Consider the following 65,999-nt stretch of genomic DNA (forward strand, 5'->3'; position numbering starts at 1 on the left):
CTGGGACTACAGGCGCCCGCCACCACGCCTGGCTAATTTTTTTTTATTTTTGTATTTTTAGTAGAGACGGGGTTTCACCGTGTTAGCCATGATGGTCTCAATCTCCTGACCTCGTGATCCACCCACCTGGGCCTTCCAGAGTGCTGGGATTACAAGCGTGAGCCGCAGTGCCTGGCCAGTATTTCTTTACAGCAACACAAGAATGGCCTAATACAAGGCCAAAAAGGTCACATTTTCAGCAGGCTTGCCCTGTTCACCAGAGCCAATGCTTCCTAAATCTGTACAGTAGGAGCCTAAAAAAGCAGAGGCCCAATGCCAAGGATTACATTTTCTATTTTAATTAAAAGATGACTTCCCTATAGTTTAATTTCTTTCTTTCTTTTTTTTTTTTTTTTTTTTTTTTGAGACAGTCTCACTCTGTCGCCCAGGCTGGAGTGCAGTGGTGCCATCTCGGCTCACTGCAACCTCCGCTTACTGAGTTGAAGCAATTCTCCTGTCTCAGCCTCCTGAATAGCTGAGATTACAGATGCACACCACCACACCCGGCTAATTTTTGTATTTATTTATTTTTTTTTTTTGAGACGGGGTCTCGCTCTGTCCCCCAGGATGGAGTGCAGTGGCGTGATCTTGGCTCACTGCAAGCTCCGCCACCTGGGTTCACGCCATTCTCCTGCCTCAGCCTCCCGAGTAGCTGGGACTACAGGCGCCCACCACCACGCCCGGCTAATTTTTTGTATTTTTAGTAGAGAGGGGGTTTCACCGTGTTAGCCAGGATGGTCTCGATCTCCTGACCTCGTGATCCGCCCATCTCGGCCTCCCAAAGAGCTAGGATTACAGGCGTGAGCCACCGTGCCCGGCCTAATTTTTGTTTTAGTAGAGACGGGGCTTCACCATGTTGATCAGGCTGGTCTTGAACTCCTGAGCTCAAACAAAATATTTTCTATAATATAATATATGATGTAATTAGAATTGACTATATTCTAATATATATTTTATTGTAATAAGAAGCAAGATGTAATTACTTTAATTAATCATATAAATAGGCCCACCTTAGTGCTACAAGGAGAGAGTGATCATTTACTTCAAGAGTACATTGTGCATATTCCTGTCCAATAGGAGGAAATCAATAATTACAGCGTGAAGCTAATCTTTCTATGAGTTCACTTTAAAAATTCAAATGTTGTAATTAGAACATTGCCCAGGGATCCAATTTAAACTTAATGATACTTGCCAGCAGGCTCTGATGTTTTAACTGAGATGATAATTATGCTATAGATGGATTGATGTGGTGATTAACTGCTACATGTGTCACTGCTGATAGCATTACAATTAAAACAACTCCCTTTGCAGCTCACAGCCTCATCACCTGAGGTCACGGGAACTGTCTCCCATGCTCCAGCAACACCCACTTGCCAAGTTCTTGCTTCGTATGGATATTTATTCACCATCTAATGCAGACCAACTGGCAAGACTCAAGAGAAAACTGTAGACAAGGAAAGGAAAAGAAGACGATAGAGGAAAATAAGATAATAAAGGAAAGAAGTATTTGTGGCGGCAAACGTAGGATGTGGGTGTATTCACAGATGTGAGTGTTGTTGTGACAAAGGAAAAGTCAGGCCCGTGGAAGATAAATACCATTGAAAAACTGTCCTGGTCAAACTTCCACCAAAAAGTACAGTATGGGGAGACAGAGTAAGTAAAAAAGAGCCACTTTACAGCAGAGAAAGCTGACAAACACACCTCAGTCAGGGGAACAAGGTTTACATTACCAGGGATAAGTCATGTTGGTAATATATAACCAGATTCTCTCTGTGCCGCCCAGGCTGGAGTGCAGTCGCACGATCTCGACTCACTGCAACCTCCCCCTCCCGGGTTCAAGCAGTTCTCCTGCCTCAGCCTCCCTAGTAGCTGGGATTACATGCGCACCACCATGCCCGGTTATTTTTTTTGTATTTTTATTTTTTATTTTTTCAAGACTGAATCTCTCTCTGTGGCCCAGGCTGGAGTGCAGTGTGGTGCGATCTCTGCTGTCTACAACCTCCGCCTCCCAGTTTCAAGCGATTCTCCTGCCTCAGCTTCCTGAGTAGCTGGGACTACAGGCACGCGCCACCACACCTGGCTAATTTTTGTATTTTTAGTAGAGATGGGGTTTCACCATGTTGGCCAGGCTGGTCTCCAACTCCTGTAACCCATGTGATCCTCCAGCCTTGGCCTCCGAAAGTGCTAGGATTACAGGCGTGAGCCACAGTGTTTTTTTGTTTTGTTTTGTTTTGAGACAGTGTCTTGCTCCCAGGCTGGAGGTGCAGTGGAGTGGTGTGATCATGGCTCACTGCAGCCTCGACCTCCTGGGCTCAAACAATTCTCCCACCTCAGCTTCCCAAACAGCTGGGACAACAAGCGTGTGCCTCCACAACCAGCTAATTTTTTTTTATGTTTTTGTGGAGATAGGTTCTTGCCATGTTGCCTGGGCTGGTCTCAGACTCCTGGGCGCAAGTGATCCTCCTGCCTCAGGCCTCCCAAAGTGCTGGGATTATAGGCGTGAGCCACTGCGCCTGGCCCTCAAGTTTATTTTGATTGCATTCTGTAACTAGGTGGTCCCTGACTCCAGTGGCCCAACACTTAACCCCTCACCTCTTCTATATCAATTTCCCCCACCATCTGAAACCATGCACCCATCTTAACCATCTTGAAAAACGATGATTCCAGCCAGGCACGGTGGCTCACGCCTGTAATCTCAGCACTATGGGAGGCTAAGGTGGGCGGATTGCTTGAGGTCAGGAGTTTGAGACCAGCCTGGCCAACGTAGTGAAACCGCGTCTCTGCTAAAAATACAAAAATTAGCCACTCATAGTGGTGCATGCCTGTAGTCACAGCTACTCGGGAGGCTGAGGCAGGAGAATTGCTTGAACCCGGGAGGTGGAGGCTGCAGTGAGCCGAGATCTCGCCACTGCGCTCCAGCCTGGGCAACAGAGCAAGATTTCGTCTTAAAAAAAGCAAAGAAAAAAAAGAAAAATTGTGATTCCTCCCAACACCGTGGTCCTCTCTTTGCCTTCCACTCACTGCCAGCCTCCTATTCTGTATCCGGGAGGTGGATACAAATGGGTTCCGAATGTCACTGGGCACATCCAGTAGATGTTCCCTTTAAAATGTTTTTCTGAATCCCCCTCCTTTCTCGGGTCACCAGTTCTTTCTGTCTTGACAAACCCAGTGGCTGTTGAGTCCTTCTTCTCCTTAACCCAACTGTAACATGAAGCTCCTCCCTTCTGCCTGACTCTGCTTCCCTTTCTCTGCGTTCTCCAGCCCTTGGCCTACACAAATGTGCCTGTCCTTGACAACATCTCCTACCCCACGGCTTCAGCCAGCTGGTTCCACATGAGGATCTCACTGGAACTTCAAGCAACCTGTTCACTACCAACCTTGTCATCCTTTGCTTCTCTTTTTCAGAACTGCCTCCCTCACCCAACTTCCCTGTTTTGATTCACGGAATGATCATTGCCTCTGCCCCTCGCTGGAAACCTTAAGAGGCTCTCCGAAGTTTCCCATCCACTGTCAATCACTTGCTTTTGTCTGAATTGTTCTTCAAAATGATTCCTCTGTTGTGTTCTTTACTTTCATTTCCATTCTTGTCCAGCTGCTCGTCTCTAAATTACAGCAACATTTAAAAAAAAAAAAGGTGGCCAGACACAGTGGCTCACGCCTGTAATCCTAGCACTTTGGGAGGTCGAGGCAGGCAGATCACCTGAGGTCAGGAGTTCAAGACCAGCCTGGCCAACACTGCGAAACCCTGCCTCTACTAAAAATACAAAAATTAGCTGGGCGTGGTAGCGGGCGCCTGTGATCCCAGCTACTTGGGAGGCTGAGGCAGGAGAATCGCTTGAACCTGGGAGGTGGAGGTTGCAGTGAGCTGAGATCACGCCACTGCACTCCAGCCTGGGAGACAGAGTGAGACTCCGTCTCAAAATAAATAAATAATAATGAAAATAATTTTTAAAAAGGTGTTCCTGGCCAGGCACGGTGGCTCATGCCTGTAATCCCAGCACTTTGAGAGGTTAAGGTGGGCGGATCACTTGAGGTCAGGAGTTCAATACCAGCCTGGCTAAATGGTGAAACCTGTCTCAAAAAAAAAAAAAAAAAAAAAAAAGATATTCCTGCACATGGCGCATGAAAGGGGAAAAAAAAAGAAATCACAGGACAGTTCCTGACTGACCTGGCTGAGCTCCATGAGCTGCGAGTATTAACCCCCGCCCCACCCAAGTCTGCTCTGCCATTTGCCTGCCTTTTCCACACCTCCTTCAATACCATTTTCACCAAACAACGCCTCAATTAGGAATGAAGCAGTCTCCCCTACTGCTGCAGTGCAGATGCCCTGCCAGGGGCAAAGGACCCCAGAATCCGGACCCATTGTACCTTTCCTACTTGTACAGTGAGTTTTACAATAAGTGCTTTATAAAAATCTGATTTTCGTCCCCCTCCACCCCCCTTAAAAGCCCTCACATATCGGTTTTGGGGAATGCTTGGGACCCAAGCAACTCATTATTTGTATAAATGTAAATAAACAAAAGAGTCAAACCTTTCTGCCTTTATTAAACATACTGCATGCACCTCAGTAACTTAATAGTCGCTGAAGGAAAGTTTCTGTTTATAGAGTATGTCACCTATGAAATGAAGAAGAAATAGTAGAATTAAAACATCACCATTTTGCAACCCCGATGAATTAACAAAGTTAGGCAACAATTATCAACAGCTGTTAGTACCACAAAAAGAGGTAATCTGACATTATGTACCTCTTCATCGAAGTTCAAAATACCATTTATAAAGTAATGCCAGAAAAGATACAACTGGAATCTGATCAAGACTCCAGACCCAACCACCCACTTACAGGAGATGCCGAGGAAGGGAGCCCTTTAAACACCACCACTGAGGGCAGTCATGAAGCTGAACCTGTGAAAATGCCACAGGTTTCCTCCACAAGCAAATTGCAAGAAAGAGGGAGAAACCTGTAGGTTAAAAGAGAATTAAGAGTCAGAAAGTAGATTAGTGGTTGCTAGGGGCTGGGGGGCAGGAGAGGGAAATGGGAGTGACTGCTAATGAATACAGAGATTTCATTCTGGGGTGATGAAAATGTTCTGGAATTAGATAATGGGTGATGGTTGCAGAATCTTCTGAATATGCTAAACATAAGTGCAGTGGCATGATCTCATTGTAGCCTCCGCCACCTGGGTTCAAGTGATTCTCCTGCCTCAGCCTCCCGAGTAGCTGAGATTACAGGCATAAGCCACCATGCCCAGATAATTTTTGTATTTTCAGTAGAGATGGGGTTTCACCATGTTGGCCAGGCTGGTCTCAAACTCCTAACCTCAGCTGATGTACCCGCCTTGGCCTCCCAAAGTGCTGGGATTACAGGCATGAGCCACTGCGCCTGGCTGAATTGTATACTTTTAAGGGTGACTTTTATATGTGAGTTATATCTTAACTAAAAAAAGGTTTTAAGAAATACATTAACTGGGCCGGGTGCGGTGGTTCACGCCTGTAATCCCAAACTTTGGGAGGCCAAGGTGGTTGGATCGCTTGAGCCCAGGAGTTCAAGAGCAGCCTGGGCAACACGGTGAAACTCTGCCTCCACTAAAAACACAAAAATTACACCCAGGTGTGGTGGCATGCACCTGTAGTCCCAGCTATTAGGGAGGCTGAGGCACAAGAATCACTTGAACCCAGGAGGCAGAGGTTACAGTGAGCTAAGATCGTACCACTGCACTCCAGCCTGGGTGACAGAGTGAGTCTACGTCTCAAACGAACAAAAAAAAGGAAACACATTAACCAATTACAGTGGATGGGTCTTATTTTGGATTCAAATTCAAAATACAAGCTGGAAAAAAACTTTTTTTTTTTTTTTTAGACAGAGTCTCACTCTACATACATATTCTTTATACTTAGTTAAAATGCATTCTTGTTTGTTTAAGGACAACTTGGGTGGCAATTTCTGTGCCTAGAGAAGATGCTGGCAGAAGCTATGAGCGCTCCCTCTGGTCTTTGCTGGCCAGCTACTGCTCGAATAATGGATTTGTAGCAAGCTAGAGAGTTTATTTCATGCCAAAGCGGGGATGGCAGGGCATGGCTGATTTGAGGGGTCAGGATGAAGTGGAGAAGGTATTTTGGGCACATTCTCTGCAGCACACAAGGAAGCTCTAGTGGGCTTAGCACAGGCCTTTTGGAATTGGACAGACCTGGGTTTGATCCTAGCTCAGCCACGGAATCCTTCACACCACATCCCAGATTTGCAGGATCATTGAATGGAGGTATCAGTGAAACAATCACTGTAAAAGTCAGTAATGTAGCAGCTCTACCATTAGAAAGGGATTGCAACAGATATCAGGGAACAGTGGGGTTTTATTATTTTTATTTTTTATTTTTTGAGACAGAGTCTTACTCCAGACTGGAGTACAGTGGCGCAGTCTCAGCTCACTGCAACCTCCGCCTCCCGGGTTCAAGCGATTCTCCTGCCTCAGCCTCCCAAGTAGCTGGAATTACAGGCATGAGCCATCAAGCCCGGAAAATTTTTGTATTTTTAGTAGATATGGGATTTCCCCATGTTGGTCAGGCTGGTCTTGAACTCCTGACCTCAGGTGATCTGCCTGCCTTGGCCTCCCAAAGTGTTGGGATTACAGGCGTGAGCCATGGTGCCTGACTGGGGTTAATTTTTAAGTGGTGTAAAATTGTGACTGACAGCAGGTGACAGATGCCATGGTTATGCTTTTCAGCATCCAGCTTTCTTTTCAGTACCAAGGAGGTGGACAAAGCTAAAAACCACATTTCCTAGAAGTCCCTGCATCTGGGTCTGGAGGTGATGTAGGTTCAGCCTCTTAGATGCACTAACTCACTGCAAGACTTGAATTTCTAATCAGATGGGGTGGGGGCAGGCAGGATGAGGCTTACATTTTGTTGGGACAGACTGGAGCAGAGAGCAGGGATTCATGGCCATAACTGCCTCCTGGCAGCTGAGGATCTCCTGAAGCTGGGCAGGGGCATGAGCTCTGAGCTCTCTCAAAGGCCCAGACCTTCGCCAGGCTTTGGGCAGTGTTGATCCCTTCTGCTTATATTAGCTAGAGTGAAGTTCATGACCAACTCAGAGGCTCCTTTGGGAATCTGATGACAGCTGTGGATCTTTCCAGGAAAACACATGCACGTGAGGAGGAGACAAAAGATTTTTTATAAAATACAAGGAGTGCCAGGATCTTCTAAGCCCCTCCAAGGACCAGGTCTAGAGGCTGGGAGGTCGTGCCTCTCATCTCTAACTAGAGCGCATTGTCCTGGAGAAGCATGGGCCTCGCCATGGGACGGGTTCAGCCTCTGGTACTTGAGCAGAGGGACTGCCTCCCTGCCTTTGTCATGGCCCTGCAGTGTGGAGAGGCTCCAGGAGGAGTGTCTGCAGTGCGGAGGGCCAAGCATTGAGATGCAGAAAAAGGGAAGTTGCATTTATGCAGGTGAAAAACGAAACCCCTGCTGGCTCAGGCCTGTAATCCCAGCACTTTGCGGGCAGATCACGAGGTCAAGAGATCGAAACCATCCTGGCCAACATGGTAAAACCCTGTCTCTACTAAAAATACAAAAATTAGCTTGGTGTGGCGATGCGTGCCTGTAGTCCCAGCTACTTGGGAGGCTGAAGCAGGAGAATCACTTGAACCCAGGAGGCAGAGCTTGCAGTGAGCTGAGATCGTGCCATTGCACTCCAGCTTGGGTAACAGAGGGAGACTGTGTCTCAAAAAAAAAAAAAAAAAAAAAAAAAAACAAAACCCAAGAAGCTCAGTAGTTATACAGTAAATTATCTAAAGCCTCCGAGACTCTGCAAACAAAGCAGTTAGTTACAACATGGACCTCCTCAGGCTCTGCCAAAGTTGTTCTTGGGTTGTCTGGACATCTGTCTATTTCAAACTGAAGGGCTGTGTGTATTGGAGCAGAGGTGGTGGAGGACTTATTTTCAAAATGTAAGCCTTCACTCAGACTACCCTGTTTGTGGAAGGGGCCATTCAGACTAGAGAACCTGGCTGGGTATGGTGGCTCACGACTGTAATCCCAACACTTTGGGAGGCCAAGACAGGTGGATCACCTGAGGTTAGGATTTCTAGACCAGCCAGGCCAACATGGTGAAACCCCATCCCTACTAAAAATACAAAAATCAGCTGGGTGTGGTGGCACATGCCTGTAATCCCAGCTACTCAGAAAGCTGAGGCAGGAAAATCGCTTGAACCCAGGAGGTGGATGTTGCAGTGAGCCGAGATCATGCCACTGCACTCCAGCCTGGGCGACAGAGCGAGACTGAGTCTCAATAAATTAAAAAAAAAAAAAAAAAAAAAAAAATTGGCCAGGCACGGTGGCTCACGCCTGTAATCCCAGCACTTTGGGAGGCCAAGGTGGGTGGATGACGAAGTCAGGAGTTCGAGACCAGCTTGACCAACATAGTGAAACCCCGTCTCTACTAAAAATACAAAAATTAGCCCAGCGTGGTGGCATACGCCTGTAGTCCCAGCTACTTGGGAGGCTGAGGCAGGAAAATCGCTTGAACTCGGGAGGCAGAGGTTGCAGTGAGCCGAGATCATGCCACTGCATTCCAGCCTGGGCGACAGAGCAAGACTCCATCTCAAAAAAAAAAAAAAAATTAAGTGCTATAATGTAATGCAAATAAGCATTGTAATGCCATTTCCTTTCTTTGAATGCAAGACTATTTTATAGAAAATTATTGTGTCTTAGGCTGGGTGCAGTGGCTCATGCCTGTAATCCCAGCACCTTGGGAGGCTGAGGTGGGTGGATCATCTGAGGTCAGGAGTTCAAGACTGGCCTGGCCAACATGGTGAAACCCCATCTCTACTAAAAATACAAAAAAAATTAGCCAGGCATGGCGGCGCATGCCTGTAGTCCCAGCTACTTGGGGGGGCTGAGGCACGAGACTCTCTTGAACTTGGGCAGCAGAGGTAGCAGTGAGCCGAGATAGCACCACTGCACTCCAGCCTGGGTGACAGAGTGAGACTCCGTCTCAATAAAATAAAAAAATAAATAATACAAATAAAAATTATCGTGTTTTGGTGATTTTGAGTTTTTAATTTATAGTGATTTCAAACTCATATTTCTATCATTTTATGTTCAATAATTTTATATTTATATAGAATGATTTTATACCTGTTGCTATTATTATTATTACACATAATATGTTAACTAAAAATTTTTTTTCTTCAGAAAGGAGATCCTTTTACCAGTATCGCTAAGACCCTCAGTAGCTCATGGCAAACCCATCATCATTATTTGGGGGGTGGGTACAAAAACATATGAGTTGTTGATGATGAGTATGGGAAGAAATACCCAACATTCCTCCCCAAATTCTGGGCCAATTCAGGAGCCTACTCCATACAGGCAGGACAGAAGAATGAAATATGTCCTCCAATGGAGTTACAGGAGGTGGGTACAGCACAGCTGAGGAATGAGGACGTGCGCTTCTGCCGGAGGGGAACTTCAGGGATTTGCAGGAAAATCGGAGATTAGAGGGTGTGGAGAGGCAGGGAAGGGCAGCCTTGCAGCTGCTTGGGATCTACTGGGATCGGACAGCAGAAAGGGGATAAGATAAAGTGTCCCATTAACAGCCACCTGAGGAAGGGAGAGGGACTTGTCCCCACATCAGGGCCCAGGCGGCTGTGAGCAGCATCATTCAGACCCCAGGCTCAGACTGAAAAACAACAGAACAAACGGCTCTCCCTGGGGCCTGGGAATCCCAGGAGAAAGTAATAATAATCATGCCAGGAGGGAACTTGCTGGGGTGTCGGGCTTATCACCCTGCGTGCAGGGGAGGGAGCTGTCAGAGAAGACCTAAAACAATCAGAAACCAACTAGAAGGTGGCTGGCTTTTCATGATTTTCATGGCGATGCCCTGACAATTTTAAACAATGCCAACAAGAAAAGGCTCCTCCCCCAAAGCCTCTATTGGTCTAAATTCTAAAATGTTGCTGCAGTTGCCCCTGGATTTCAGTCATATACATGTAGGATTGGAATGAGCACATTTTAAGTCTTCCCTTTACTACGCATCATATGACTACATGAGAGTTAATTTGGAGAACTCTCAAGCCAACACGACGTGCAGACTGAGTTAAAACATTTGTTTGAAGAGTGAGTTCCTTTAGATTCCCCAGGACTCACATGATTAATAATAAACTACTATTTGATATCTGTAGACTACTTCATCCAACAACAGCAGAATATACTTTCTTCTCAAGTTCACATGGAACACTTACCAAGACAGACCATATTCTGGGCAATAAAAGGCATGTTTATGCCTCAACAAGTCTAAAAAAATAGAAATCATACAACATCTGCTCTCACACCACATGGAATTAAACTAGAAATCAATAACAGAACAGTATCTGGAAAATCCCCAAATATTTGAGGGTTAAACAATAAACTTGTATTAGTCCGTTCTCACACTGCTATAATGAATGATTACAGGCTCAAGCCTGTAATCACAGCACTTTGGGAGGCCAAGGAGGGCGGATCACCTGAGGTCAGGAGTTCAAGACCAACCTGGCCAACATGGTGAAACCCCATCTCTACTAAAAATTACAAAAAATTAGCCGGGTGTGGTGGCAGGCACCTGTAATCCCAGCTACTTGGGAGGTTGAGGCAGGAGAATCGTTTGAACTTGGGAGTCAGAGGTTGCAGTAAGCCGAGACTGTGCCATTGCACTCTAGCTTGGGCAACAAGAGCAAAACTCCATCTCACAAAAAAAAAAAAAGAGACAGACCAGGCACTGTGGCTCACACCTGTAATCCCAGCACTTTGGGAGGCTGAGGCAAGCGGATCACTGGAGGTCAGGAGTTCCTGACCAACGTGGTGAAACCCCGTCTCTACTAAAAATACAAAAATTAGCTGGTCGTAGTGGTGCATGCCTGTAATCCCAGCTACTTGGGAGGCTGAGGCAGGAGAATCGCTTGAACCTGGGAGGCGGAGGTTGCAGTGAGCCGAGATCGCTCCATTGCACTCCAGCCTGGGCAACAAAAGCAAAAAAACTCTGTCCCAAAACTGGGTAATTTATAAAGGAAAGAGGTTTAATTGACTCACAGTTCTCATGGCTGAGGAGGCCTCAGGAAATTTATAATCACGGCGGAAGAAGAAGCAAGCACCTTCTTCATAAAACAGCACTAGAGAGACCACGACAAACAGGAGAGGAACTACCAAACAAACACTTATAAAACCATCAGATCTCGTGAAAACTCACTCACTGTCACGAGAATAGCACAGGGGAAACCACCTCCATGATTCAATTACCTCTCACCAGGTTCCTTCCTCAACACCTGAGGATTACAATTCAAAGCCGGGTGCGGTGGCTTATGTCTGTAATCCCAGCACTTTGGGAGGCCGAGGCAGGTGGACCACCTGAGGTCAGGAGTTCGAGACCAGCCTGGCCAACACAGTGAAACCCCATCACTACTAAAAATACAAAAATTAGCTGGGCACGGTGGTGGGCACCTGTAATCCCAGCTACAGGGGAGGCTGAGGCAGGAGAATCACTTGAACCCAGGAGAAGGAGGTTGCAGATCACACCATTGCACTCCAGCCTGGGCAACAAGAGCAAAACTCTGTCTCAAAAAAAAAGAAAAAAAAATTTTTCAAGACAAAATTTGGGTCGGAACGCAAAGCCAAACCATATATATATATATATATATTTTTTTTTTTTTTTTTTGAGACAGTCTTGCTCTGTCACCCAGGCTGGAGTGCAGTGGAGTGATCTCGGATCACTGCAACCTCCACCTCCCAGGATGGAGCAATTCTGGTGCCTCAGTCACCCAGCCACCATCACGCCTGGCTAATTTTTGTATTTTTAGTAGAGATAGGATTTTGCCATGTTGGCCAGGCTAGTCTCGAACTCCTGACCTCAGGTAATCTACCCACCTCAGTCTCCCAAAGTGCTGGGATTACAGGTGTGAGCCACCGAGCCCAGCCCATATTAACACTTCTTTTTTTTTTTTTTTTTTGATACGGATTCTCACTCTGTCACCCAGGCTGGAGTACAGTGGCACGATCTCGGCTCACTGCAACCTCCACCCTCCGAGTTCAAGCGATTCTCCTACCTCAGCCTCCCAAGTAGGTACGATTACAGGCGCCTGTCACTGCGCCCGGCTAACTTTTTGTATTTTTAGTAGAGATGGGATTTCACCATCTTGGCCAGGCTGATCTTGAACTCCTGACCTTGTGATCCACCTGCCTCAGCCTCCCAAAATGCTGGGATTACAGGCGTGAGCCACCGCGCCCCGCCAACACTTCTAAATAACATATTTAGAACTAAATAAAAAATGAAAATACATCCCATTCATGGGGTGCAGCAAAAAGAGTGTTTAGAGGAAAATTGATAGCATTAAATGCATACATTAGTAAAGAAGAAAGATCTATAGTCAGTATTCTAGGTTCCCACCTTAGGAAGCTAGAAAAATAAAAGCAAATTAAATCCAAAGTAAGCAGAAGAAAAGAACTAATAAAAATTAGAGCAGAAATCAATTAACTTAAAAAACAGGAAATCAGTAAAGAAGATCAGCCTCTGGCCAGGCTGACAAAGACGAAAAAGAGAGAATACACAAATCACTAATATCAGAAAGAGAAATTAAATGAAACAGATGCCATGGACAAGCTGAAAGACCCAGAATAGCCAACGACATTGAAGCAGAACAAAGTCACAGGACTGACCCTACCCAACCTCAAGATGGACTGTATAAAGCTACAGTAATCAAGGCAGTGTGGTATTAGTGAAAGAACAGATAGATCAATGCAACAGAATAGGGAACGCACAAACTGGCACACATAAGGGTAGTCAACTGATGTTTCACAAAGAGACAATGGCAGCACAGCAGAGAACAGATTAACAAATGGCTCTGGAACAATGGGATTTAAATTGATTGTGTGTGTGTGTGTGTGTGTAAGAGAGAGAGAGAGAGAGAGAGAGTGTCTCACTCTGTCACCCAGGCTGGAGTGCAGTATCACGATCTCGGCTCACTGCAACCTCCACCTCCTGGCGCAAGCGATTTTCATATCTCAGCCTCCCGAGCATCTGGGATTACAGGCATCTGCCACCACACCCGGCTAATTTTTGTATTTTAGTAGAGACGGGGTTTTACCATGTTGGCCAGGCTGGTCTCTAACTCGTGACCTCAGATGATCGGCTCGCCTCGGCCTCCCAAAGTGCTGTGATTACAGGCAGGAGCCACCGGCCCAGCCAAAATTTTATATTTTAAAAATCAATTTAAGGCCGGGCATGGTGGCTCACACCTGTAATCTCAGCACTTTGGGAGGCCAAGGCGGGTGGATCATCTGAGGTCAGGAGTTCGAGACCAGCCTGGCTAACATGGTGAAATCCCGTCTCTACTAAAATTACCAAAAAATTAGCCAGGCGTGGTGGCGGGTGCCTGTATTCCCAGCTACTCCGGAGGCTGAGGCAGCAGAATCGCTTGAACCTGGGAGGCGCAGGCTGTAGTGAGTCGAGATCGTGCCATTGCACTCCAGCCTGGGCGACAGAGGGAGGAGACCCTGTCTCAAAAAAAGAAAAAAAGGAAAGAAAATTTAAGTGTGTTTAATGTAAAAGTGAAAACACACAGCCTTTACGCAGAGAACACCACAAGATATAATACTTGGTAGGTGGAAAGTTCATTTCATAACATGAAATCTTTTCCTAAATTTGAAAAAAAAAAATCTTTAAAATGGACATATCTTCTTTTTTAAATTGTTAATTGCTTCTTTTAAAATTAATGGACTAATCGAAAAAACCAATGATACATACTGATTATTTCATGCGTTTTACTGAAAATAATTCTGTAGTAAGAGAATTGTTCAAAATTACCCGCTCTGGGGGTCAAGGGGTCGGGCCCTCACTGCTGAGCCTGGAAAGGCGAAGACCCCCAAGGCTGCGCTCCCCTCGCCCTTCGCGTCGGTTCCGGCCCCACCCGGCAGCGCCTGGGACCGCCCCTGCTGAGAAGCCAGGCGCGCGTTCAGCCTCCGGGCGTCTCTCCGAGGCTCTGTGCGCCTCATTCCTCCACGGCGTCGCTTTTTAAAAAGATAATTGCTAATTATGTATTTTAAAATTTTAGCTTCCATGGACTGAATGTTTCCCTTTCTGTTTAGAGTGGGGTTCCTAACCTCCTTCCAGAATAGCTCAAGATCCCCAGTGCAGCCGCTTTGAAACAAAACCACTTGGTAACAAGGAGCGCAGGACTATGGCGAAACCGCCAGGAAAGCTTCCTAAAGAGCTCAAACAAAACAAAACAAAACAAACCTTGGAAAGCTCAAGAAAAGCATCGTGGGTGACACCAGGATCTGGGACTTCATTCATTCATTCATTCATTCATTCATTCGTTCATTCATTTTTAAAGAGGGTCGTTGTGGAGGAAAAGGGGAGGGGACGCTGGGCCGCAGGGCTCTTCGCAGGACTCGCGCTACCCCTCCACGGGGAACCGGGGAGGGGGGGCGGGCCGGGGGGAGGGGGCCGCGCCAGCGCTGCCGGGGGTCCGGGACCACTGAACCCCGGGGACCACCGAACCGTGGGGACCCCTGATCCCGGTGGGCCACTGAATTCCAAGGGGCCCCCGCCCGCCTGGCCCCACCCCCGCGGTGGGTTGCCTCTTCCTTCTTAAGAGGACGTACCCCTCGCGCTCCAGACGCCCTGGCCCTGTGAGACTGAGGCCCCACCGGGTGCACCGTGGGAGTCTTTGATGGATGTGGCTGATGCAGGGTTTCCATGCAAATCACCCACAATGCTTTGAGCAGGGTTGCCCGAGTTCCTTTAATGTCATTGAAGAGAGAAGGACCTTTTTCTTACAAAGTCAATGTGTTTAACAGTTTTATTTTTTAAACGTATGCTTTCTATTTGGGGTGTATTTATACTCTTCCTTTTTTTTAAGCTCCTGTGAATAGTCACCGTAACTATGGTAGAGATGGAACTTTCGAGGCTTATATAAGTAGCAGCATGCTTTTGTGCTTCGGCTGGTCCGAGTGCAGTGGTGTTTACAACTAATTGATCACAACCAGTTACAGATTTCTTTGTTCCTTCTCCACTCCCACTGCTTCACTTGACTAGCCTTTTGCTGTGGTTTTGGGGTGGGAAAGCATTTTCTGTTCCCCAATACAGAACAGCCAAGATCCTGCCTGAGGGTTTTTCTTAAACACACCACTGCTTGCCAGTGAAGATAACTAGTGGACAGAGCACATAAAGTGTTTTTAGGAGCCTGGCATGCTCTGCGTTGAAAAGGGAGGTCCCCTTGTCTCTGAATTGTACCTTGAGAATAAGGAGAACCATAGGTTTAGGTGACCTAAGGAATGAACCATGTCTCACGCACCTCCTTATCCACGGTGTCAGGCATGAAGAAGAGGGATCCAGGAGAGGGCAAAGGTCCGCAGAGTGCAGTGGTAAGAGAGCAAGCTTTGCAAGTTGCAAAGTAATGTACATAGCATGATTCTATTTCACACAGAAAATTAAAACACTTTGCACATCTATGCTTAAGCTTGTCTGTGTTAATACAGTATTAGCAAGATGAAAGATGAAGAAAATCCCAAGCTGTTAACCTAAGAAATGATGCAGACACGAAGCTTTCCTCTTTACTGTGTGGTGGGGAAACTGCTCACCTCGGACATCGTGGTTCATGGTATTATCTCTAAGACCTGGATCCACCAAGCTTTGCTTTTCTTGTAAAACATAAAGACTCTGGTATTGGAAAATATCCCCTTTCTCTTCGCAAATGCCGCGCTTTTGCAAATTAAAATTATTTTGGCTTCAAACTACTGTCTGTGCAATGATAGTAGGATATAGTGTGCAATATTTGGGACATACTTATACTAAAAATCTATTTACACTATTGTTCAAATTTGACCAGGCATCCTGTATTTTATCTGACAATCCTATCTTATTGAAATACGTCTTAGGAAAGAACTAATGCCAAACTCTTTTCTTCCTCAAGTTATCATATTACTCTGAGCTGGCCTTATAGTTGCACTGGGCATTCATTATTGCTTTGCAGATATTATCTGGTTAGGAAGCTTCTGGATATAGGATACATATGTCATCAAGACTGATAGAATTGTGCAGTCTCATATCTGTGGAATGAAATCTACCTAAAGTCAGAGAAATTGACTCTGCTCTCATGTTAGTTTCGTAGTGTCCATATTAACTGTTATTCCACCATCAATTACATCCTTTTTTTTCTCTCTCTCCCTCCCTCCTAACTATCCATCCATCTATCTTTTAGTTTTTAGCAATGTTTCCACTGACTGGAATAGTACAGCAATTGGTTTCACGGCTTTGTTGACATTGTTTGATTGCTGGTTTTTCTTTGCAGGGTAGCAGAGAGAATACTTTTGGGGAAGAAAGGTTATTCTGGCTCTGCAAGTAATGAACTCAGTGGCTGGCTCTCAGCTTCTTATGTGATCGCTCTCAGAACCTCAGTTTCTTCATTTGTAAAATGGTAATGTCTGTCATACTAATTTAACTGGACTGCAAAGAATATTAAATGAAATAAGTCATATGAAAATACCCTGTACCTTATAAAACACAATACAAATGTATTCCTTTGCAAATATAAAATGGTGACTATGGCCAATAGATTGTTACTCTCTTGCAATATCATTTAATTGCCATTATTCCTGAGATACAGTGACAGTCCTGTGTTCATAGCTGGTACGTGATCATAGCAACATCAGTTGGCTTGAACAATCACTGTAATTAAGGCATATCTATTACCGAAGAAGCAGCAAGCTAGCTGTACAGGAAAAGGCTCAGGACTTCGATTGAGGAGACTTACAGGGAGCCCTTAAGTCTTGACTTCCTGATTCAGTTACCTCTCACCAGGTTCCTCCTCAACACCTGAGAATTACAATTCAAGCCCGGGTGTGGTGGTTTTTGCCTGTATTCCCAGCACTTTGGAGCCCAAGGTGGGCGGACCACCTGAGGTCGGGAGTTCGAGACCAGCCTGACCAACATGGAGAAACCCTCATCTCTACTAAAATACAAAAAATTAGCTAGGCGTGGTGGCACATGCCTGTAATCCCAGCTACTCGGGAGACTGAGGCAGGAGAATCGCTTGAACCTGGGAGACGGAGGTTGCAGTGAGCCGAGATCGCGCCATTGTGCTCCAGCCTGGGCAACAAGAGCGAAACTCCATCTCCGAAAGAAAAAAAACAAAAAACAAAAAACCACAGGGAAGCTCTTGGGAAACCCACATGTGCCCTCAAGGTGCCTTGGGTTACTTTCACCTATGAGAACAAACTAAATATTCTTCTGTTGTATACACATTTGTGGCAGTCACACTGTACTGCAACACCACCACAATCTTATCAAACAACACTTTGCCTCGAGGCTGTTAGGAGTGTATACTTCCATGTAGGGAAGAGGGAAGGAAGATCAGTGTAATGACCTTTTGTTTCTGATGAGGAGGCAGCTGCGTGGCTTTGTAAAGGTTACACAAGAACCTAAGGGCTGAACCAGGATTAGAAAGTGGCTCTGGTGCCTCACGCGGTGAGCATCCCACAATGTACTCTGCCCTCTTCTGCCTTCTTCTCTATTTTCAAACTCTTGGACTTGGTTTGTCTTCCTCCAAAATACTTTCTCTCTGAAAATGTTCACATCTCTTAGCTTCAAAACTTAACGGGATTGTCGACTTTGAAATGCCTCTTAATTTTGTCCATTGAGTGCTGTATCATCAAATACCAGTCTTTAATCCTACTGATATTAAAACATTAAAAAATCCTGGCCGTGCGCGGTGGCTCACGCCTGTAATCCCAGCACTTTGGAAGGCTGAGGCGGGAGGATCACTGGAGGTTAGGAGTTCAAGACCAGCCTGGCCAACATGGCGAAACTTCGATCTTTACAAAAATAGAAAAATTAGCCAGGCTTGGTGGCGCGTGCCTATAGTCCCAGCTACTCAGGAGGCTAAGGCAAGATAATCGCTTGGACCCAGGAGGCGGAGGTTGCAGTGAGCAGAGATCACACCACTGCACTCCAGCCTGGGTGACAGAGTGAGACTCTGTCTCAAAAAAAAAAAAAAAGAAAAAGAAAAGAAAAAAATAAAAGAAAAAGTACAAGCAGAAGAAAAACCCTATTCACCCTCATCCCATTTCCTGTCTTTGATCTCTTAGGACATACTGTACTATCTTTACCAATAATTGGTCCGTAGTATCTATTACCGTTTATTTGATTCTTGTTTTCTTTTTCCTTCTTGTCTGTGATGGGTTTTCCCAAATTTACCGTTTGTTTCCGGAAGAAAAGTGTTTCCTTTGTTTTCCCCCTGTATTCCATGCTTTATTTGATGATGCTGACTTTCAACATTTTGAAATTGAGATGAAAACAAGAAACGAGGGGCACCGGGAGAGTGGCAACTCTTGTAAAAGACTAGTCAAGTGCAGTAGTGAGAAGGGGGGAAAGAGTAGAACAAGGAGTTCGATCTGTAACTGACTGTGAACAATCAATTGAGATAACTCACTACCTTCGGACCAGCCAATAAGCTTTGCTACTGTTTGAACTATTTAAAGCCCTCAAATTTGTTCCTTTTTACCCTTACAGTGATATTTTGGTTTCAGTTTACTGATGACTATATTTACAATATTAATGATATATATCCTCTAAGAATTCCCTGGCACATCTATTTATCAATAGAGGGAAAAATGTACTGAATAACAAGAATCAGAAGTGTTGCTAAGCATCCTGGGAAAGAGATATGCAAAATTAGCATCTCGTCATCAGGGCGTCTCTCCTCCGGTTTGTCTTGAGTGGCTCAGCCACCGCAAGATACCGGAGAGCCGCCCAGTCTGCGCTTGCCTCTTTTATCTGTTTGCTGTGTGACCCTCAGGACAGCTCTGCGGGACGTGGAGGAAACTGTGAGCTCTACAGATAAAGTCTGTGCTTCCACCGTCGGTAAATCCCAGCAAGCACCACTACCTGGAGGCTGACACTTTCCCATCTTGGCAGAGTCAGCTCCCTACAGAGGTGCTTCCCCCATTGCCCAAGATCCCTGCCGCCTCCCTAAACCCCAACTGATAGAACAGAAACCACCACCTAAGGAACGTGAAGGTGAAGCATCTGAAACACCAAAAGATCTTGGATTGCTCCTGAGGACTTCAGAATCTACAGGGACAAAAGGCAGAAGCAGGAAGTCCGAAATAAAGATGACTAAGAAAAGGCAAGTGGAAAAGATTTCTGTGAAAGTGTCAGAGGCAAAGCTCTGAAAGACCTGAAACTCATGCCGAAAGCAAAGAACAGCAAAAAGACAGTAGGGATGTGTCTGGAGAAACAAGGATCGGACTGTTCCTGGGGCAGCAGAATTCACAGCTCTGTTTTGCTCCTAATGGAGGATCTTCCTGCTGCAGCGGCAAGTAGACCCTACAGTAAAGGTGCAGGCAAGGGGAGAGGAAGGGCAGGCAGCTGCCCATTGGAGTTCACGTCTCCAAGGCCTGAGAAAATGTGTCCCTGGATGCCCCAAGCCAATGGAAAAGCGGAATCATTGTGTTTGACTCCTTCTGGTACCTAGCACAGCACCTGGGACACAGCAGGTGCTATGTAAATGTGTTGAGTGAATGAATGCAATTGAGGAGAATGAATAACCCCAGAAAAGTAGACATGGGTAGATGTTGTCCTAATTTCAAAAGAGGGGAAAATGAGAGTGAGAGTTTCATAAATGACAATCTCTAAACGATGTTGCTCTCTAGCAAAATTCTAGAATGGATTATTTTAAGAACAAGGCAGGTAAACATTGGCAGCCAACTTGAAATTAATAAGAAAAAGGTGTGCACCAGAGTAGTTTTCTTTTTGTTTTTCATTGTACAACTTGATTTGACTAAGTTGTTTATACCTCTCACTCTGCCTTTGCATGCGCTGGGGGTGATCTAGTCTACTATGCGGCCTGGAAGTCCACCCAGTGGCCAGGCTCAGAGGAAGGGAATGGTGCCATTCTGGGAGAGGAGGTTTCTGGGGCTGTTTCTCAGCCAGATCCTGTCTCATCTGTTTCCAACAACCCCATGAATGAAGACACTGAAGCTGACTAATCAAATAGACTGATGCCCCAATAGGTATCATGCTATGCGGTGAGAATCCGGCAGACACTAGAGATGAACAGCACGGGCTGCAGCCACATTATCTCGGCTTGAGTCCTAGTTTTCACTACCTACTAGCTAGCTATCTCTGGTCAAGTTGCTTACCTTGCTTAAGCCTCAGTTTCTCCATCTAGAAAATGGTCATAATCGAAGTATCTATCTTATAGGGTGTTGGGAAGATTAAATGAGAAGCCACATAGAGTTTACTGGCACATTAAAAAAAAAAAAAACTATAAGAATGTTAGCTGTCCTTTTGCACGGCAAAAGGAACAGTCAGCAGAGTAAACAGACAGCCCACAGAGTGGGAGAAAATCTTCCCAATCTATACATCCGACAAAGGACTAATATCCAGAATCTACAAGGAACTCAAATTAGCAAGAAAAAAATAATCCCATCAAAAACTGGCCTAAGGACATGAATAGACAATTCTCAAAAGAAGATATACAAATGGCCAACAAACATATGAAAAAATGCTCAACATCACTAATGATCAGGGAAATGAAAATCAAAACCGCAATGCAATACCACCTTACTCCTGCAAGAATGGCCATAATAAAAAAAATCAAAAAATAATAGATGTTGGTGTTGATATGGTGAAAAGGGAACACTTCTACACTGCTGGTGGGAACGTAAACTAGTACAACCACTATGGAAAACAGTGTGGAGATTCCTTAAAGAACTAAAAGTAAAACTACCATTTGATGCAGCAATCCCACTACTGGGTATCTACCCAGAGGGAAAAAAAAATGTCATTATATGAAAAAGATGCTTGCACATGCATGTTTATAGCAGTACAATTCGCAATTGCAAAAATATGGAACCAGCCCAAATGCCCATCAACCAACAAATGGATAGAGAAACTGTGGCATAGGGCTGGGCGCAGTGGCTCACGCCTGTAATCCCAGCACTTTAGGAGGCTGAGGCAGGCGGATCACAAGGTCAAGAGTTTGAGACCATCCTGGCCAACATGGTCAAAGCCCGTCTCTACTAAAAACACAAAAATTAGCCGGGTGTGGTGGCATGCACCTGCAGTCTCAGCTACTTAAGAGGCTGAGGCAGGAGAATCACTTGAACCTGGGAGGCGAAGGTTGCAGTGAGCCAAAATCACACCACTGTACTCCAGCCTGGCAACAGAGCAAGACTCTGTCTCAAAAAAAAAATAAAATAAAATAAAAGAAACTGTGGCATATATATACAATGGAATACTACTCAGCCATAAAAAGGAATGAATTAATGGCATTTGCCGCAACCTGGATGGAATTGAAGACTATTATTCTAAGTGAAGTAACTCAGGAATGGAAAACCAAACATTGCATGTTCTCACTCATAGTGGGAACTAAGCTCTGAGGATGCAAAGGCATAAGAATGATACAATGGACTTTGGGACTTTGTCAGGGAAAGGGCAGGAAGGGGATGAGGATTAAAAGGCTAAAAATTGATTTCAGTGTATATTGCTCTGGTGATGGGTGCACACCAAAATCTCACAAATCACCACTAAAGAACTTACTCACGGCTGGGCGCAGTAGCTCACGCCTGTAACCTCAGCACTTTGGGAGGCCAAGGCAGGCGGATCACGAGGTCAGGAGATCGAGACCATCCTGGCTAACATGGCAAAACCCTGTCTCTACTAAAAATACAAAAAAAAATTAGCCGGGCATGGTGGTGGGTGCCTGTAGTGCCAGCTTCCTCTCATGCTATGTAGACGTCACACCTGGTCCAATCCATCTTTGGGCCCCTGGTAAATCAGACACTGCCTCCTCAAGCCTGCCTATAAAATTCGATGCACTCCACTGAGGTCTGGAGGTCCCATTTGGGTGCACCTCTCTCTCGAAACAGACAAAGCTGTTCTCTGGGCCAGGCGGGGTGGCTCACTCACACCTGTATTCCCAGCGCTTTGGGAGGCTGAGGTGTGCAGATCACATGAGGTCGTGAGTTTGAGACCAGCCTGACAAACATGGAGAAACCCTGCCTCTACTAAAAATACAAAGTTAGCCGGGCATAGTGGCGCATGCCTGTAGTCCCAGCTACTCGGGAGGCTGAGGCAGGAGAATCATGTAAACCCTGGAGGCGGAGCTTGCAGTGAGCCAACATCGCATCACTGCACTCCAGCCTGGGCGACAGAGCAAGACTCTGTCTCAAAAAAAAAAAAAGAACTTACTCATGTAACCAAATACCACCTGTTCCCCCAAAATCTATAGAAATAGAAGCTTTTAAAAAATTAAAGGCTGGGAACAGTGGCTCACTCCTGTAATCCCTGCACTTTGGGAGGCCAAGGCAGGCAGATCACCTAGGGCAGGAGTTCAAGACCAGCCTGGCCAACATGGCAAAACTGTCTCTACTAAAAATACTAAAAGTAGCTGGGTGTGGTGGTGCACGCCCGTAATCCCAGCTACTCGGGAGGCTGAGGTAGGAGAATTGCTTGAACCCAGGAGGCAGAGGTTGCAGTGAGCCAACGTCACGCCACTGCACTCCAGTCTGAGAGACAGAGCAAGACTCCATTTCAAAAAACTTTTTTTTTTTTTAAATGTTAGCTCTCAGGGTTCAGAATCATTTTCCCTGGCTGACTGGACACAAGCTAATAAGAAACTAACAGACATAAACTAACAAGGTAACAGACGCAAATTATCAGAGCTGAAGTTTCCCTTTTCAGTTAAAAAACAACAAATCTGACCAAGTACCAGATAAGAGAATCCCATACAGTAAAAATGCAAATACTTGTGTAGTTTCACAGAAGGCTGTCGTTGTCCCCGAAGTCTGTTCTCATTGGGTGGAACCCAGGGCCCAGGGGTCAGTTTGGAGTCCCATATTTTAAAAAAGACGTCAACAAAGGAGAACTTCCCAGGGCAAGGTGAGCAAGATGGTGACACACACTTCCTCCAGATGAGTGATTCTTGACTTTGCAAAAATGCTTTCAACTAACAGTCTGGTGGTTCCTCAAAAAGTTAAATACAGAACTACCATATGATCCCAAATTTCCACTCCTAAGTATATATCCCAAAGAGCAGAAAACATGTCCACACACAAGTCTGAGCACAAATGTTCACAGCAGCACTATTCACAATAGCCAAAATGTGGAAACAACCCAAGTGTCCGCTGAAGCAAGGATGGATAAATGACAGGGGTACGCGTGTATAATGGAATGCTATCCATCCATAAAAAGGAAGGATGAGGCCGGGTGTGGTGGCTCACGCCTGTAATCCCAGCACTTTGGGAGGCCGAGGCAGGCGAATCACGAGGTCAGGAGATCGAGACCATCCTGGCTAAGACGGTGAAACCCTGTCTCTACTAAAAATACAAAAAATTAGCCGGGCGTGGTGGTGGGCGCCTGTAGTCCCAGCTACTCGGGAGGCTGAGGCAGGAGAATGGCGTGAACCCAGGAGGCGGAGCCTGAAGTGAGCTGAGATCGCGCCACTGCACTCCAGCACTCCAGCCTGGGTAACAGAGCAAAACTCTGTCTCAAAAGAAAAAACAAACAAAAAAAAAAGGAAGGATGTTCTGACACATCCTACGTGGGTGAGCCTTGAAAACATTATTCTAAGTGAAAGAAGCCAGACATAAAAGGTCACATATTGCAGGATTCCATTTATAGGAAATGTTCAGAACAGGCAAATCCACAGAGAGAATGAAGATCGGTGACTGCCAGCAGGTGCTGGAGGGCGTGACTGTTTAATGGCTACAGGATTTCCTTTGGGGCTATTAATGTTTTGGAACTAGTTTTGTACAACAGCAAGAATGTACTAAACGCCCCTGAACTGTACCCTTAAACATGGTTAATTTTATGTTATGTGAATTCCACCCCAGTTTTTTGTGTTTGTTTTTGAGACGGAGTCTCGCTCTGTCACCCAGGCTGGAGTGCAGTGGCGTGATCTCGGCTCACTGCAACCTCTGCCTCCTGGGTTCAAGTGATTCTCCTGCCTCAGCCTCCCGAGTAGCTGGGACTACAGGCATATGCCACTATGCCCAGCTAATTTTTTGTATTTTTAGTAGAGATGGGGTTTCACCGTGTTGGTTAGGCTGGTCTCAAACTCTCGACCTCAAATGATCCATCTGCCTCAGCCTCCCAAAGTGCTGGGATTACAGGCGTGAGCCACCATGCCCAGCCCCCACCCCAGTTATTTAAAATACTTTCAACTAATAGTATCCCATTTGATCTGGTCCTCTTAACGGTCTTGTGAAGTGAGTAGGACTGGTGATATTTTTTCTTGTTTTCCGTTTGAGAAAAATGAGGCTGGGAGGTTTGCCCAGTTAGTAAGCTAAGTGATGGCAGATGGGGTCTCAAGGAGTCTCTGATTCCAGGACCAGTGTGGTCTCCGCCATTCCCCTCTGCATCCCTTTCATCGCACTCCACTGGTGCAACACCTCCCGGGGCACGGTGGGGTCATGGAGGGTGGTCCCATAGCCCTTGTGGTCAGCCCTGCAGAGAAGCCTGAAGGGGCTTTGGGGCCGTCTGCTGAGGTTCATGCTGCCTTGACCCTTGGACTTGCTCTCCTGGTCAACTGCAGCAGAAACGCAGTGCAGCACATGGAGCTGCTTCTTCCCAGGAGGCCAGGGCCAGGGCCACATCCACCGGCTGAGCCAGGTAGGACTCGCTGCAAAGGCTGAGGCTGGCGTGGGTGACGTGGAGTTGCTTCTGAATGTTACCTTCAATAGACAATGGAGGTAATGTTGAAAATCTTGGCCAGGTGCGGTGGCTCACACCTATAACCCCAGCACTTTGGGAGGCTGAGGCAGGCAGATCACCTGAGGTCAGTAGCTCGAGACCAGCCTGGCCAACATGGCAAAATCCCATCTCTACTAAAAATACAAAAATTACCCGGGCGTGGTGGCTCGCACCTTGGCATTGTGGGGCTGTGCCAGTGAGGCTCCTGGGGCACCCACGGAAAGGCGGTCTCACTCGTAGGGTGTGGGGCATGGGACTGGCACCACTCTGACCCTCCCATGTGTGAGCTGCTCTTTGCCTCCTCATCTGTTACTGCCCTGGATCAGAGGGAAATAAACAGGGGACAAAAACAAGAACCTGGAGAAACGACACTTAAAATTGTGCAAATACCAAAACCTGGAAGGAAGTCACGGCTTTTCCTTCTGCCCATGTAAACATCCACCTGGAGAGTGAGCTGGAAATCAAGTGTCTCTCTGCTTGAACCCTCCAGCCTTTATTTTTATTTTTTATTTTTATTTAAGTGCTAACCGATAGTAATCCAGCCTTTAAATTGTGAAAATAAAACTAACAATAGGCCGGGTGCAGTGTCTCATGCCTGTAATCCCAGCACTTTGGGAGGCCGAGGCGGGTGAATCACTTGAGGCCAGGAGTTCAAGACCAGCCTGGCCAACATGGCAAAACCCCATCTCTACTAAAAATACAAAAATTAGCCAGGTGTGGTGGCTCGTGCCTGTAGTCCCAGCTACTTGGGAGGCTGAGGCAGGAGAATCACTTGAACCCAGGAGGCAGAGGTTGCAGTGAGTGGAGAGCGAGCCACTGCACTCCAGCCTGGGCAAAAGGTCACATATTGATGGAGACTCTGTCTCAAAAATAAACAAATAAAACTAAGCAACAATAAAAAACAAAACAAAAAGTGTCCCAGAGCTTCCAGGGTCCCATGAGGGAACTGGGGTCCCTCTGACCTTCACAGCCACCTGGAAAGGGCCTGGGGTCTGAGTGGCCCCCTGCAGCCGGGGCTTCACCAGGGTTGTGCCGAAACTATGCCCTGTGCAGTCAGACCTGTGGTGCTGGTCCCTGCTTGATCTGCTTTTCCTGGTTCAGGTCACTGCACAGGCTGGAGTGGTCTTCAAAGTGAAAATGGGCGCACTTGGCTGCTTCCTGATCAGGCACCCGAGATTGCAGCTCTCGGCCCCTGTGGGTCATGTAACTGACACCCCTCAGCACAGCCAGGCTTGGGGCACTGGGTCTCGCATCAGCACCCAAGAGATGCTCAAGCCCGTGGCCCCTCCCTCCCTGAGGACCTTGGTTCATGACTTGGCTACTTTCCTTTCAATCCCTCAAAACACGAAGGGTCGCCCACATGCCCTTCCCCACTGTCCCCCCAGGGTGCTGCCATCGGCCATTCTGCAGCTTGCTGGGTGTGGGGATGGACATTTTCAGACCTCAGGGTGACTCCCAGGTGTTCCCCTGGTTACAGAAACGACTTTGTCTCAGGCAGCACTAAGTCACAAGTAACTGAAACTATAAAAATATCTATCCTTAGCCTTCTCTGGAATTTGAATGGCCTTTGCCTGGCCTGACCACCTCGTTTTCACAGCCTCAGCATCTGGGTTTTCCCTTACAGATTTCATCCTTTTCAAAAGGAGGCTGCCTCCTCTGTCCCTGTCTCTGTCTTCCTCACAAGTAGAGCCTCCTAGGGTCAGAGAGAAGGCTCACAGGCACCAGCTGGGTCCCCTTTGACAGGGTCAAGGGACATTCCCCTCACCTCCAGCCTGGTCCTGGGCCAGCCATCTTGCCTCAGTTGGGAAAGTTTTCTAAACAGCCTTTCTGAAGATCCAGGAGTTCTTTACCTGAACTCTTACGGGACAAGTGTGTGCTGCAAACAGCCCCTCTGGAGAGCAGCACAGGCCCCCGCTTTAGCTGCTTTGGTTTTCACAAAGAGGAGGGGATCTGGAAAGAGGGGCTGAAGAGGTAGAGCTACTGTGGCCTGTGATCAGAGTAGAGGGATTGTTTCCGGGCCCATGACTAGGAGCAGGAGCCTGGCAGCCACAAGGTCACAGCATTTAGGCACCTGGGCTGGCGGCAGCAAAGGGGACAGGTGGAGTCTACGCCTTGTGCTAACTCAGCAGAGAGCCTTGAACTCTCAAGGCATCGAAATGGAACATACTCGGCAAGCATTCAACCCTGTGCAGTTTGGGTTTCTAAATTATTTTTATTATTAGAGACTGGGGTCTTGCTATGTTGCCCATGCTGGACTCAAACTCCTGGGCTCAAGTGATCCTCCTGCCTCGGCCAACCAAAGCTCTGGGATTACAGGCGTAAGCCACTGCACCTGGCCTCCCATGCAGTTTTGAATACTTGGAAGTATCCCGGCCAGCTCTGTGGCTTTGGGCAAGGCCATCTCTTCTCCAATTCTCAGTTTCCTTAAAAGGAGGGAGTTTGGCCAGATGCAGCGGCTCATGCCTTTAATCCCAGCACTTTGGGAGGCCAAGGCGGGTGGATCACTTGAGGCCAGGAGTTCAAGACCAGCCTGGCCAACATGGCAAAACCCCATCTCTACTAAAAATACAAAAATTAGCTGGGCGTGGTGGCGGGTGCCTGTAGTCCCAGCTACTCTGGAGGCTGAGTCACAAGCATTGCTTGAGGCAGAGGTTGCAGTGAGCTGAGACTGCGCCACTGCATTCCAGTCTAGGAGACAGAGTGAGAATCTGTCTCAAATAAAAAATAAAAATAAAAAAAAAAGAGGGAGTTCGAAGTGTCAAGGCTTTGGAAGGAACAGCAGATTCTGGTGGGCTTGAGCCTAACTAGCCCTGCCACCAGAGGACTGTTGCTGCTTCCATGACTCAAATTAGTCTTGGGGTGACCAAAAGGCAGTGATTAAAAAGTGGCCACTGGCCGGCTGTGGTGGCTCACACCTGTAATCCCAGCACTTTGGAAGGCCAAGGTGGGTGGATTACCTGAGGTCAGGAGTTCAAGACCAGCCTGACCAACGTGGCGAAACCCTGTCTCTACTAAAAATACAAAAATTAACTGGGCATGGTGGCACACACCTGTAATCCCAGCTACTCAGGAGGCTGAGGCAGTAGAATCACTTGAACCTAGGAGGCAGAGGTTGCAGCGAGTCAAGATCACACCACTGTACTCCAGCCTGGGCGACAGAGTGAGACTCTGTCTAAAAAAAAAAAAAAAAAAAAAAAAGTGGCCACCAAGCACGAGGTGTAGCAGGTCTCTATGGCTCTATGGGGTATGCTACTAAGAGGTCAGAGAATGGGGAGGCTTCTGAGCAGGACAGCTCCTCCAGGCACTGTGACAAGGCGACCCATGGCATGAGCATTGAACCCCAGGCAAGGGACCATTCTTGTGTCCCAATGCGGTTGAAGCACTTATGCCGTGCACTCAGTAATCCAGCCAAACAACCCTGACTGCAGCCTCAACTGCAGCTCCAGACTGGAATCTTCAGCTTTTCTAAGGGAACTCCTCCTCCATTTTTAAACCTTTGTTACAATCGGGGCATCCTGTATGCTGGTTTGTTTCTTGAGGTTATAATACTATGAGGAAAAAAAGGGAGATGTTGACTTAGATCAGACGTTTCTAACTAAATGCAGCCCTTAAGTGCCTTTCTTTGGCCTATCCAGTGTTGATAAGACCATTTGAGTTAGATCTAACACTTAAAAATTGGGTGATTTCACATAAAAATGCCTGGCTTTTCTTGAAAAACCAGAAGAGTAACAGCAGGCTCAGATTCCCACCAGCAACAAGTGCCTGGGGCCAAGCAGCAGCACCTGCTTCAGGCAGGACAGAGGACCACAAGTGCACCATGGTCGCCACCACTCCCCATCACCCCTTGCCACACTTAACCTTGCCTGCCAGGTCCCTTGAACACTGGAGGTTTCAACCTCTGGCCTCCAGCAAACCCAATTGTCCATGAGTTCCAAGTAGGAGACTTTTGTAGCAGACTGGGGAGGGAGGATTCAAAGGCATGTTTTCAATTCAATCTGACCTGAGCCTACACTTGCTGTTAATAGATGAGAAAAGCCAGAAAGAATAGATAGAAGGGAATGGGAATGGTGGCTCACATTTGTAATCTCAGCATTTTGGGAGTCCAAGGCAGGCGGATCACTTGAGCCCAGGTGTTTGAGACCAGTCTAGGCAACATAGTGAGATCTCATCTCCACAAAAAAAAAACAACACAAAAACTTAGCCGGGTGTGGTAATGCACGCCCTGTAGTCCCAGTTTACTTGGGAGGCTGAAGTGGGAGGATTATCTGAGCCTGGCAGGCCAAGGCTGCAGTGACCCGTGATTGCGCCACTGCACTCCAGCCAGGGGGACAGAGTGAGACCCTGTCTCAAAAAATTAAAAAAAAAAAAATTGACTCCTTTCCCACGACTCCTTCTCCAAGCTGTTTTCTAAAAAAACCCCTTCTGGCCCACGTCTGTAACCTCAGCACTTTGGGAGGCCAAGGCAGGCGGATAATTTGAGGTCAGGAGTTCGAGACCAGCCTGGCCAACATGATGAAACCCACTCTCTACTAAAAATACACAAAAAAATTAGCCAGGCATGGTGGGGCATGCCAGTAATCCCAGCTACGCTGAGGCACGAGAATTGCTTGAACCTGGTAAATGGAAGTTGCAGTGACCTGAGATCGTGCCACTACACTCCAGCCTGGATGACAGAGCGAGACTGTCTTAAAAAAAAAAAAAAAGAAAAGAAAAACTTCTCACTTCTCAGTTTTTACTTTTCAACTAGAGGTCCTTTGTCCTCCTCCCTCTTCCACAGTCTCTCTGTAATCTAAGATGAGAACACGTTGAATTCAAGAGCTGTGCTCATCTTGCCTTGTGCTGAGCCGAGTGAAAAGAGTGTGGAGCGAGTGGTGTGGCTGAGGGGAGGGTCTGGCTTAGGTAAGAGAACCCCTTCTCTATCTGGCCCCTCAAGCCTGGGCTTTCCAAGAATCTACAGTTCTCCATTTACTCATTCAAAAGGTGTTCAGTTACTGTTACTATGCGCTGGCCCTGGGCGGCCTCCCAGTTCCACCTCTATTTTTTTTTTTTTTTTTGAGACGGAGCCTCACTCTATCACCCAGACTGGAGTGCAGTGGGTCAATCTCGGCTCACTGCAGCCTCTGCCTCCCAGGTTCCAGCGATTCTCCTGCCTCAGCCTCCTGGGTAGCTGAGATTACAGGCGCCCGTCACCTCGCCTGGCTAATTTTTGTTATTTTCAGTACAGACAGGGTTTCACCATGTTGGCCAGGCTGGTCTCGAACTACTGACCTGAGGTGATCCGCCTACCTTAGCCTCCCAAAGTGCTGGGATTATAGGCATGAACCACCACACCCGGCCCTACCTCTCACTTTTGCTTCCCAAGCCTTCTGCAAGATTTAAAAATACTAAGTACTAAAAACTATACTGAATACTGAATAAACATTAAATAGTCATGTCACTTAATAACAGGAACATGTACTGAGAAATGCATTGTTAGGCGATTCTGGCATTGCGTGAACATCAGTGCACTTCCACAGACCCTGATGGTACAGCCCGCTACACACCCTGGCTGGACGGTATAGTGTATCACTCCTAGGCTACAAACCTGTACAGCACGCTCCTGCGCTATTGTAAGCATTTGTGTATCTATGCATAGAAAATGTACAGTAAGAATACGGTATAAAAGATTAAAACAGTATGCCTATAAAAAGTACTTTCTATGAATGGAACTTGTAGGACTGGAAGTTGTTCTGGGTGAGTCAGTGAGTGGTGAGTGAATGTGAAGGCCTCAGACTTTACCGTCCACTACTGTAGACTTTATATGCACCACAAGCTTAGGCCACACTAAATTTCTTTTTAAAATATGGTAGCGGCCAGGCGTGGTGGTTCACGCCTGTAATCCCAGCACTTTGGGAGGCTGAGGCGGGAGGATCACCTGAGGTTAGGAGTTCAAAACCAGCCTGGCCAATATGGTGAAACCCTGTCTCTGATAAAAACACAAAAATTAGCCAGGCATGGTGGCACGCACCTGTAGTCCCAGCTACTCGGGAGGCTGAGGCAGAATAATTGCTTGAACCCGGGAGGCAGAGCTTGCAGTGAGCCGAGAATGCACCACTGCACTCCAGCCTAGGCTACAGAGCGAGACTCCGTCTCAAAGAAAAATAAATAAATAAAAAAAATACGGTAATTTTGCTATGACGTTATGAAGGCTACAACATCACTAAGTGAAAGAAATTTTTCAGCTCCACTATAATTTTATGGGACCACTGTCATAAATGTGGTCCATCATTGACAGAAATGTCATTACTCGGTGCATGAGTGTACCTCTTTAATTCACTATAGTAGGAATCAAAGAATCAATCATGTCCACTCAGGTTCAATCCCTTTGCTGCACCTGGTGGCCTGGAGGGTCAGATTTGTCCATGGGGCTCCTGGAGCCCTTCCTAGCTCACAGCCCTCACCCTAGGGCTGGCCCACCTTGACAGGGGACGCCTTGGTCCTTCCAAGGGCAGGTGTGTGCTCAGAAGACAGACTCAGCTGAGGAGACTTAGTGTTAGGAGAGCCGGTCATTCGGCAGCTCGTAGATCTGTGGGATGTGTAGTCAAAGCCAGGGACCTTGAAGTCAAAGGTCCTATCCATCTCCTGGAGGGAGACCCGCCTGCCAGGGCTACAGGCTGTGAGAGGCTCTTCACCCAAGAACCCCACGGAAGTTTTCTTTGTTTGAGCTCCGTTATTTCCCAAGCCAAGTAACTCACAGATTCTATTCTAGTGGAGTGCATACTAACCTCCTTCGGAAGGCTTCAACACGTTCTAGGAGCTGCTGGTGCTCTGAAGGACACCTGTTCTGAGTTCTGCTCCAGCTTCCCAGTTTACCCGCCCTGCGGCTCTGGGGGAAATTCTTTAATATCTGAACGCTGCTTCCTTTTCTAGGAGGCAGAGGTGATATGACCTAGGCAGTCAAGACCTGTCCTGCCTCCATCACATCCTCAAAAAAAAAAAAAAAAAAAAAAAGGCAGGGGTGGGGTGGGATAGGCACAGGTTTAAACATGGAGCAACATTTTGTTTTAGGTGGGTGATGAGTAAAGGGTGTGTGTCATCCCAGTCTCTTTACTTTTGCATATGCTGAAAAGTTTCATAAGTGACAAAACCCTTCATTCAGAAACCTGGGCATCTTATCCGTCTTCTCGGGTCCACTCACCCACCCTCAGCATCTGATCAGTCTCAGAGCCCCGGAGATCCTGCCCCCTTATCCCTGAGACCCACTGGCCACCCACAATGCAGTCCACCCTCGCTCCCTTGCTCCTGAGGGAGGTCCCACAGCATTGAGAGTGGCCTGCGCTCACATCCCCGCTCTGTTTGCTACTCAGCGCCACATCCCCCTCCTTTCTAGCTATAAAATGAACGCAAGAACCTACCTCACAGGTCACTTAAATGAGACAGTCTGGCAATGCTCAACATGGGTTCCGGCTTTTGCTTAAGGCGAGATAATGTTAACTGTTACTCGTTATCAATCTCAATCTCATCACATCACCTCCCTGCTTAAAACCATCAATGGTTCCCTGCAAACTAACGTAAAGGTCAAGCTCCTGAATGCAGGCCCCCCAACCTGGCCCCACCTCTCCTAACCTCAGCAACCCAGCCTCCCAGCACAGTGCTCCGTGGCTGGTGAAGGGGAAGGAGGGAAGTTCGCTTCCTCCTCCTCCTCCCAGCTCCTGAGTCGGCATCTCCAGGCCTGCACCTGGGACAGTCCCCTCTCTTGGGTTCCCATGGCCCCGTACATACCTTCCACCAATCACGCTGGGCTGTCATCAACCTACTTGCCCGTCTCCTTTCTGAGGTCCCTCACAGGTCCAGGGTAAATTCCTTCAGAGGTCCCGCCTTTTGCAGGCAATGTAGAGGGAGTTGACTCAGTTAAGACACTCTTGGGCTACCTGACTTCCATACTATTTCCAAAGAGGAAACATTTTGATTTTTGCCTCAGGGCCTTTGTACATGCTGGCCCCAAGCCTGGAACAATTACTCCTGGTATTTCCCAGACTTCAACATGCCTGTGACCCTCCTGGGATCTTCTTATACACAGAATAATTCAGTAGGACCGGGGCCCAGCCTGGGACTCCACATTTCTGACAGACATCCCAGTCATATCAAAGCTGCAGGTCCCTGGACACTCCTTTTTTGCCATCAACTCAAGCCAACTCCTCCTGAGGGTCTTGGCTTAGATGTCACTTCAGTGCAGGGCTTCCCTGACACCTACACGAAGTGAGGCCACATTGCTGCTCCTCCCCAGAGAGGGGCTGTCTTCCTCAGGGCCCTCTGAACCCATGGGAGCCCTACCAGGACACGAATCACTTTGTTCTCACGGTACAGCACTGAATGAATGGACTTCTGCTTCAGGAAACAGCCTTAATCGCTGCCCTACCCTGGGTCACAACTCCAAGCTTTTTGCCAGCGTTGAGGGAAGGGCCTTGAAAAAAGGGCCCATCCCAGGACTGAGGGCCACCTGCTCTCCTGATGTGAGGGAGGGCACGATGGTTGGGGGGTGGGTACAGAGACTTCTCATCACACAGGGAACTTACAGAGCACGGCCCACCCACAACTCCCAGCCTGCCCTGGCCAGGCTTAACTTTACAGTGGATAACTGGGTAAGTCCACCAAGGCTACCCCTTCCTGGGAGACCCAATGCTTCCTGGCCCCACCAACCCCAGCAACACACACTTGTCATTGCTTCAAGAGCTGCCATCAGCACAAGGATTTTCACCCTTGCCACTTTTCAGCCACAATTAGGAGCAGCTGAGTGACGGGGGAGGCATGGGGTGAGGAGGGTGATGGCTCATCTCGAACAAGCCCGTGATGAAATGAAGCCCAGGTCTCACTCAAATGCCCTGGAACCCTTACGGCACAGAACCACCTCTACACAAGGGCCGGTCCAGCTGAGCCCCCACCCCAGCAGAAGCACTGAGGGGAGACCTCTGAAGCTCCTCAACCTAGGGCAGGATGATCCCCACCCACCTGTGTCCGGCAGCAGGTGGGGGCTACCTGCCAGGCCTCTGCACGGCTTCAGCTACACCCCGCTCCTGCCCCACCCCGAGGCTCCCAGCACAGACCAGATGTTTTCTAATGCGGTTCTTAATGTTCATTTTTAATCATGTTTTATTCCACTGTGACAGCCTACTCTACCTCTTCTGCCACCCCGCAGTATCTGCGTCTGGGTCTGGGGTCCTTTCTGCTCCGGCACTGGGGGCTCTCAAGAGGTGGGGCTGCCACACGGGTGGCCTCTCCCTGGAGCTGAGCCCACCCTGGGGGACCCTGGACCATGCCCCTTTGCCCCCGGCCCTTGGTTTGCAGGGAGGCTGCCTGGCGACGCCCAGCCTGAAACGGCACCCCTGGCAGGGTTGCTCAGTGGCAGCTCTCACTTTGTGCCAACAGGAAGCAATCAGAGACACATACCAGCAGTCAAACCTATGCCAACAATTTCTCAGACAACGAAAAAGCAAAGAGCAAAATCAACATGATTTGGCAAAGGAATTTTAAACCTTAAATTAAAAAAAGAAAACATTTTCACACAGAAGAATTATCTGCTTTGAGAAATAAAGAAATTAGAAGGTGTAAAAAAAAATTTTCAAACCCCAAATAATGATAAAAATAGATGTATCCTCTGTAAAAATCTGGACTAAACTATTCAGTCATTCATGGTTATTCAGTATTCAGAACATGAGGTGAAAACACCGAAGTATAAAAAAAAAAAAAAAAAAAAAAAAGGAATCCGAGATATTGCCGTTTGTTGCCAGCCTCGGCGTGGACACCCTGACCACGGACCACGCAGGGAGTCTGCCTCCTCCCACCTTCCGCAGACCTCAGGCCTTCAAAGCTCTTCCTTGGTCCTGCTCAGTTTTGTGGCATGTTCTTCTATAAACTTGCTCAAATGCTCCAGATCTCTGTCTCCACCCTCAAATTTAACTGGGTTCTTTTTGTCCCCACTGGGGGCAAAGTAGATGGTGGGGAAGCCCTCCACCTTATAGCGGTCGCTGGGGATGTCGTTGGCAGTGGCGTCCATCTTGGCGATGACCAGGCCCTTTTGGCCCTTGTACTTCTTGGCCAGGCTGTTGTACACGGGCTCTAGCTGCTTGCAGTGCCCGCACCATGGCGCGTAGAACTCGATGAGGACGTCCTTCTTGGGGTCCATCACAATGGAGTCGAAGGTCTTTCCCACCACAACCTTGACGGGTCCCTTGTTGTTCTTGGGCACTGGCTGGGATTTGATGACTGGCTTCAGTTTTCCTGCCAAGGAAAGCAAGGCGGGAGGGGGCCGTCAGTGCTGTAAAGGCCAAAGATTCTGGGTGCTCTCTCTGGACCAGGCAGTGAGGCTGGTGTGGCCACCAGAGAGGCCAGTCACACAGGAAGAGCCCACTACTGTAGAAAGTAGTAGCCGCTACTCTCTACTCTCTCTGTCCCTGCAAAGGCCAGAGAGGTTGCAGGTGGCTCCAGCCCAGGCCTAATGGGCCGTCGGGTCCTGTCAGAGAGGCCATCACAGGAGTCACTGCCCAGGCAGAGGAGTTCCCGTGAGCACTGGCACTGAGGGCCCGGGAGCCATGGTGGGGAAGTGCCAGGACAACCCACACACATTGGAAGAGCACAGTCTGCCCACAATGTGGCCAGCGCTGGGGGCCTGGGGCCATGTGCTCAGCCAAGATCAATAGAGAGGCTCTGTTTAAAGCCGCACAGCAAGGTGGCCGAGGGTGAAGAGGCTGTGAGTCAGGCTCTGAAGCCACAAGGGGTGTTCAGCGCACCCAGACTTTGCCCTGTCTGGGCTCCATCTTCAGATGCTCCCTCTGCACACCCCGGCCCTAGTCTGGAATTTTAGCACATCGACGCTGAAAATGTGCTAAGGCCACTGAGTGATGCTAGATAAGCCCTAAAATGGACTCCAAATCTTGCTTTTGCTTTCAAAGTAAACACTGGGAGAACTGCCAAGAAGAAAATAGTAACACTTGCAAATGTTCCTTCTTCTAAGCTATTCTGGTGCGTTGGAGTTTGGGGTCACACCCGACATTTCTCTGGACAAGAAGTCAGAGAGTCCCTCAGGGGTGAGAGGGGGCTGCTGGCTGACTTAGGGGGGTGTCGTGCCCGTGGCCAGAGCACCAGATGCCCCATGGCCTGTCTGGATTCTGCGTGAGGAGCACAGCAGCTGATGGGAGACCCCAGCCCCAGCCACGGGCTCACCTTTTTTGAAAGCAGTGACAAACTCGCGGAGGGTGTCGGAGTCAAACTCCTCCGGCTCCATGGCGAACTTCTTCCCACTCTCGTCAAGGATGGCGGCATTGACATCCTCCCCACTCTCGCTGAGTCCCAGGTCCTTCACCTCCCCAGCATAGTCCTCTTCGTCCGCAATGGCAAAGGTGTACTCAGGGAAGTCCTTGGCCACCTCTAGGACTTTGCTCCGCCAAAACTGAGTCGCTGAAAGGGACCAAGGGCCGTAAGCCAGGCGGCCACACAGAGCAAGTCCCAGCTCAGACTCTGAGATCACGCTTCAGGTCCTGTCGCTAACATTCTGACACTGCTGAAGCCCTGGATTTACCTCGATTGGAGGGAAACGCATTTCTGGAAAAGCCCCACTTGTCATGGGGGCCACGGCTGCAAGCCCAACAGGCCCATAAAACCTGTGCCCAGGTGGCAGGGCCACGCCTGCCTGGGGCCAGGGCTGGTCTAGTCCCAGCTCTGCAGCCTCTGAACTCCTCCAAGTCTCAGCTACCTCAACTCTAAGAGGGTTCTGGACCTGAATCTAAGCTCCCATCCTGCTAAAAAGGGACGCCATCAATTAAAAAATACACCTGAGTCATCAACGTGCAAGGGCCCCAGGCTGGGATTTCTGAGTGAGCCACGTACATACAGCCACACCTCCCTCAACACTCCACCTTGCCTGAAAGAACGAGTCCCCCCACCCCCCACGCCCGCAGGTCTTGGTGGGGGTCCCTCACCAGCTCTGTAATCAAAGCTGAAGTCCACACTGTAGTAGACGACCACCAGGGGGCGCCTGGTGTAGCGCTTAGCGTCGTTTGACGCCTTGCGGTGGCCAACCAGGGGCAGGGCATACTTCAGCACGAAGTCCTTGATGGCCGAGTCCTGGGTGGAGCCCTGCTTCAAAGAGGGAACAGGTGAGGGGGCCCACCATCTCCCCACCATTGTTCTTGAGTACAATGTTCGAGGGACTTCGGGGGAGTGGCGACTTTGAAGGGATCAGTCTCAGGAGGGAAAACACCCCGGGGCTCGACCCCACTCAAGCACAGCCCAGTCATTCCCTACTGTCTTTTGGGGCTCCTTTCCCTCCAGTGAACCGTAGGTGGCTTCTTGGGAAAAGGCAAACACCTTGGCCCTTTCCTTGGGGGTGTGAGCTCACTAACCCCAAAAAGAGACCACTCAAGGCAAGCCTGGCTCTTGGCAGACAGGAACGGTTATCACGGACTGGGCTGTGTGGAACTTTCCACCTTCAGCTTGTGCTATCTTCACGCAGGAGGTCCTGAGGGCTCACACTTCACAAGGACTGGAGTCCCTCACAGACATTGCCCTCCAGGGGTGGGCACAGCAAGGTCAGCCACCTGCCCAAGGCTGCACAGCCAGCAAGTGGTGGGTGGGCGGGCCTGTGAGCCCAAGGGTTTCTGTGGGGATGGCATAGTCAGGGAGGGGTCCTTGTGTGGCACTGAAGGACAGGAGGGCCCCGCTGGTGAGAAGGAAGCAGAAGGCACTCAGGGAGGAGGCAGCAGAGACTGAGGCAGGGCACGAGGCACAAAGAGGATCTGGCGTGACAGCACTGGAGGGCGGGATGTGCTGAAAAGGTGGGCAAGGAGGGCCTGGGAGACCATGCTAAGGCACAGATAATCCGACTATCTCCCAGGTGGCAGGAGGCCGTGGAGTCTTTAACCATGACATGGCGCTGCGTGCACTTCACTCAGCAGGGAAACGCCGGAGGAACTGGGAGCAGCAGCAATGTGCCCAACAGACAAGACTGCACAGATCTTGAAGCGTCTACTGAAAGCCACAGACCCCTTTCCTGGAACATGCACTCACACACAGAGCTGTGTCTGATTCTCGGGATCGATGGCCCCCCAAGCTCATCAGGACCCCTCTTCGGGCCCAGGATCTTATCTCTGGATGGAAAGAAGTGAAGCTGGGGGGAGGGGTCGCAGCAGCCACTGTGAGTCCAGGGAAGAGGAGAGCTGCCCTGAGCTTCAAGTTGGCAGAGAAACAGATGGGATGGACACACAGACCTTGAGAAGGAGGGACAGGACTAAAGACTGAGAAAGGAGACAGAGGACGTGGGGACCAGAAAGATTCAGGGTGGTTCTCTCCAAGGTACTGCCACGTTCTGGTGCAGGCCCCCGGGATTCCTGTCCTGTCACGCCCCCTCCTCCAGGTCCCATGAGAGCCCACAGGCCAAACAGCCAGGGTCCTGACACTATGGGCCAGTAGGATCTGGAAAGTCCCCTTCACCCCAATCTCAGCTCTGCTTCCCACCAGGAGCTGTGGGGTCCAGGGTGGGGGGTAGAGCTCACTTCTCTGCAGCCCAATCTCTGTTAAACAAAAGCTTCAAACTCAAACATCTAGGATCCTTTCAAATCTGAGATCTACTCACCGAAGTGCAGGGCCCCTTCTAAAACACTCAGAAGGCTGAACTGGCCCCAGGTTCCCCTTGGGCTGGGAACTCCCACTGCCCCTCTAGGGCTGAGTGTGTCACACTCTAGGAGGATGAAGTGCAGGGGTGCAATAATGGAAAGAAAGGCAAAATCCACCCGCCAAGCTCAACAGCTCCCTCTGGTGAACAGACAGGGCTGCTGTCCCTCCGTAGCCCCCAGCCCAAGAGGCCCAAACAAACACAACTTGGCCTCAACGGAGCACCACGTGCTGGCCCAGGCCAAACCCACAGTGGAACAGGCGCTGGAGGGAGACTGGTAATTGCCTGCCAGGAGGGACAAAGGGTGGCAGCAACTGTTCTGGCAAAACCAAGTGGAGCTCTGTCAGGCCCCAGGACCTGCCAGGTGTGCGGGAGCCCCAGACCTGTCCCTCCGGCAAACGCAGACCACGGGCCGCCTGCAGAAAACCTGTGTGGTGGGGAGAATGGGCTGGAAAAGGAGTTCCAGACCCTGCAGACAAAAGCAAAACCTCCAGGTTTGAAACCTCAGAGGTGGCTCAAAGCAGAGTCCTCACGCCTGCTGGGTGTCCAGGGCTGGCATGGCAGAGGGGCCCGCTTACCTGGACGTCCATCACGTGGCTCCGGGGCTCATACTTGGACTGGAATTTCTCAGGCTGCATTACAACCAACTGCCCCTGGGAGACTTTCAAGAACTTTGCTATTTCTGTGCTGAAAGTGTGGTGAAATTTGTAATCTTCTCTCAGGTTGTTAGCTGAAACGTTAACAGAATAAGATGTAATTCTGAAAATTGCCTAAATGTCTGAGATTTAATTCGTTACCCACATCAGCCAAAGCAAATGTTCTGAAAATGACCACTGCAGGCCGGGTGCGGTGGCTCACGCCTGTAATTCCAGCACAGTTTGGGAGGCCCAGGCGGGTGGATCACTTGAGGTTAGGAGTTTGAGACCAGCCTGGCCAACATGGTGAATCCCTGTCTCTACTAAAAATACAAACATTAGCCGGGTGTGGTGATGCAAGCCTGTAGTCCCAACTACTTGGGAGGCTGAGGCACAAGAATTGCTTGAACTGGGGAGGTGAGGTGGAGGTTGCAGTGAGCTGAGATCACACCACTGTATACTTTTAGCCTGAGGGACAGAGCGAGACTGTCTAAAAAAAAAAAGAAAAGAAAAAGAAAAAAGGAAAGAAAAAAAATCACCACCAAAAATTGTGTGGACAATTCCTATAACTTAAACACTTGAAAGGAGGTTCGTTTTTAAAAACTTGGTACAAGGTATAACATCTAAATCCTGGCCGGGCATGGTGGCTCATGCCTGTAATCTCAGCACTTTGTGAGGCTGAGGCAGGAGGACTGCTTAAGCCCAGGAGTTAGTTCATTTATTATTTATTTGAGACGGGGTCTTGCTCTGTCGCCCAGGCTGGAGTGAAGTGGCGTGATTTCGGCTCACTACAATCTCCATTTCTCAGGTTCAAGCCAATTCTCCTTCCCTGCCTCAGCCTCCCGAGGAGCTGGGACTACAGGCATGTGCCACCATGCCTGGCTATGTTATGTATTTTTAGTAGAGACAGGGTTTCACCATGTTGGCCAGGATGGTCTCGAACTTCTGACCTCAAGTGATCCGCCTGTCTTGGCCTCCCAAAGTGCTGGGATTACAGGCATGAGCCACCGTGCTCGGCCAAGCCCAAGAGTTTAAGACCAGCCTGGGCAACATGGTGAGACCCCATCTCTATAAAGATAAATAACAACAACAACAACAAAAAAAACTGGAAAAGTTCACCAAAAAACAGCTAACTTGCCAGGAGCTGCTGTCGACTGATGTCTATCAGCAGCACGGATTCTTTGGCAGATGGAATATTCTGGAGCCCACATGAGCAGCACACAGTCCTATATCCCTATGTTGAGTTTTCACATCCAGCACCCTTCATGGAGGTTTAAATCTCCCTTCCTCGAGTTGGTGGGCTGCCTGTTTGTGGGCTGGAGTTCCGAATGAAGTTCTTTGGCTAAAGATACTTTTTACTTCAATCTGTGAAAATGCATGATGAAACCCCACGGTCTGAGGGCACCCTACCACAGGGCTGGGCGAACTTTCTTGGAAGGACTAGAGAGTAGTTTCGGCTCTAAGGACCACATAGTCTGTCCCAGCTGCTTAACTCTGCTGCTGCAGTGTGAAAGCAGCCGGACAGGGTGTGAACAAAGCTATGTTCCAATGAGATGTCACACATGAAGACAGGCTATGGCCAGAATGGGTGTGTGGGCCACAGTGTCAACCCCTACCCTAGATCCTACAGGTAAACGCACCTTCAGTCCCTCCCCATTCTCCTCCCCGGGGCATCCAAACTCATCCTGGGCTGATTTTGAGATTTAAACATTGGGTGTCACCCTACCCTTGAAGGGCTCTTGGTCTAGAGGTTTGTGACTCTCAACTGGGTTATAAGGACACATGTGGCTGAGATGGTAAACCATGTTTTTGGGAGGGCAGGGGATGGGGGAGCAGCCTGGATAAGCCTGTGGCTTTCAGAGTCAGATGGACTTAAATTCAAATGATAGTTTTGTGACCTACTAACTGTGTAGCTTTAGGCTTGTTAGTTATTAACCTTCCGAGCCACAGGCCCTTCTCTGTAAATCAGGGGCATTAAAATCCACTAAATAAGGCCACATGGGCTGGGTGCTGTGGTTCATGTCTGTAATCCCAGCACTGTGGGAGGCCGAGGCAGGAGGATCACTTGAGCCCAGGAGTTCAAGACCAGCTGGGCAACATGGCAAAACCTTGTCTCCACAAAAAAAATTAGCTGGATGTGGTGGCGCTCACCTGTAGTCCCAGCTACTTGGAAGGCTGAGGTGGAAAAATCACCTGAGCCTGGGGAGGTCAAGGCTGCAGTGAGTCGAGATCCCACCATTGCAGTCCAGCCTGGGCAATCAGAGTGAGACCCGGTCTCAAAAAAAATAAATAAGGCCACATCTATCTAGATGGCGCCTGTTTTAAGCCTCCAGGTGTCCCAGGGATTTGTAGTCAGTTGGCTTCAGGCAGACACAGACCCGCATCAAGAACTTCACCTCCTGCCCACCCCAGGACCACAAACTCTTTCATCCCACAGCCGCCCTCTCTGCTCCAGCCCCGCCAACCTGTCTGTAGAACATCTTGTGTCCCTGGGGCTAACCCCTCTCTCATAAGCGGGCAGACATAGCAGGCCCAGTGACTCTCGCCCCATCTGCAGCCCTAACCCTGCCCAAGCCAAATCATGGACTTTGACTCCTAGAAATGTGGTGCCAGGCCTGCCTGGGACCCACAGCACTGGAACCTGCATTTTTAACAAATTCCCTGGGGATTTGCATGCACATCAATGCACATAACTTGCGGTCAGACTTGGGGCTACGGAATCCCCTGCTGCCTACAACCCTGGGTGGGCTGGGGTTTCCTTCTGCAAGTTTCTTCCTGACTAGTTAGGCGTGAATAACAAGGCCACCTAATTAACAGATGAAGGGAATTTAGCTCTACTGGTTTTATACATTAATCTGCATTTGACTTATGCACAATTGTTATTGTAAAGCACAGAATCAGCACTAAGTAGCAAGCTGTGCATTTGAAAAATTATAATTAGTTAGCACTTAGCCAAGCTGGTTTTGGTGGAGGGGGAGAGGGTGGCACTCAGAAGACATCAATGAGGATGGCAAGGACCCTGAGTACACCCATCCCCAGGCATCAGGAGCCAGACCAAGGCAGACGATGGATTTCAGGATGGGGCAACTGCTGCCTGCCCCTACCCCCGCAGAACACTATTGCTGACAGCTGTTCACAGTCATTTCACTCCTCAGGCTAGCAAGACTAGCATTTATAATGCACTTAGCATTATCAAGCACATTGCTAAGCACTTCATCTACATTATCTCAGTGTAATAACCTCTCAGAAAAGACCACCACCTTGGGCAAGAGACCACTAGGCTAACTGAGTCACCACCTGTGGTCACAGTGATAATAACTGGAAGAGCCAGGCCTTGAAAGCTGGTTTGATTCAGAATCCGGCACCTTACGGCCTGAAGACCTGCCCTCCTGGGCTCTGGAAGGCAGACATGGAGCTGGGACCAGTCTGACTGTGACCCTCCCCTGCACCGAGGCCAGGAGGGGCACAGGGGACCCATCTCCAGCCCCAGCCCCAACTCCAACCCCAGAATGGAAAGCTTATTCCCAGAGATGGCTCATCAAACCACCCCCTAATGGATGTCCCAGGAGCTTTCTGAAAAACCAGGCAACCGCAGACAGCCCAAGGCACGCACATTTTGTCCAGCCCAGAAGGCCACAACTCACCGGCATCCTGGTATTGCTGGTAGGCTGGGTCACTCTCCCCCTTAAAGACCCCGATGATGATGACATCATCTCCATCCTTCAGGAACTCCTGGACCTGCTTCAAGGTCAGAATCTCCTTGGAGGGAGGCCCGGACTGCTCGATCATGTAGTCAACAATTCCTGGGAGCAGGGCACATACCTGAGCAGGGGCACTCAGAACTGCCCACCTCCCATGGCCCATGCCTGCCAGCCCCCAGCACCTTCAATGGCAGCTTCCTGTTAGGGAGTTTCCCTTCCCCACTGTAGTGGGAAAGAAGGGAGTGGCCATACCGTATTTTTCTCGTGGGCCGTTGTAGTCATAAGGCCTTCCTTTGCGGAAAATTTTCAGGGTGGGGTAGCCAGAGACATCGAACCTCTTGGCCAGGTCTGTTTCTGCGATGGCGTCGACCTTCGCCAGGGGTATTGGAGGAGAACGCTTGCTGAGCTCCTTGGCGGCCTTCTCATACTCGGGGGCAAGTTTCTTGCAGTGTCCACACCTGCCAAGAGGAAACTGGTTTGTCAGGGGCTCATTCTAGTGTGGACTCACTTTCTAGCTAAACGAGCTGCAGAAACCCATCCTGTGCTCCCTAGTAACCCGGCCACACCCAGTAACCCTCCGAATGCCTCCTAGACCCTCAGGCCCTCAGGTGCTGTTGAGGGCGCTACCGCTGGACAGACACAAAGTTCACCCCATAGCATTCACACACTGGGGGTGGAGCATGCGTACACACACGTACAGGACACAGACAGGACATCAGTAACTGCAGCACAGGGGAAAACAAGGAGAGGCCAAGAAAGACACTGTCCTGAGGAAGAGGACTTTCTTGGTTGTAGAGTTGGGAGCCAGCAAGGATAGAAATCACAGATGGCTTCAGAGAAGGAGTAGCAGTAGAGCTAGGATCCAAGGGACAGTGAGGAATTAGCCAGGAGGCCACGGGAGGTGGAGCAAAGAGAGGGTCGGCAGGTCCAGGTAATAAGAACAGAGGCATGGAGAACAGAAGAGCATCACAAACCCTCACTGACACAGATCACCCAGGGAGGAGATGAGAGAGAGTCCCCTGGAGTCAGTATTGCGTCACACAGCCCATTGCCCTCAAGAACTGGCCGGGCGCAGTGGCTCACTCCTGTAATCCCAGCACTTTGGGAGGCCGAGGCGGGCGGATCACCTGAGGTCAGGAGTTTGAGACCAGCCTGGCCAACATGGCAATACCCCGTCTCTACTAAAAATACAGAAACTAGCTGGGCAGGGTGGTGGGCGCCTGTAATCCCAGCTACTCGGGAGACCGAGACAGGAGTATCGCTTGAACCCAGGGGGCAGAAGTTGCAGTGAGCCAAGATCGCACCACTGCACTCCAGCCTGGGCAACACAGCAAGACTCCGTCTCAAAAAAGAACCAACATCCCACACCCAGCTGGGGCCTGGCACACAGGAGGCTCTGTCCTGAGTTAAGATAAAACACCATCCTGTCAAAGTCCTTAGGACACCCAAATGAATTAAAGGGTGCATCCTGCAACTTCAAAACCATTTGTTGGCTGGCACAGCAGCTCACTCCTGTAATCCCAGTGCTTCCAGAAGCTGAGGCGGGAGGGTCGCTTGAGGCCAGGAGTTCAAGACCAACCGGGGCAACATAGCAAGACCTCATCTCTAAAAATATTTTTTATATTAGCTGGGCGTGGTGGCACACACCTGTGGTCCCAGCTTCTAGGGAGGCTGAGGCAGCACAATTGTGCTCAGGAGTTCAAGGCTGTAGTGAACTATGATGGTGCCACTGTACTCCAGCCCAGGTGACAAAACAAGGCCTTATCTCAAAAGAAACCTAAGAAAACAAAACAAAAAAACAAACAACCTCCCATCACACACACAAAAACACATCAAAAGACCAAAAAACTGTTCGTGAATAAATGGATAATTATCTTCTGAGGCATCATCAACCAGATCAGGGAAATCGCACTACACTCGCTGAGCGTGCACTGTGCAGCAGTCAGCTCAACCTGCCTCCTGAGCGAGCCACAAAGCAACCCACCAGTTAGATGTGCAGCTGCCACTCTTTCCTCTCACACCTCCCACCCATCAGGCCAGGGCCCCACGCATAGCGAAACAAGGGTCTGTGTCTCTCCAGCATCGCAGGGGGTTAGGAGGGTGCCCCACATGTCCCAGACGCTTCCTTCCTTCTCTCCCAGATCATTTCCTTCTCTAACCACCCATCTGACTTCACTTTTCATCTGCACATCCAGCAACTCCCAGGTTTCTACTGCAGAATCCGTGGCCTCGGGTTTGGGCTTATCCAGGCATTGCCTGGAACAAGGGTGTCCTGGTCCCAAACTTGACCCCACAGTGCAGAAGGTGCAACCCGCCCCTACACCTGTGCATCAGCCATGGCCTCCACCTGCTGGTTCTAGGCCCAAAAGCTTCCTCTGCTTACTGACTCTCCCGGAGTCACCACAGAACACACCCATCTGAGGCGGTTCCTGCTGGCCTGATGGTCAGACGTACCAGGACTGCTCAAGAACCAGAACCACAGCTGACCCACCACAATATCACCAAGACAGATGGTACCCTGGGCCATCTCCTGGGAAGGCAGATGGTCTCTCCTGAAGCTAGACTCCCCTCTCCCTTGAGAGCCGTCTTTCTTCCGCTCTGCTGTCTACTCTGACTGCTCCCAGCTTATCCACGCAACTGGTTGTACGTCCCTCCTCTCCCCTCCCCATGAAGCAGCCACCTCAGTTCCCCAAGCTGGGCAGCTCAGACCAGCCACTGTACTTGCTCCCACTCCGACCACCTCTCTTTCTGCCATCTTCTTTCCTTTGGGCCCCTTCTCCCACCCAAGAATGGACTGCTTGGCAGCTCCTTCCACATCCACTCCCCCAACAGCTCTCTTCCATCCACACTTCTTCCAGAAGACCTGGAGCCTCAACCCTGGCCTACAACTCGTGCCCACCTTGCTCCTCTGCTGTTCCTGCCTCATGGGCAGGGGCCTGCCATCTGCACCTGCCACCCCGCACCTAGTGCCCAGCAGGGTACTGAATATGGGAAGGGCCTGACACCACCTTACCATGGGGCGTAAAACTCCACCAGAATGATATCTGCATCATTCACAACTTCATCAAAGTTCTCTTTGGTCAACGCAAGCGTGACTTCTGGTGGAGGCGTCCAGTCGGGCTGGGAGACTTCTCTGACCTTGGCAACAATTTCTGAAAGAAACCAAGCAAGACTGAGCACACAAGGCCCAAACTGGCAGGCACTTCTCCCTCCAGAAGCAGATGGGGAGGGGGAAGAAAGCAAGTGTCAGGGCCCACAAGAACAGGAGGTGTCTGATTTCCTGAAACCTGGCTGCATCTCTGCAGTTCTGGGGACACAGCCAAGAGTCAGAAGGTTCGCTGTTTCCCAACAATTGTCCATCGCATTTCCAGCCTGCAGACTTCTCCAGATGGCCTAAGACTTACTGATGATTGAGACTTCCTTTACCATCAGGCTATGGTACTAACTCCACGCAAACCCTCACCAACTCCCAATGGTTTTGATTACATACACCTATGGATAGCATTGTGGGGTATCTCCTGAACACATACAAAATGTATATATATTTAGTCATTCACATCTAACGTTACTATATTACATACGTCATAAGATGTACGCAAAAAAAAAAAAAAAAAAAAAAGGAAAAATTTAAAAGAGGAGCAATAGCTCCCATTGATCAAGGTGCAGTAGCATTACCCGAGAAGGCTTTTAAAAAATGCCCGTCTGTGGCCTCATTCCCCAGAAACGGATTCCAGGGCTGGAGTGGAACAATAAATTTGTTCTTAGGACGAGTGGTTGCAAACTGTCACTCTTTTTCCCCACTGCAGAATCTACCAAGGAGCCAAATCTAGAACCACTCCTGCAAAGCTGCAGTCTTCAAACTGAAACGTGCACAAGCACCTCCTCTGTGCACTTGCAGCATGAAGTGTCTGTCCTCTGCCCCCAGCCCACACCCAGGGGTCCTGAGGCACTTAACATGTAGGAGGCCTGTTTATCAAAACATAGCATACACTGCTCTCAAGTTTGCAAAACAGCCAAGTCTCTCGTAGTCAAATGTTGGCCACAGACCTTCAAACACATATGCCTGTTTACTTCGCAACAATAGAAGTACTCAACTTTTAGGCCAGGGGTGGTGGCTCGCCTGTAATCCCAGAACTTTGGGAGGCCGAGGTGGGTGGATCATGGGTGGTCAGGAGTTCAAGACCAGCCTGGCCAACATGGTGAAACCCTGTCTCTACTAAAAATACAAAAATTAGCCAGGCGTGGTGGCACATGCTTGTAACCCCAGCTACTCAGGAGGCTGAAGCAGGAGAACCCACTTGAACCCCGGAGGTGGAGGCTGTTCGGTAAGCCAAGATTGCACCACTGCACACTCCAGCCTGGGGGACAGAAGAAGACTCCATCTAAAAAAAAGAAGTACTCAACTTTCAATTTGTTTCAGATTAAGTTCTTTATGTACTGATATGGCTAAGACATATCTGTTAAATAAAAACATGAAGGTACAGGATAGTATTTGACATACACTAATAACTGTAAAAATGAGAAAATCTCTCAGACACATACACACACACACCTGCTTTTATGTATACAAAATATCTCCAAACAACACAGAAGAAACTTGTTACACTAGTACCATTTTTTTTTTGAGACAGAGTCTCACTCTGTCGCCCAGGCTGGAGTGCAGTGGCGTGATCTCGGCTCACTGCAACCTCTGCCTTCCGGGTTCACACCATTCTCCTGCCTCAGCCTCCTGAGTAGCTGGGACTACAGGCGCCTGCCACCACACCCAGCTAATTTTTTATATTTTTACTAGAGATGGGGTTTAACTGTGTTAGCCAGGATGGTTTTGATCTCCTGACCTCATGATCCACCGACCTCGGCCTCCCAAAGTGCTGGGATTACAGGTGTGAACCACCACGCCCAGCCTACTAGTACCTTCTTAGAGGGGAGCTGGATCACCCAGGTTCAGGGAAGAAAGACTATTCATTAATCTACCTCTCTGAATTACCAAGTTTATAAACGTTATTACCCAGTCAACAAACTGTGACACTAAATATCAACGGAAGTGAATCCATTTTCTTTGTATACCCCACAGTGAGTACCATTGCTTAAAGGAGCAGAAGAGAGCCTCTTACACCATCTCAGAGATGTGATCTCAGATCACATCCAACTGACACCATGCTCCACAGATGAGATGCCAAGGCCTGGCAAGGGGAAGGCGCTCGTCCAGAACACAGGCCTATCTTATGTCTATGAGGACCGGAAGCCTATTCAACGCTCTTTCTCCTACTCCACACTGGGAATGGAAAATGCAGCCTCATCTTTTTTTTTTTTTCTGCCAGTGATTAAGAGAGATTTGCCCTTGCTAAAGGATACCATGTTCATTCAATAAAATTAAATAATTTTATTAAAATAAGAGGCCGGGCACAGTGGCTCATCACGCCTATAATCCCAGCACTGTGGGAGGCCGAGGTGGGCGGATCACCTGAGGTTGGGAGTTTGAGACCAGCCTGACCAAAATGTAGAAACCCCGTCTCTACTAAAAATACAAAAATTAGCCGGACGTGGTGGTGTGCCTGTAATCCCAGCTACTCTGGAGGCTGAGGGAGAAAAATCGCTTAAATCTGGGAGGCGGAGGTTGCGGTGAGCTGAGATTGCGCCATTGTACTCCAGCCTGGGCCACAGGAACAAAACTCTGTCTCAAAAAATAAATAAATTTTATCAAAATAAAATTAAATTAATTTTATCAAAATTAAATTAAATTAATTTTATCAAAATTAAATTTTATCAAAATAAAATGAAATAAATTTTATCAAAATAAAATTAAATGAAAGTTAAATCATTTGTTCATTCATTTAATAAAATGTATGTAGTGTCTAATGTGAGCCAGGCAGGGATCCATCAGGCCAGACTGCAGTCATCCTCAGAGAATCCCTGGATGTGGCTCTCTGCACCTGTGGTTCTCAGCACATGGCTTTGAGCCAGCAGCAATGGCGAGCCCTGCACGCTTGTAAGAAATGCAAATTATTGCCCGGGCGTGGTGGTTCACGCCTGTAATCCCAGCACTTTAGGAGGCCAAGGTGGGTGGATCACGAGGTCAGGAGATCGAGACCATCCTGGTTAACACGGTGAAACCCCGTCTCTACTAAAAATAGAAAAAATTAGCCAGACGTGGTGGCGGGCGCCTGTAGTCCCAGCTACTCAGGAGCCCCAGGCAGGAGAATTGCTTGAACCCAGGAGGCGGAGGTTGCAGTGAGCTGAGATCATGCCACTGCACTCCAGCCTGGGCAACAGAGTGAGACTCCATCTCAAAAAAAACATAAAAAAGAAATGCAAATTATCTGGCCTGACTTGTACTGTATCTGGCCTGAAATGTGCTGAAACAGAAACTCTGGGGCTGGGGCCCAGCAATCTGAACAAGCCCTCCAGATGACTAACGCTTGCTAAACATTAAGAACCAGTGCTCTAGACCCCCACCAAGACCCGTGACCTCTGATGTCATTTCTTAACACTCCTATTTATTTATTTATTTATTTATTTTTTGAAATAAAGTCTCACTCTGTCACCCAGGCTGGAGTGAAGTGGCACAATCCCAGTTCACCACAACCTCCGCTTCGTAGGTTCAAGCGATTATCCTGCCTCAGCCTCCCAAGTAGCTGGGATTACACTCATGAGCCACTACACCCAGCTAATTGTTGTATTTTTAGTAGAGATGGGGTTTCACCATGTTGGTCAGGCTGGTCTTGAACTCTGAACTCAAGTGATCCAGCTGCCTTGGCCTCCCAAAGTGCTGGGGTTACAGGTGTGAGCCACCATGTCTGGCCCATTTCCTAACACTCCTGCCCATGTTGAGTTTCAGAGTCTGAAATGTAAAGGTGCCTCGCCCCAACCCACCCTGCCCGCCCCCCTACTCCCCCTCCTACACCCCCTGCCCACGCCCCAAGAACAAATGAACATTCCAGAGGGCTAAGGCTCCTGAGAAGTCAGTCCCTGGTACCCCCAGCTTTTCTTCCTCTATTAACCAAATTCCCATTCCCTGCGGGAAAGAGTTCTTCCTCCATGAGCTCAGGTACCGGCTCACCTTCCTGGGTTCTGGAGCCCTCGTAGTCTACAGCCTGCCCCTTCTTAAGGATCTTGATGGTGGGGTAGCCACTCACATCAAACCTGCTGGCCAGCATAGACGCTGAGGTTGCATCGATCTTGGCAACAGGAATGGGAGGATCATTATCCTTTAATATGTTGGCAATTTTTTCATATTCCGGAGCAAACTGCTTGCAATGTCCACACCTAACAATTAGATTAGGAAGGGTGAAAAATGTTAACTGTACCCATGGAGATTTAAATCCAACAATAATACATACCACTATGGTTTGGATGTGGTTTGTCCACACCAAAATGTTGAAATCTGATCCCTAGTGTGGCAGTGTTGGGAGGTGGGGACCTAGTGGGAAGGGTTTAGGTCTTAAGGGTGGATCCCTCATGAATATGCAAATGCACTTTCAGGAATGTAGTTTAAGAGCTTGGCGTGGCCGGGTGCAGTGGCTCACACCTGTAATCCCAGCACTTTGGGAGGCTGAGGCAGGCGTATCACCTGAGGTCAGGAGTTTGAGACCAGCCTGGCCAACATGGTGAAACCCCATCTCTACGAAAAATACACAAATTTAGCTGGGTGTGGTGACAGGCGCCTGTAATTCCAGCTACTCAGGAGGCTGAGGCAGGAGAATCGCTTGAACTGGGAGGTGGAGGTTGCCGTGAGCCAAGACTGAGCCACCACATCCCAGCCTAGGCGACAAGAGCCAAACTCCGTCTCAAAAAAAAAAAAAAAAAAAAAAAAGCAAGCTTGGCTTTTTCCTGGCCGTGTTCTCTCTGTACACGCCCACTCTCCCTTCCACTTCCTGCCAGGAGTGGAAGCAGCATGAGGTCCTCACCAGAAGCTGAGCAGATAGATGTCAGCACCATGCTTCTGTACTTCCCGGCTCACAGAACCGTGACTGAAATAAATCTCTTTCCTTTATAAATTACCGAGCCTCAGGTAGTCTGTTATAGCAACACAAAACACATCAACACACACACAAAAATGGGAACTTTTGGAAATATCTGCAGTTAAGAGGAGAGACACAACAAAACATAAAGGGGAAGACCAAAGGAGCTTCAAAGTCAAACAGGTCTAGGTTTAAACTCCAGCTCTGCCCTAGGGCAAATACTTTCAATATCTAAACCTCAGTCTTTGGCCTCACGCCTGTAATCTCAACACTTTGGGAGTCTGAGGCGGGCAGATCACTTGAGCCCAGGAGTTTGAGACCAGCCTGGGCAATATGGCGAAACTCCATCTTTACAAAAAATACTTTGGGAGACCAAGGCAGGTGGATCACTTGAGACTAGGAGTTCAAGACCAGCCTGGCCAACATAGTGAAACCCTGTCTATACTAAAAATACAAAAATTAGCTGGGTGTGGTGGCAGGCGCCTATAATCCCGGCTACTCAGGAGGCTGAGGCACAAGAATTGCTTGAACCCAGAAGGTGGAGGTTGCAGTGATCAGAGATCATGCCACTGAATTCCAACCTGGGCAAAAGTGAAAATGTCTCAAAAAAATTTTTTTTTAATTTCTCAGTTTTAACTTCAAATATGATAAATATTGATAAACACGACCCATATAAAAAGCCCTCTGAGGTCCTCACTTTTAAGAATGTTAAGGTCTCTTTGAACTAAAAAGTAAGAAATCTGATAATTTATGAAAGAGCAATATAACCTCATAGAGTCTTGCTCTGTCGCCCAGGCTGGAGTGCAGTGGCACGATTTCAGCTAGTTGCAGCCTCCCCCTCCCAGGTTCAAGCAATTCTCCTGCCTCAGCCTCCCGAGTAGCCGCGACTACAAGTGTGCACCACCATGCCTAATTTTTGTATTTTTAGTAGAGATGGAGTTTCACCATGTTGGCCAGGCTGGTCTCAAACTCCTGGTCTCAAGTGATCTGCCCACCTTGGCCTCCCAAAGTGCTGGGATTATAGGTGTGAGCCACCATGCCCAGCCTATTTCGATGTTTTAAATATAACACTTGCTATGTGCTATGCTTGACCCTCAGGCACTGGACAAAAGTGAGTGTATCCTATTTGGTCTCAGAAGTGAAACAGAGAGGGCATGAGACAGAAAAGCAAAGCAGGAGTCATGAGATACAAAACAGTAGAGGAGAAGTAAGGGATGAGGTGGCACGAGAGCTCTAATGGACTGCACTAGGAGGGGTAAAGACAGGAAAAGAAGTGGGGATGCCTGACTGGTCCCCCCGCAGGGCCTATATGTGTAGTAAAAAATCCACCACACAGGCCAACAGCCTGCACTTGGGGCAGCTGCCTGAGCACCAGCCTTTGAGGGAAGAGGAAGGCAGGGTGGCCTGAGACAGGTCGGGGCAGAATCTATAACAAGTACGTGTCTGTTACCAACACAGGGCTCTGTGTCATTGCTGCTTGTTAAATGCCCGTCCCCCAGCTGTGACCATCAGAGGACGTATTCATGTTTAACCCACTGGACTGAGACAAGAAGACATCGCCTTCCATGAGGGCTGCCTCACTGGCCGTTCAACGCACAGTGGTAGAACGAGTGAGCTCCCAGTGTTCTTAAAGCTAGAGTGCAAATTCCTGCACCCAGACACTCCTATCCCACCCCAAAAGGTCTGGATGACCGGGTGAAGGGCTGAGCGAATGGGGCACAGCGCTTGTCCACCCGCAGGAATTAGAACGCAGTCCTTACCATGGAGCATAAAACTCCAGCAGCACTGTGTCTTTGTCAGCCACAAAATTATCAAAGTTTGCATCATTTAGGACCAAGACACCATTTTCTTCCTTAACTTCCAAGTCCTCTTCTTCCTCATCATCATCTTCCTCCTCCTCCTCCTCTTCATCCTCAATGGCATTTTCTCTGTTAGAAGAATCTGAGTGGAAAACATCCAGACTGGTTACAAAGCTGGTGGCGACTCTCCTTAAAACTTTCCTGGCTGGGCGCGGTGGCTCACACTTGTAATCCCAGCACTTTGGGAGGCTGAGGTGGGTGGATCACGAGGTCAGGAGTTCAAGACCAGCCTGGCCAATATGGTGAAACCCAATCTCTACTAAAAATACAAAAATTAGCCGGGCATGGTGGCACACGCCTGTAGTCCCAGCTACTCGGGAGGCTGAGGCAGAAGAATCGCTTGAACCCAGGAGGCGGAGGTTACAGTGAGCAGAGATCGCACCAATGCATTCCACCCTGGGTGACAGAGTGACACTCCATCTCAAAAAAAAAAAAAAAACTTTCCTAAAACTCATACACTTCAGAATGTGTCAAGTCCCGGGTGGTCCCTGGAGGCCCACCACGTGATTGGCTGGTAACATCAGGCCTCCCTCATGCCAGCAATTCTGTTCTAAGTTTGCTACTTAAAATTTCATTCAGAGGGAGGTCATGGCTAAATATTTGAAAACCACAGCTCTAGAATATAAAGTCCAAATGTCCCAGCAGAAGTTGGAGGGCAGCACAGACTACCCTTCCAGAGTCGCGGCCCCCTGCCTTGCTCTGCAAACCCTGCCCTGAGCCCAGATAGCCTCCGCATTGGCTACCTCCTCCCTACTTCCTTGTACCACCCTCTGCAGTCTTCCCGGGCCTTGCTCCTGTAGCTTGGGCTCCCCTACCCACGTCCCACACTCTGCGTTTCAGGGCACCGCATTTCGTGATCTCGCCCTAGCTTGTCTGTGTTCAAAGGTTATCGCTCACTGATGTGCCTCCTCCGCCTCACCCTGTATGCTTTCCACAGGCAGGGGCCTCAGTAACACCTCCCATCAACAAATTATCTGCCTGGCCCCAAGAGTACCAACAGGAAACAAGTACTCAATCTTGACTTTTCACTGCAGAGGATGGAATACTAATTCCATTTCTGAAAGGGGGTGGCATTTTACCTCATACCCATAAAAAATAGCCCTTCAGGTCTTACAATCCTTGAGGAAAAGGCTCAAGTGTGAAGGGGAAGAGGGTGGAAAATCACATTTTACTTATAAAGGCACCCCTGAGTAATTTCCAGGATGACAAATATAGAAATTGATGGGGTCAACATGTATCAAAAATCACACCTTTGCTTGGAAGCTAAGTTTTCCTCGTAGAATGTGAGAAATTGTGTATATTTTATTTTCAAGGTTCAACTTTTTTTATTTTATTTTTTTTTGCCAAACCACAGATACAAAGAACATGGAATTGCCGCTTTTATTAACCAGGTTCTCTGGCTACTGTCACACCAGTAAACAGAACTGGGCACAGCAAGCACGGTAATTTCATTAACGCTGAAGCCAGAATGTTTCCGGGGCCAATTATTCTTTTCTGGAGATGTGTCCCAGGAAGTAAATGAACGCTGCTAGTTACTGTTTTGGGCTGTGGGTGAGGTCAGGGTCTGAAAACCTGCCCCCGGGATCCCAGAACTCCTGGGGCTCACCAACTCTGATGATGGAACTCTGCGTGGACTCTGTGGCTGCCTGGCCACAGAGGCAGCCTGCACCCACCCCACATGGCCGTGCCTGCCCTCTGCTCCTCCAGCCTACTCCTTGGGTCTGTGTGGGGCAGGGAAAACGGGGAAGCTTTGTTCATCACTGTCAACATTTACCAATCTGCAAACTTTACAAAAAAGCCAACAAGAAAGTCCACCGGCACACTAGTCACCCGCACTCAGTCCTTTTCCTTTTAAGCATCCCACAGCTTTTCCTGACTTGCACATTCCTGTTCCAACTTAAGGCCTAGGATCCTCTTTTGTCGGAGGAGGGAGAAACAGCTCTAAAATGCCAAAAGCAAACCCACCCATCTGAGATGAGCCTCCTGCCTGCCACCCCTCCCTCCACACCAGGAACTCCCTAGGCACTGTCAGAAGTTCGTGGAGGGCAGAACACAGAGAAAGACAGCCTGGGCGCAGGCCCACCTCCCCTGGGGTCTCGGGACTGCGTGTCTCTGACAGTACAGGCAGGGGCCAGGCTGACATCTCTCCAAGGAGCAGAGGGAAACCCAGTGTTCCCAAGGTTTTCTGGTCTCCCTTTTCAGATCATTCTAGACCCCCAAGAGGGAGAAAAAAGAAAAGATCCTCTGCTCTGTGCTATTTAGAAAATCTTGCCCACTCTATTTACCTGTGTCTTTGAAAGAACCGTGTGAGGCTGAAAAACACATCTTGCTCTGATGTCATTAAGACTAAGCCCAAGTATTAGGTTGGTGCAAAAGTAATCGAGATTTTTGACTTTTTTTTTTTTAAATCCTGGGTGGTCCCTGGGGGAGACCGCCAGGGGCCCCGGCTGGCAGTTAAGTAGTGCTTTTGGACCATCCATATCCACTCTCACCTAGCTGCTCTGCCCAGTAGGAGTCAAAGTTACTTGCAAGCAGATGGGAAGATTGGAGGAAGGTCGGAAATAATGCACTGGGGAACTTAATCGACTCTTCCAGCTAGGAATCACAGCTAGGAGAGGAAGGGAAACTCACTAATTGGCTTGGTGCACAGCATAAGACTGACGTTTGCAGTGAAGAGGCCTAAAACATGACCACATAGACAACTCCTTTACAGGGTGAATTTTACAAAAAACAAAGACGTGTTCTTACCTACAGTCAGCCTCAAGTGGGCTCTCAACACTACAATGTGACAGAGCTCTCATGATTAAGTGGGAGCTGACTAGTCACCATGGGACACAGCATTCCTAAGAGGCAACTTCTTTCTTGACCCTTTTAAACAATGAATTTTGGCGAGACACGGTGGATCACGCCTGTAATCCCAGCACTTTGGGAGGCCAAAGAGGGTGGATCACCTGAGGTCAGGAGTTTGAGACCAGCCTGGCCAACATGGCAAAACGCTGTCTTTACTAAGAATACAAAAATTAGCTGGGCGTGGTGGTGCATGCCTGTAATCTTAGCTACTCGGGAGGCTGAGGCAGGAGAATTGCTTGAACCCAGGAGGCAGAGGATGCAGTGAGCCGAGATCATGCCATTGCACCCCAGCCTGCGTGACAAAGCGAGACTAACAACAAAAAAAAAGAATCCCATTATCTTTTTAAAGAATAAACAAAATGATAGGACATTCCCTATGTAATTAAGGACTCTCAAGGCCCCTACCTTTCCATTCCTCCCCAGCTCACAGACAAGCCCAGGATTGATTCCTCTGCAATTTGGGAAGGTGCTAGCTCTAGATTTCTATCTACCAGAAACCCACACATCCCTGCAAGCAAAACAGTCCACACTTTAGTGCGGGAACACTTTTCACTGTGCTTCATTTTTAAAGGTGGACATTCTAGGATAGAAAATACATCCAGGGCTGGGCGTGGTGGCTCACGCCTGTAATCCAAGTGCTCCTCTGGGAGGCTGAAACGGGCAGATCACGAGGTCAGGAGATCAAGACTCTCCTGGCCAACATTGTGAAACCCTGTCTCTACTAAAATACAAAAAAAAGTTAGCCAGGCATGGTGGCACATGCCTGTAATCCCAGCCACGCGGGAGGCTGAGGCAGGGGAATTGCTTGAACACAGGAGGTGGAGGTTGCAGTGAGCCGAGATCGCACCACTGCACTCCAGCCTGGCAACAGAGCAAGACTGCCATCAAAAAACAAAAAACAACAACAAAAAAGGCCAGGCGTGATGGCTCACGCCTGTAACCCCAACACTTTGGGAGGCCGAGGCAAGCGGATCTCCTGAGGTCGGGAGTTCGAGACCAGCCTGACCAACACGGAGAAACCCCATCTCTACTAAAAATACAAAATTAGCCAGGTGTGGTGACACATGCCTGTAATCCCAGCTACTCGAGAGATGACGCCATTGCACTCCAGCCTGGGCAACAAGAGTGAAACTCCACCTCAAAAAAAAAAAAAAAAAAAAAAAATATATATATATATATATGTCCAGAGCCTTTCAGCACCTTCTGAAAAGATGCAACCTTCCTCAGCATGAGACAAATGAATTCCCACGTTCAGCTCCACATTGCTTAGTCCACATGCTAAGGCCTCTCCTGAAATGTGGGACCCTCACCTAAGCAGGTTGCCGCAATCCCTGTCCACTCCCACGGGGCACACCTGATGACAACACTGGGTCCCTGCTTAGACGCATGCAGCTCCTTTTAGGATGTCCTCACTCTCCGTCCTCAGCTGATCACTCTCATCTCCCCCAGAGAAGTGCCTGAAACAGTTGCATAAACTCTACCATGCAGCCAATACTGAAGAGTTTGTATTAAACACAGAAACAAGAACTGTGTTATCAGCTATGGTAACCATTATAGCTGGTATTTATTGCATGTACCAGGCACTGTGCTGGGCTCTTAAACACACCACTTCACCCCTTAAGGGAGACTGTATTACACGTTATATTATACCTTACAGATGAAGAAACTGAGATGCAGGAACTTGAGTCACCTGTCCAAAGATCACAAAGCTACTTAGTGGAGGGTCCTGACCACTTAACTGCTATGCTGTAGTCACATTAGATTTTCTTCCCAATACGCCCAAAGTTTTTGGTGGAATCATTTAGATTTTCCACATTTTTATGGCTCCGAAAATAATTATGTCTCAGGAATGAAAAGAGGAGGGCAGTTTAACAGTTCCTTAGTACGAAAAATAGGTGAATTTCTCCTTACTTTTAAATCTAAACAAACCAATACCACATAAAAGCAGGCAACAAACAGGATCAGAATATTTTCCTTTCCTATTTTAGCAGGAAGCATGTGTAGAGCGCAGGCACCTTCTAATCTGAGACACGGAAAGCCCTGCAACCGGAGGCTTAAGCCATCGGAGTTTAGGGTGTATTTAGTAACTATGTTGGGGGAAGGAGGGTATTTAAGTACCTAGACACCACTGTGCTGTCTAAATCTAAAATGTAACAGAAGCAAAAAGAAAAAAAAAAGCCTCGAGACTTGAAACACTTGAGGGGTGAGGTAGTGCAGACTTGAAATAAATCTGTTGGACAAGTTATCAGTGAATCTACGACAGGTTTTGACAACGAAAGGCCGAGGGATGCCCTCAAGGATGAGAAAGGGTCAAGGTAAGCCCACACCGTGGCTCACGCCTGTAATCCCAAACACTGGGAGTTTAAGGACGGAGGATTGCTTGAGGCCAGCCTGGGCAACATAGTGAGACCCCATCTCTACCAAAAAAAAAAAAAAAAATAGCCAGGCTGGGCACGGTGGCTCACTCCTGTAATCTCAGCACTTTGAGAGGCCAAGTCAAGCGGATCACGAAGTCAGGAGATGGAGACCATCCCGGTTAACACGGTGAAACCCCGTCTCTATTTAAAAATACAAAAAATTAGCCGGGTGTGGTGGCACGTGCCTGTAGTCCCAGCTACTCGGGAGGTGGAGGAAGGAGAATCACTTGAACTCAGGAAGCAGAGGTTGTGGTGAGCTGAGATCGCATCACTGCACTCCAGCCTGGGCGACAGAGCCAGAAAAAAAAATTGGTCAGGCGTGTTGGCAAGCACCTACAGTCCCAGCTCCTTGGGAGGCTGAGGCAGGAGGATCCCATGAGCCCAGGAGTTTGAGGCTTAAGTAAGCCATGATCGCGACAGTGCACTCAAGCCTGGGCAACAGTGCGTGACCTTATCTCGGAAAAAAAAAAACAAACAAACAACAACAACAACAAAAAAAACGGAGCTAGAAGCCCCAGGAGGCCTGCCCTTGGCCATGATGACCCCTGGGATTCCTAGGCTCACCCCAGGAGGAACTGCTTCCCAGGAACTCTGTTGTGTTAAAGACCTCTGACCGGAAGGATAAACTTGGTGGTCCTAACAGCTCCTAAAGCCACTCTCCCAGGCCTCTCAAGAATCCCCACAAAAACAGAATCACTGGATCAAAACCAAGACAGTGCTATATGCTTTTCCGCTATGTTCCAAAAAGCATCTTCCACCCACACTGGTCCTCAAACTTCACTGTGCCTCCCGAAGTTAATTCTATGTCTCAAGGGAGAACTGACTTAAAACGCAGATTCCGGGGCCCACCCCTGCATTCTGCTTCAGTGTATTTTGGGTATCAGTATTTAAATCAACACTATTTAAACAAACATGATTTGGGTAAAGGTCTCAAGACACAATTTGTAAGCAGTCCCGCTATCAGATTCCTTTCGGCAGGTGTTTTTCTCGCCGAGTGTGGGTTTTTACTTCCTTTTCTATTTGGGCAAAGACTCTTTTTGAATCAGTGACCCACACAGAAGTTACTCAATCTGTTTGAAAGAGTATAAAGTTCACAATTTCCCTACACACTAACATTATAAAAGAGTGTATATTTATATTGGAACAAACTCGGAAGGTTAAAAAAAGCTAGTGATTAAAAGTAAGGGCAGAGAGAAAGAAGGTTAAGACCAGTACCTGGATGCCTTATTCTCTAGGAATAACAACCTTTTCTTAATCAGTACTTCCTAATTTTCAGAGTTCTTATGTTTGCAGCTAGCTCACTTCGAAGAAAAATGCAGGAACCATGAAGTAGTTGCTATTCCTACTGGAGTGCGCGCTTCATGGGCAGGGACCACGCTCACCATCTTTTTCTCCCAGAGCCCAGTACAGGGACTGGCGCACAGTAAATGCTGAATAAATGCAGAAGGAATGATATCTCTAGTTTCTCAAAGGTGCAAACCAAGCCATCCCCTTTTCCAGAATCTTTGGATTAATCATTCCCAAATCTACAGACCACATTTTAGGAAGGAAGGCTTGCTGTTCCAAAGAACTCGCACTTGGTTCTTCACGCCCTCGCCCCTTCTCTCCAGTGGCTCCCTCTCCCCACTGCCTGGGCGCGTTCGCCTGGAGTTAGCCTGGACCTGAGGAAAATCTGCAAATTAGGGCGAAAGACCCAGCTGCAAAAAAGGCGCTCTGCAGCCCTCTCCCAGCCTCGGGTGACAGGGGGCTTCCAGGGCGTCGGAGCCCCAGAGACCCCGGCCACCTTCCTCTCCCGTGAACCCCAAATCGATCCTGCCACTGCCACAGCCACCGCCCCCGCCCCTTCAACTCCGCCAAGTTTACCCCGGGCTCGGCGCCCGTCGCTAGTTCTGGAGCTGACCGCGCGGAAGCCCGCCCGCCGGGGTCGCAGTGCCCAGGCCCCGGCAAGCACAGCCCGACCCGCGGCGCGCTTACCGCTCACCTTCGTCCGGGCCCTCGGCACCCGCTACGGCCAGCAGCTGCGCCAGCCCCAGGAGCAGCAGGAGCAGGCAGGCTTTCCGGGGCCTCATGGTAGCGGGGGCGGAGCGCGGCCTCCTCGCGTCGGAGGCCGCTGAGCACACCGAGAACTCGGGGTATGGCCGACCGCCCGTCGCTCCTTAGCGACGCGGGAGAGCCGGAACACCCACGGGAAGTCGGCCCGGGCGATTGGCAGGGGGCGGAGGAAGCCGCGGGCCGGCCAATCCCAGAGTGACGCCGGCGCGGACGGCGTGTGCCTCGGCCGCGACCAGTCGGCTCCGCCGCCCTAGGCCCTCCCCAGTTCTGCGCGCGGCCCTCGGCTGCGCGTTTAAAACTCCGAGCCCTAACGTGAGGTGCCCCCTTCTGATTGGCTGCGCCAGGACCACCAATCAGCGGCTGCCACTCGGTTTGCCGGGAGCGCACAGGCCAAGAGAGGGAGCAGGGGAGAACAAAGGCGGCGGGCCGGGCACGGGGTGGGCGGGACCCGGCTACGCCTCGGGGCGCTATTGGCAATCGGTGCCGGGGGCGGGGCAGGAGAGGCGGAGCCTGGGAAATGTCAAGCGGGGCGGGGCTTGGCTCAGCATCCTGCGGCCCAGCTTGGCAGTAAGAACACGTGTCGGTACTGGAGCGGTGGGGAGCAGTGGCGAGCAGGGCGGTCCTCGCAACCCGCCGGGGCTCTGGGAAGCTGGAGACCAACGCGGGCGGAGGGGCACGAGCCTGTCTGTTGCTAGAAAGGGGAGAACGGGGCTTCCAAGTCCGCTACATGTTCGTGGCCTTCTTAACTTCTTTTTCTGCTCGAGCAAATAAAAGTTTCATTTCTCTCCAGAGTATTGAGCTAGAGAGCAGGGAAGAGCATGTAGTAAAGTGAATCCAGACTAGAATCTGGGGAAGCCTCTCTCCAAGGTTTCATCTCGGAGAAACAAGCCATCAGATTCTTGTCTAAACTTTGCCTCGTCTTATTTAGTCCTCTAGTGATTCTCTGCAAAAGGAAATACCAGATAGGCAATCCAGTGGTTTACATAGATCTGAATATAAGCTTGAGGTTTTCCCTCTTGACCACTTTGGAGAAGAAAACTAGGTTAAGATGACGATTTTGTATGTCAGAAAAGAAGTCTGTAATGTGCATTAAGTTTGAGACCTTTTTTTTTTTTTTTAACACCTGGGAGTTTTAGAAGGCAAATAGGGAAAAGAAAAAAAATAGAAACTCAAGTTCAGGAGTATTTTCTCGTGTGTGCAGATTATTACGTGAGGAAGGAAAAAGGGTAACTCACAGAACAGCAATTAAAAATACTCAATTTTTTTGTTGAATGCCTATTAATCTGATGGTTCCTGGTCAATTTTGTAGGGCAGAACATTATGCAACTAACTCTATAGTACACACTGATTTATTAGAGTGCTATGAATGTGGGCTACCAGACAGTTCGGTATCATGTTATTTTATTTTTTGAGACAAGAGTGTCGCTCTGTCACCCAGGCTGGAGTGCAGTGGTGCCATCTCCGCTCACTGCAACCTCCGCCTCCGGGGTTCAAGTGATTCTACTGTCTCAGCTTCCTGGGTAGGTAGGACTACAGGCGCGCGCCACCACTCCCTGCTAAATTTTATATTTTTAGTAGAGACAGGGTTTCACCACGTTGGCCTGGCTGGTCTCAAACTCCTGACCGACCTCAAGTGATCCACCCACCTCAGGCTCCAAAAGTGTTGGGATTACAGGTGTGAGCCACCGTTGCTCAGCCTTAATATCATTTTAAAGATAGCCATGTTCTTCAAAAAGACAAGTCAGAGTTCTCATCTTTCTTCTTGTTTCCTATGACTCTGTTAAACTGAGAGGAATGAGGACCCCATTTGCTCAGTGGTGGGAGAAACACAATTTCACTGGCGTTTTGTTGGTACAAAGATAGGAAGAAGGCTCTTGAAGTGCTGTCTGTATATGTGTATAAACACACATATATCTTGTGAAATTAAAGTAACAGTGTTCTTTTTGAAAGCATTTAGGGTATAGCTATAGAAGTTCATTCAACAAAACAGGACTTTATCAAGTTGGAAAGCTCCTTTCTCTTTATCCCTGAATTTATCACTCAATTTTGTTACGGGTACAAACAGGCTGGGAGACAGCACTGTGTTGAGGGTCAGAATGGAGAGAGATGAGAAATGATACTTTCATGAATATATCCAAGATCTCCACAATTGGTTGTTGTAAGTGTAGAGAGGCTGTCTGTCAAATCATAGATATGAGGCCGGGCACAGTGGCTCCCTCCTGTAATCCCAGCACTTTGGGAGACTGAGGCAGGCAGATCACCTGAGGTGGGGAGTTCCAGATCAGCCTGGCCAACATGGTGAAATCCTGTCTCTACTAAAAATACAAAATTAGCTGAGCATGGTGGCACGTGCCTGTAATCCCAGCCACCTGGGAGGCTGAGGAGGCAGGAGAATCACTTGGAGGCAGGAGAATCACTTGAACCCTGGAAGCGGAGGTTGCAGTGAGCTGGGACTGCACCACTGCACTCCAGCCTGGGTGACATAGTGAGACTCCATCTCAAAAAAAAAAAAAAAAAAAAGAGAATCATAGAAATGGACCCTAGTTTGGAAATTCATTCATGTAAATGAACTTCTCCCTGGCTTATCCCCAGAGCTGTGATTTAACGCTATTATGCTGGGTTTACAGACCAATTTGAACATGAATTTTCCTCTGCTTCTGCACAGACTCCCTAGAGAAGTGATCACACCACTGCATTCAGCCTGGGTGACAAAGCGAGACCTTATCTCAAAAAAAAAAAAAAAAAATCAAAGATCAATCTTAACTATAAATTCAATCTCTTTAATAGATATAGGGCTATTCAGGTTATTTCTTCTTCAGTGAGTTTCAGTAGTTGGTGGGAATTTGTCCATTTCATATAAGTTGTCAAATTTATTGACATACAGTTTTTAGTGAAATTTGCTATGGTCTGAATATATCTCCCAAAATTTGTATGTTGAAACTTAATTGCTAATGTGGTAGTAATAAGAGATGGGGCTTTTAGGAGGTGATAAAGTCACGAGGGTAGAGCCGTTATGGATGGAACTGGGGCCCTTATAAAGGGCTTGAGGGAATGGGTTCATTCTCATCAACCATGTGAGCACACAGTGTTCATCCCCCTATGCTCTTTCATGTTCCGCCTTCTACCATGTGGAGATGTATTAATGACAAGAAGGACCTCACCAGACACTGAATGCCAGCACCTTTACCTTGGACTTCCTAGTCTCCAGAACTGTAAGAAATAAATTTGTTCTTTGTAAATAACCCAGTCTATTTTGTTATAGCAGCAAGAATGTGCTAAGAGAATATTCTTTTCTCATGCTTTAAATCACTTTAGAGTCTGTAGTGAGGTCACCTCATTACTGATACCGATAATTTTTGTCTTCTCTCTTTTTTAATGATGAGTCAGGCTAATGGTTTATAAATTATATTGGTCTTCTCAAAGAACCAGCTTTTGGTTTCACTGATTTTCCTTATTGTTTTCTATTTTCTATTTCATTGGTTTCCATTTTAATTTATATTATCTTTCTTCTGCTTATTTTAGGTTGTATTTACTCTTTTCTTTATAGTTTCTTAAAGTGAAAGCTGACATCATTGATTTGTGATCTTTCTTCTCCTTTAATATAGGCACTTTGTGCTATAAAATTATTCCTACTTACTGCTTCAGACCTTAAATTAGGCAGGTGGAGATGGTGGCTATAGGGGAGTCTGTATAAAGAATTAGAATGAGGAGAATTTGAAGAAAAGCAAGTTATTTGGCAAGCTGACATATAGTGAAAGGAGGTGAAGCAGGGGATAATAAAGATGGAGAAAGAAGGAGCCAGGCGATAAAAGGCTTTAGCCTGAGGGCAGTAAAGTATCAGTGAAGCAGGTGAGTGTGGCATGATAATATTTGCATTTTATAAAGATCACTCTGGGGGCTGTGTGGGAGCGGATGTGACTAGAGTCAGAAGACCAAATAGAAGGTGGTCTCACACTAACCGTTTTTTTTTTTTTTTGAGACGGAGTCTCGCTCTGTTATCCAGGCTGGAGTGCAGTGACACCACGTTGGCTCAATGCAACCTCTGTTTCCTGGGTTCAAGCAATTCTCCTACCTTAGGCTCCCAAGTAGCCGGGATTACAGGCGCCCACCACCACACTCGGCTAATTTTTTTATATTTTTAGTAGAGACGGGGTTTCACCATGTTGGCCAGGCTGGTCTCTAATTCCTGACCTCAGGTGATCCACCCGCCTCGGACTCCCAAAGTGCTGGGATTAGAGGTGTGAGCCACCGTGCCTGGCCTGTTCTCACAGTAATCTTGATGACAGATGGTGGTTATAGTCGGGGGTAAAGAAAAGTAGGTAGCCTAGGCCGGGCGCAGTGGCTCACGCCTGTAATCCCAGCACTTTGGGAGGCCGAGGCGGGCAGATCACGAGGTCAGGAGATCGAAACCATCCTGGCTAACACGGTGAAACCCCATCTCTACTCTATTTTGTAAAAATACAAAAAATTAGCCGGGCGTGGTGGCTGGCGCCTGTAGTCCTAGCTACTCGGGAGGCTGAGGCAGGAGAATGGCGTGAACTCGGGAGGCGGAGCTTGCAGTGAGCCAAGATCGCCACTGCACTCCAGCCTGGGCGACAGAGCAAGACTCTGTCTCAGAAAAAAAAAAAAAGAAGAAGAAAAAGACATAAGAAGAAAAAAAATCTATAGTCCCACTACCCAAAGATTACTACTGTGAATGTTGTGCTTTCTCTCCTTCTGGTCTTTTTTTTTTTTATTCTTATCAGCATGCATACACAATACACACATTGACACACATAATTTTTTGAGACAGGGTCCGGCTCTGTCTCCCAGGCTGGAGTGCAGTGGCGCCATGTCAACTCACTGCAACCTCTGCCTCCCAGGCTCAAGTGATCCTCCCACCTCAGCCTCCCAAGTAGCTGGGACCACAGGTGCGCACTACCATGTCCGGCTAATTTTTGTGGTTTTTTTTGTAGAGACGGGGTTTTGCCATGTTGCCGAGGCTGGTCTTGAACTCCTGGACTCAAGCGATCCACTCTCCTTGGCCTCTGAGTGCTGAGATAATAGGCATGAGCCACCAGGCCCAACCCAGAGTTTTCTTTTTTATTAATTATTATTTTCTTGACTGTGTCTGCTCAGCAGGGCTACCCCATGGGCAATGTGCTGAGACGATTTTCTTTCACAAAATTGAAATACTATGTATACAGTCTTTGGTGCTGGGTGTTTTTTTTTAATTCCCACTTTCATTATATTAAAAGTATTTTTCTACTTTATAGGCATTTTATTTAGAGAATAGAGACAAGATCTCGCTATGTGGCCCAGGCTGGTCTCGAACTCCTGGGCTCAAGTGATCCTCCTGCCTCGGCCTCCTAAAGTGCAGGGATTACAGGCATGAGCCACTGCACGCAGCCTACTTTGTGAGTATTTTTAAATAATTATATATAGACCAGGCACAGTGACTCATGCCTGTAATCCCAGCAATTTGGGAGGGTGAAGCAGGTGGATCACCTGAGGTCAGGAGTTCGAGACCAGCCTGGCCAACATGGCGAAACTCCGTCTCTACTAAAAATAAAAAAATAATAATAAAATAAATTAGCCAGGAGTGGTGGTGGGCACCTGTAATCCCAGTTACTCAGGAGGCTGAGGCAGAAGAATCGCTTGAACCCGGGAGGCAGAGGTTGCAGTGAGCTGAGACTGCACCACTGGACTCCAGCCTGGGCAACAAGAGTGAAACTCCATCTCAAAATAAATAAATAAGTAATTATATATAATGGAAAAATAGGGACAAAACATGATTTTTTTTAAGACAGAAAACCCATTTTAAAGAAAAATAGAGAAAAATCCTTTTAAAGGTAACACTCAGAGATGAGAGGTGCACTTTGTCCTCATTACTGTGGCGAGTATCTAGCTGAGTTAAGCTGTCACTGACAGGACAGAAAGGAAACCCATATGACAGCACACGCATCTTCAAGGAAAGGAAGACTTAGGCACTGGCAAAGCTAGATTTGAACCATTCGAACCTAGTAACTGGTTGTGTACAATTCATTAGTTGACATTTTGATAGTATCAGAGCCACGTATGTTCTTGATAGAGGATGTGGGGAGAAGCACACTAAGACAAATGTTGACTGGATACCAACTGTG

At 48.4% G+C, this 65,999-nt stretch overlaps 1 protein-coding gene across 3 annotated transcripts; it reads right to left on the bottom strand.

Annotated features, from left to right (window-relative positions):
- Nucleotides 1-34,245: 34,245 nt before the first annotated feature.
- On the bottom strand, nucleotides 34,246-60,302 carry PDIA4 (protein disulfide isomerase family A member 4). Of its 3 annotated transcripts, none has more exons than XM_054495831.2 (10): nucleotides 59,807-60,302; nucleotides 52,460-52,640; nucleotides 49,799-50,004; nucleotides 45,752-45,890; nucleotides 42,991-43,196; nucleotides 42,682-42,840; nucleotides 38,981-39,132; nucleotides 36,712-36,868; nucleotides 35,957-36,190; nucleotides 34,246-35,014 (listed from the first exon to the last, which is right to left on the bottom strand). In XM_054495831.2, the coding sequence occupies exons 1-10, from the start codon at nucleotides 59,892-59,894 to the stop codon at nucleotides 34,599-34,601; spliced, it is 1,938 nt and encodes a 645-aa protein (XP_054351806.1). In that variant the 5' UTR covers nucleotides 59,895-60,302; the 3' UTR covers nucleotides 34,246-34,598. The 3 variants fall into 3 exon arrangements, with proteins under 3 accessions (XP_054351806.1, XP_054351805.1, XP_054351807.1); XM_054495830.2 differs by having other exon boundaries at nucleotides 36,712-36,871; nucleotides 59,807-60,259; XM_054495832.2 differs by having other exon boundaries at nucleotides 43,074-43,210; nucleotides 59,807-60,154.
- Nucleotides 60,303-65,999: the final 5,697 nt, after the last annotated feature.

The sequence above is a fragment of the Pongo pygmaeus genome, chromosome 6 (assembly GCF_028885625.2).
Source record: "Pongo pygmaeus isolate AG05252 chromosome 6, NHGRI_mPonPyg2-v2.0_pri, whole genome shotgun sequence".
NCBI classification, from domain to species: domain Eukaryota; kingdom Metazoa; phylum Chordata; class Mammalia; order Primates; family Hominidae; genus Pongo; species Pongo pygmaeus.

Coding starts and splice junctions, on each gene's coding strand:
- PDIA4 (XM_054495830.2), bottom strand. CDS start 59,894: ATGAGGCCCCGGAAAGCCTGCCTGCTCCTGCTGCTCCTGGGGCTGGCG. Junction 50,005..52,459: donor CTGGAGTTTTATGCTCCATG/GTAAGGACTGCG, acceptor TCTAATTGTTAG/GTGTGGACATTGCAAGCAGT. Junction 43,197..45,751: donor GTGGAGTTTTACGCCCCATG/GTAAGGTGGTGT, acceptor TCCTCTTGGCAG/GTGTGGACACTGCAAGAAAC.